The sequence below is a fragment of the Lithobates pipiens genome, unplaced genomic scaffold (assembly GCF_037356315.1).
Source record: "Lithobates pipiens isolate NorthernLeopardFrog02 unplaced genomic scaffold, aLitPip1_a1.2 Scaffold_1, whole genome shotgun sequence".
Classification (NCBI taxonomy): domain Eukaryota; kingdom Metazoa; phylum Chordata; class Amphibia; order Anura; family Ranidae; genus Lithobates; species Lithobates pipiens.
The window spans coordinates 68,656,649-68,728,737 of NW_027507685.1; the positions used below are offsets into that span (position 1 = coordinate 68,656,649).

Consider the following 72,089-nt stretch of genomic DNA (forward strand, 5'->3'; position numbering starts at 1 on the left):
CAGCACTTTAGTCTGAGGGTAACCAATCACCTTACAAAATGTAAATTTTCCAGTGCATTTTTTTAAAATAAAAACTGTTTGCGCGTGACAGGCCATGTACAAAGCAACCAGTAAAAATGTGTAGCGCTGGTATTTTCAATACAGGCGCTATAAATACAAGTTTAGTTTGTCTGAAGCTGTAGTTTAGCTCAGACTGCCTTATTGTAAATTCTGGTTCTGTTTCAGATTGGCTGGTTGTGTGGTTTTCCCCTTGGCCTAGGTATAGCGCCCTATTATTCGGTCAAGGTTGGAAATTGCAACAAGCTGGGTGTATTGAGTGCCTCTTTGCCCGGAAACAGTCAGTGGGTGTTGTCTGCCTGCTATGCAATCTGGGAGAGGGTACTTAAGGGACAGACCCCGTGACAGGGGAGTCCCGACCTGATGGCCCTCCTGGCCTCAGGTGTGTTGCTGCCGCTAAATTGTCTCAGGGCCGGCTGGCTCAAACGTTGTTACTGAAGGTAGGCCCAAAAGTCTTGGGGCCTACCGATCCAGGGGTGGTCTTGTGCTATCTTGCCTGCGGGGAGAAGCCAAACGACCGGAGGATCCAGGGAGGAATTTTTCAGGCGAGGACCGAGCAACAAGGCTAGTATCTCTGGAAGAGCCTGGAGACTCAGTTGGAGGACGCATCCTGGGTCACCTACCACACAGTACCGCTGGATTGGCTGAAAGAAACTGGTACTCTTTAATTTTACAACAAGATACTGGTTGTGCTTTCCTGTGGCAGATGATTGCATAACGATTGAATTGACAAGTCTGTGGCTGAGACTTTGTCCGAGCATCTCATCGGCTGCTAGGTCAGTGAGAGAGGCCTATCCAGTGGTTGCCAGATCCAGCCCGTGGAAGCTGTCTGTCCTCTGGATCAAGGAAATACCTCTAACCTGCAATTACAAGGTACCTGAATCCCCCTTAACCCTCTATTGCAAAATCCATGTTCTTTCAAATAAATCTTTGGAAAAAGGGCCAAGTGTTGGAGCTAACATTCTTTAATCCGCTCTACAACAGGACCCCTAGGACAGACACAGTGAACAGGTGAGGCAACGGTAAGCCCAACAAAAACCAGTAGCTCCTCCGGGGGTCAGTGCTACATATGAAACATTTGACCAGCCTACAGTATATATTTAAAACTTAACTCCAGCTTTTGTTACACTTTACAAGCTGGTCCAACCTATGTCCCTCACTAACCAGTGAGGCTGCTGGATGTGTGGTATAAACTGTATGTACAGTAGCTGGGGCTACATACAGCATACCACACTGTGTTTTGGGTGCGAGCCGAGACCTTCTTGTCTCATACTCGGAACACAATAGAGTCAGATGTTGTGACATCATCGGCCGACCTCTCTGACTCAACCAGAGGAAGATTTATATTTATTGCTAGAATGCATTGCTTTCTATGAATGGCCGAGTGCCACTCAGACAGACTCTATTATGTTCCAGGTATGAGACAGGAAGGTCTCGGCTTGCACCTGAAACACAGTGCAATATATCCTAAGCTACATACAGTTTATACAGCACATCCAGAGGGCTCACGGTAGTGAGGGACAAAGTTTGTTTGGGCCAAGCTAGCACAAACGAACTATGTAAATTATAACAAAAGCTGGAGTTCAGCTTTAAAGCGGTTGTAAACTGCCGCAGTAAAAGGAAAAAGTGTGCATCGGATACTAGCACGTTACAAATATTTATAACCTCCCTGATGGTCTTAAAAGAATATGCACAGTGGATATCCAGCTTTAGGGTGAGTGCTGAGGAGCAACCAATTCAAAAGTTCATAACAGTTAAAATGTTAAATCCAAATCTTTATTGAACAAGAGAAACCAACATTTTTTTGAGAAATTACCTCCCCTTTCCTCAGGGCTGGAATTGCAGATGCAGTGGAACTAGCACTGGAATTCAAATGGAGATTTTATAATGATGCTGGATCTGAGCTGTCAGATTGCATGCCTTGCAAAACCATGGAATCTGTCATTTATATTGTAATGCGCTGCGTAAACTGTTGGCGCTATATAAATCCTGTATAATAATAATAATAATGTACCTGGCTGGAGGCTGAAGAGAAAAGGTTTCCCAATGCGGATCTGGTACGAACGTGCATGAATACAGGGACAGGTGTGCAAGGCACAAAGTAGCAAGGATGCCTGAGCTCTGGATAGTTGGTCCACATGGACATTGAGGCAGCAGACTGGAGTCTCAGGAATGTCAGGGGAGTGAACTGTAGCAGGCAGATCATGCACTCTTGGTAAGATGGTGAAAGGTAGAATCCAGAGAGTAGATCTGGAAAGCAGGATTGCAAGGACCTACATTGCAATTTACATTGCTGTGTGGTAAATGGCCCAAGCGGACTTTAAAAGAGAAGTATGTTTTTTGTTGCAGATTACTACTTACCTAGGTGGGTGCAGCATCAGAGGGATTCTGTATCTTTACCCGGCACCTTTTCATTGAGAACCGAGCCTCCGAACATCACTGATGGCTCGGTTCTCTCCCCTTCCAGAGAAGAGAGCTGCTGTCAGTCAGCATCTCTCCTGCTTTGTTCCTGCATGCTCAGTGGAGTACTGAGCTGTGGAGAGGCCGTCTCAGCGGTTTGCTGAGAGTCTGAGACTGCCATCAGTCAAGGCAGCTGGTGTATCTAGACTTTCTAAGTCATGATGACACGCTACCTGGACTGATTCCAGTGACGTCAGTAGAGAGCCGACTTCAGACCGCTCTCCGCTCAAAACAGGTCACAGGAGTGCAAAACGAATTGCTTTCCTGTGACCCATAAGAGAAGCGCAGCCTAAAAAACTCAGGCTGGACTTCTCCTTTAAGTACTGTACTCAAGTGCTCTTCCCCTAAGCTCAGTGTTGCTGTTTCTGCCTACTACCAGTTGGTGTCACTGGTACCTCTGGGAATAGCTTGAGAGTCCACAAAAGAACTGGATTTTTAATGTTTATGTTTCCTTTAGCCAATCACCAGGAGGTTTATTGCCAGTGGTGCATGCCGTGGAATGACATAAATATTAGGGGGCTGACATTGTGACGCTCTCTCTTCCACCAAGCTTCATCCTGGACAGGTGAGCTGTCTGCAGTCTGACCTGTTAGGCCTGAATGAGACCTAATGTGTGCTTTCTGCTGAGGTCTGAAATGGAGCCAGAAGGGATTGTCAGAAGCTGTCCTGTCTGGAAAAGGGGGAACCTAAACAAAGATCAAAAACCAGGAGGAAGACTCCATTGGAGGAAGGATCTGTGAAGAAGCTGGATGATAAAACCCAGACACCTTCAGGTTGTCTTGATCAATTTTACAGATGTTTAAGAAAGCTTCTATCACTCACCCAACCTCCTCATATGATTTTAAGCAACTATTAAAGTATAGCCAAAGGAAAAACGTGTCAGTTTTTATTGTTCTCTGTGCCCCTGTTAGGAACATTCACCCATTCTATTTGTCCCGTTTACAATTACCATTGAAAGTGAAAGTAAAAGAAAATCCCAAAATTTGGATTGTCCCCAGAAAAGTAATATAGGGGAAATCTTCCAATGGGGACACTAGTTCTGGTGACCTGGGGGTTCCCAAGGAATTCCCTTATTTTGCAGGACTTTGCTCTCACTTCCTGTTTTAGCTATGGGACAGAAAGTGAAGGTAAGCCTCCCCAATGGGGCTCAGATGAAAAAAAATAAAAATACTTACGCTATCCAAAATCAAAAAAAAAATTAATAAAATGTAAAAAAAAATCTTTTTAAGGAGTAAAAGTGAGCATAACCTAGCCCTTGTCTCACAACAGATACAATTACTGCATAAGTAGCCCATCAAACTGCCCATCAACCACCTTTCCCTTTATTCTAGCCATTGCCATACAAACTTAACTTCTTGGTCAAGCATGTGGAATTAGATTAGTGCACGTGTTCTCTGGATTATGCAATAAAAATAGTGCAGTATTTATAGTCTAGATGTATTGGGCATCACGGGATTAGATTGAGCTTCGTGCCCTGCTCATATCAGCACTAAGTTAAAGAGGAGGGCCAGCTTTAAAAAAAAAATTTTTAAAGTCAGCAGCTGCAAACACTGTAGCTGCTTACTTTTAATAAGCACTTACCTGTCCAGGGCGCCCGCAATGTCGGGCGCCCGAGGCTGACCCGTCCCTCAGCTCTCAGGTCCCGGCGCCGCCATTCTATCTAAGGGAAACAGGCAGTGGAGCCTTGCGGCTTCACTGCCTGTTTCCTACTGTGCATGCGCGAGTCGTGCAGCGCTTTGTGAATGGGGCGCGCTGTGTTCTGGGACACACAGTTCCCAGAACACAGCGTGACCCATTACCCAGAAGACACCGCACGGAGGAGAGATGACAGAAGATCACCGTGGAGGAGGAAGAGGCAGATTAGGATGATGTGCCTTGCAACAGGCATTTCTGGTAAGTTTAAAAAAAAAAAATTACATTTTTTTTTTTCTGATTTTTTATGTACTTTTGTTTTTCAGGGTGGCCCTCCACTTTAATATTTGTTTACTTGAAAATATTAAACACAGTAGTAACCACAAGTAGATAATGTGCGAAAAATCAAAAGATATGGTTTGCAATTGACCTTATTTATCAAAGTGTCTTTAATAAGAGTTAGCACTATTGTCTGAGAATAAACACTTGCAAATGTCATTTTTTTAAATTAAGTAACTGGTAACTGTTGGTTTATGAGAAACCATGTACAAAGCAAATAATACAAGTTACAAGCAGAGCTAGAACCTAGCCTACATGCTTTAGGTTCACTTCCTTTTCATTTGCTGCGATGCTGCCCCTTAAACCACTAAAGCCAGGTGTAAAATCTAAGTTGGTCTGTTTGTAGATTACATAGCAATATTTGTCCCCCCCTTTCCCCCAAATAACAGCTGTCGGGCAGGGAGCTTGGCAACTTTGGCTGGCAGTGCATCATGAGAGGAACAGGACACGCTCCCTTAAACCCCAAGGTATTGGCTAGTTCACTATGTTCTGATGAGCAAGGAGCAACAGAAAGAGAATGCGAGAAGTTGAGTACAAGCAGGAGCAGTGAAGTGGGTTTCTAAGTGGACAGGTTACTTCGCTTTAAACAAGTTCATGTTTTCTTGGAACCATTACAATAAAGGAACATTCAGGTACAGTTTGGTTACAGTCAGATCCTGATATCAGGTAGTAGGTTACAGCTGGTTATGATGTCAATCTTATCAGACACCCCTTTCAAGTCTTCAAGGGCAAGCCGAATGTTGTGAGATGCGTTAATGATCCCATTTTGCGAGTTATTTAGCTGGCTGGTCAAAGTCCGGATCTCACTGGTAGTTGTATGATAGACCTGTCGTATTGTGTTATTGACATCATGGTACAGCCGTGCATTACTTTCAAGAAGTTTCTGCTGTAATAAAGTGCTGTAACGGCCTGGCTGTTGTATATTCACAAGTGGTTTTTCCTCCAAAGTAACAGGAAAGCTCTCTCCCTCATTTCTGATGACCACCAGTAGAGGTAGCTCCTTTTCCAGCCTCTTGGAATGTATGTCATTTCTATCGTTAATACGGTCTTCTTCGTCATCTGTCTCTGAAGCTTCTCCTTGGATTTTTACACCACAAGCAGCAGATAGGGTACTCACAGGGACAGATGTCACATACATCTCCTCTTCATCATCAGTTTCAGAAGCTTCACCTTTAACAACGGTTTGGAATTCTGGAAAAGACATCTTGATGTGCTGAAATGGGCAGAGTAAAAAATAAAGAAATGTCATGTTAAAAAAAAAAAAAAAATGATTATATATATATACACATACAATGGTGTGAAAAAGTGTTTGCCCCCTTCCTCATTTCCTGTTCCTTTGCATGTTTGTCACACTTAAGTGTTTCGGAACATCAAACCAATTTAAACAATAGTCAAGGACAACACAAGTAAACACAAAATGCAATTTTTAAATGAAGGTGTTTATTATTAAAGGTGAAAAAAAATCCAAACCATCATGGCCCTGTGTGAAAAAGTGATTGCCCCCCTTGTTAAAACATACTATAACTGTGGTTGTCCACACCTGAGTTCAATTTCTATAGCCACACCCAGGCCTGATTATTGCCACACCTGTTCACAATCAAGGCATCACTTAAATAGGAGCTGCTTGACACAGTAAGGTCCACCAGAAGATCCTTAAAAGCTACACATCATGCCGAGACCCAAAGAAATTCAGGAACAATTGAGAAAGAAAGTAATTGAGATCTATCAGTCTGGAAAGGGTTATAAAGCCATTTCCAAAGCTTTGGGAATCCAGCGAACCACAGTGAGAGCCATTATCCACAAATGGCGAAGACATGGAACAGTGGTGAACCTTCCCAGGAGTGGCCGGCCGCCCAAAATTACCCCAAGAGCGCAGCGACGACTCATCCAAGAGGTCACAAAAGACCCCACAACAACGTCCAAGGAACTGCAGGCCTCACTTGCCTCAGTTAAGGTCAGCGTTCATGCCTCCACCATCAGGAAAAGACTGGGCAAAAATGGCCTGCATGGCAGAGTTCCAAGGAGAAAACCACTGCTGAGCAAAAAGAACATCAAAGCTCGTCTCAATTTCTCCACAACACATCTTGATGATCCCCAAGACTTTTGGGACAACATTCTGTGGACCGATGAGACAAAAGTGGAACTCTTTGGAAGGTGTGTGTCCAAGTATATCTGGCGTAGAAGGAACACTGCATTTCATAAAAAGAACATTATACCAACAGTAAAATATGGTGGTGGTAGTGTGATGGTCTGGGGCTGTTTTGCTGCTTCAGGACCTGGAAGACTTGCCGTGATAAAAGGAACTATGAATTCTGCTGTCTACCAAGAGATCCTGAAGGAGAATGTCCGACCATCTGTTCGTGTAAGCTGAAACGAACTTGGGTTCTGCAGCAGGACAATGATCCTAAACCAGGGCTCGACAAAACCCGGTCGCCAGGTCGCATTGGCGACTAGAAATAGCGACCTCGCGCCTGGGGCAGCACAGCTGGGGGTATCCTGTCTCTGTGGACCCCCCCAGCGTGATCGCGTCGGGCCGTTCCGCCGGCGGCCGAAAATTTAGGTCGCGGCTTTGAGGCCTTCTGCGGTCCTATGATTCCTTATGGGATCTGGCACCCTCTTGTGGTCGTTGTTGGTATGACAAACCAGCAATGCTAATTTCCTCTGCAAAGTTTCCTCTGCCTGTTTTATATTACCTGCATCTTCTTCCCTTTATTTAGAACCCCCTAAACAGCGCTGCTATCTTCCCCTCACTCGTCTCCATGTCAGGCCAGGGACAGGTCCGGATCGCCGTCACGGACCTGGCTCCTAACTTTTTAAGCTGGCTCCTAGATTCCAAGCAAATTTGTCAACCCCTGTCCTAAACACACCAAGTCCACCACCGAATGGCTGAAGAAAAACAAAATGAAGACTTTGGGAGTGGCCTAGCCAAAGTCCTGATCTGAATCCTATTGAGATGTTGTGGTATGACCTTAAAAAGGCAGTTCATGCTCGAAAACCCTCTAATGTAACTGAATTAGGACAATTCTGCAAAGATGAGTGGGCCAAAATTCCTCCAGGACGCTGTAAAAGCCTCATTGCACGTTATCGCAAACGCTTGGTTGCAGTTGTTGCTGCTAAGGGTGGCCCAACCAGTTATTAGGTTTAGGGGGCAATCACTTTTTCACACAGGGCCATGATGGTTTGGATTTTTTTTCACCTTTAATAATAAACACCTTCATTTACAAATTGCATTTTGTGTTTACTTGTGTTGTCCTTGACTATTGTTTTAATTGGTTTGATGTTCCGAAACACTTAAGTGTGACAAACATGCAAAGGAACAGGAAATGAGGAAGGGGGCAAACACTTTTTCACACCACTGTATATCTCATTTGTATACATATATTTAGGCACATACAGTATCTCCTCTAAAGGGTGCACCAAGTATTAAAAAAATAAATAAATACACAGATAGCGAGTGGTATCTACTTATAAAAGTTAAAGTGGACCTAAAGTCAAAGTTCGATTAACCACTTCAATACAGGGCACTTATACACCTTCCTGACCAATATTCAGCTTTCAGTGCTGTTGCACTTTGAATGACAAAGGCTCGGTTCTTTCAGCTGTCAGTGTGATTCCCCCATTGACAGCTGAAATGTAAAAAAAAAAAATAATAATAAAAAAAACCCACCATATAGCAGAATGACTGCAGCAAAGTGGTTGTGATATCCTGACCGGACGTCATATGACGTGATCAGGATATCACAGCTGGCGCGTGCCCGTGGGGGCGTGTAGCATGGCAATTGGAGGGGCTGTATGTCAGTCTGACACATCGCAACTCCGATCGTGGTATGAAGCCTCTTACCACGTGAAGGCTTCTTACCACATGATCAGCTGTGCCCAATCACAGCTGATCAGAGTGAACCAGGAAGTGCCGGTAAACGGCTTTCCTCGGTTCGCGCTGACAGGGAGAGGTGATCGGTGGCTCTCCCTGTTGGGTGGGGGGGTGACTGTGGTGATAATCAGCACACTGACTATCAGCACAGCCCCCAACAAAAGGTGCCAATCAGTGCCCAACACCTGCAGGCTGTTCCCATAATAAAATGCCTATCAGTGCCCACAACAGTGCCAGTGCCCCATCATTAATGCCTGTCGGTGCTCCATCAGTAATGCCTGTCAGTAGCTCCTCATCAGTGCTGCCTATCCAGTGCCACCCATCAGTGGCGCCTATCAGTGCCCATCATTTTTTATTTTATTTTTTAATTGATGGTCTTTTTTGATTTATATCACAAAAAGTAAAAAACGCAGAAGTGATCCACCAAAAGAAAGCTATATTTGTGGGAAGAAAATTATATAAATTTTGTTTGGGTACAGTGTTGCATGACCGTGCAATTGTCATTCAAAGTGCAACAGCGCTGAAAGCTAAAAATTGTCCTGGGAAGGGGGGAATCCTGGTATGGAAGTGGTTAAGGAGCGGGGCCACCACGTCCTTAACAACTGATAACATTCAACTGTCAGTGGGGTTCCACTGTTGACAGCTGAAGTGTAAATTAAAGTCCTGGCAATTGGAGCTGTGGAAAAAAAAAAAAAGCAGGCCAGGCAATGTTTATCAACAACATTGCTCAGTTGCTGAAACAGAAAGATAAAAAGAAACATTGATTCTATTTGTATCTTTCTGCTTATTCATTTACAGATCAAAGGGATGAACTTAGATCTGCAGATGTCTGTTTAACTATTTGCCGACCAGCCGCCGCAGTTGTACTGCGGCAGGTCAGCACAGCTGCATGAATGACCGTTATTGTACGTCGGCTCTTTAAATCAATATGGCAGGCGCAACTGCTCCTGACAGAGCCAGAGCAGGGATCTGTGTATGTAAACACACAAATCCCAGTTCTGTCAGGGGAGTAAAGACAAATCGTGTGTTCCTACTAAGTAGGAACAGCAATGTCTCTTCCCCCAGTCAGTCCTATCCCCCCCCCCAGTTAGAACACACTTAACCCCTTGATCGCCCCCCTTCCCTGCCAGTGACTTTTTTTATTAGTAAAGAAAATAAAGTGTCATTACATCCTTATCATTCATTGACAAAGCACATATTTACACAGATCATCATAACACATCATCTTGCTGAGACATTTGTGGGTAGGAGTTGATTAGAGACATATAGATCAGGCTGGGAGAAGTCTATCGGAGCTTTGAATTAAGGGGAATCCTATAACATTTCATTCTGGACATGACTCACGAGCATGCAGAGTGAAGGAATTAGCAGTGAGGAGAGGCTTTGTCACAGGTATATGGAGGGTCACAGATCTATCTTCCTCTACCAACATTTTTATTCCTAGACAGTAAGTGCACGAGCATTTACCCATGCACCCCATACTTTATTAAATTTTTGCGGGCACTTCCATCCCATATTCGTAAGCTTGTATATGGGTAGCACCGAATCCACTAGTAAGTGCCATTGGGCGGTCGTTGGGGGAGATGCCAATTTCCAACTTTGTAAAAGCACCTTCCTAGCATAAAAAGTCAAGTAAAATGAGGAGTCCTATATGTTGCCTGGGAATTGCAATTGGGTCGCGTGTTTCAGCTGTAAATACCTAAACAGCATCCACTAGGGGAGTTGGTATGTCTCTTAGTTCTGGAAAGGGGAGGAGGGCCCCCCGCCGGCAAAATCTGTTGGATCTTAGTCACTCCAAATCTGGCCCACACATTGGGGTCAGGGATAGTGCGAAAGTGTGGAAGCTTAAGGTTTCCCCAGAGCGGAGTGTGAGGGGAGATGGTACCAACTACCCTGACTGCAGCAGTGACTTTATCCCATACCTGCACTGTAGTCCGCATTGGGGTTGTGGCCTGTGGGCTGGCTTTTATTCCTCTATATACTGTATTCGTTAGGGCGGAGTAAGATCCCATAATGGCCGCTTCTAGATTAACTGCAGGATTGGACCTAGTTTGAGTAAACCACCACTGGACAGTGACCAGAACCGCTGTAGTATTTTTGGAAACATGGCATTGACAGTCCCCCCAGAGATAGGGGAAGTTGTAGTTTGGTCTTAGAGATTCTAGGGGGGTTTTCCCTCCCCAAACAAATGAGATTACTCCATCTAGCTTATGGTAGAAGGCCACAGGAATTGGAACCGGGGTGTTTCTAAAAATATATAGAAATTTGGGGAGAAAAGTCATTTTAAAGTAAATTAACTCTACCTACCGGGGGTTAGGGGTAATGTCTTCCATGTCTGACATTTAGTTATTAGGGTCTGTAAAATTTGGTATAAGTTGTCAGGTAAGTATTAAGAAAGTTCTTTAGCAATCTCAATGCCCAGGTATCGAGACCGGGAGACTGTTTGCAGGGGAAAGGAAGACACTGGGAGGGAGAGTCAGAGAGCAAGAATAGATTGGGATTCTCCCAATTGATCCTGACCCCCGAGAATTTACCGAATCCCATCTATAAGTTTCAAGGCTGTTGAAAGGGAATCAGTGGCGTCCCCCAGGTAGAGGAGCGTGTCGTCTGCATATAGCGACACCCTCTCCACCAGGGGGCCCACTCGTAATCCCCCAACTCCACCCGACGAGCAGAAGAGGAGTGCCATAGGCTCAATGGCCAGGGCAAACAGCCCTGGGGAGAGGGGGAAGAATATAGCTGTTGAACCCAGGTAATAAACTTAGGACCAAATCTAATCAGGACCTGCCAGAGGAAGACCCATTCCACCGAATCAAAGGCCTTTTCTGCGTCCAATGAGACCACAGCACCCCCCCAGGTCGTTATCTTTAAACTGTGCTATATTTGTGTGAAGCCAGGGTATATTAATATCTGTGCCTTTACCTGGCATAAAGTCTGTCTGATCCCCATGGACTAGGGAGAGTATAACTGCATTCAATCTGTTGGTCAATATTTTGGTCAGAATTTTTGCGCCAACGTTTAATAGAGATATGGGCCTATATGAAGAGCACCGCTCAGGGTCCTTCCCGGGCTTGGGTATGACAACTATCACTGCCTCAGACATAGAAGTCGGGAGGTCATTGGAGTCTAGGGTTTTGGTGAGTATCGCATGATAGTATGGCCCTACTACCTCTAGGTTCTATAGAATTCGGAGGGGAGTCCGTCAGGTCCCGGCGGTTTCCCTGATTGTAAAGATTTTATGGCCCTCTGGACTTCTTGTAGAGTAATGGGACATTCTAGGGTTTGTGCCGCCTCAGTCGTCAGGACCGGAAATTCAATAGTGTCAAGGAAGGCTGTCAACTCCTCCGAGGTGTAGGTTACCCTGGAGGCATAAAAGGTGGGTATAGTATTGCTCAAACCTGGCATTGATCCCTGCCAGCTCTGAAATCAGTGAGCCATCCTCTGCCTTGATATTCGCTATACAGGGGCTTCCTGTCCTTTCCGTCGCCAGCCAGGCTAGGAGTCTGCCAGGACGCTCTCCTTGTTCGAATATACGGTGAGTTTGGCAGAGGAGGAAGCGATGGCAGGAGGCAACACGGATCAACGCCAGTTCCCTATAGGCTGTAAGCATTTCACTGTGGGCACTTTGACTCGGGGAATTTGCATAGCAGTCCTACAGTCTCATGGCTTTGAGTTCAGCCGCTGAGAGTTCGAGTCTCGCTTCTTTCCTAGCCTTAGCAATGTTAAATTGATACCTGCCCCTGGCATAGGCCTTGAATGCATCCCAGACTGAGGCCCGGGACGCAGAGTTTTCGTTGTGGGTCCAGTAATCTCTCAACTTAGACAGCATCAATGGCTCCAGCTTTTCATCAGTGACCCAGTATCCAGAGAGTCTCCAGAGCCCTGAGCCAGCTGTCGAATTGGTGCTCAGCGTCACCATAACTGGAGCGTGATCTGAGATGCCACGCGAGAGGATGGATACCATGGATACCCTACTTAGTAAGGAGTCACTGATATAAATTAACTCAATGCGTGACAGAGTAGCATGTGTTGCCGAGTGGCATGTAAACTGTCTCGCATCCGGATGTTTCCATCTCCATACGTCATGTAGACCAAATGTCTCCGCCCACCTAGCCAATCCGGAGTCTGTCATTTGGCCCGGGTTCAATTTGTCAATTGTAGGATTAGGGGGTCATGTTAAAGTCTCCTGCAATGATAATGTTAGTCGTGGGATACTTAGCTACTATGGTAAAAAAATAAAATAAAAAAATAAAAAGTTCTAAAACCTTCATATTTGCAGGTGGGGGAATATAGAGACCAACAATCACCACCAGTTCCACTCAGTCACACATTGCATGTAAAATCACGTATTGTCCCCCTGAGTCCAAGTGAAGGTCAAATAGTACAAAGGGGAGTGTCTTATGCACCAGAATACTGACCCCTTGGGAATGAGAGGAGAAAGTGGAATGGTAGTAAGAACCAACCCATGCCTTCCTTAGTGAAAGTACTCTGGATCCTATGAGGTGCGTCTCCTGTAATATACAAATGTGCGGGAGATACCTCCTTAAATATGAAAAAAAACAAAAAAAAACAAAACAAAAGGAACTTTTAATTTTAGAGCTCATCCCCCGCACATTCCATGAGAGTAACCTCAGGGGAGCCATATTAAAGGGCAGAAAAACACAGTCACCACCACCCCCCCCCCACCCCCACCCCGGTCCAGCAGCAACATAAAATTTAGGAGTAAACTGTGTATCGTTCTTAGTGCTTTTAGCGGATCACACTGTAATGCAGGGCTCGACAAACCCCGGGCGCCCGGTCGCATTTGCGCCTAGAATTCGTGTCCTGGCGACTGGGGCAACGCTGCTGGGGTATCCCGTCTCCATTTGGACCCCGAACTCCGCCGCGCAATTGCATCGGGCCGCGCCGGCCAGTAATTGAGGCCGCGGCTTTGCGGCCTTCTAAAATCTTTCGGTAGTCTGGCGCCATCTTGTGGTGGATGTAGAAATTACACCCTATTCCAATAATGCTAATTCCTAATGGAGTGAAGCTCCCCTGCCTGTTTTTCACTGCCCGCCCATTTCCTTCCCAAAGTGAAGAGAAGGAAGTGATTGCGAGCGTCATCTGGCGCCTTTTGCCCAACGGTGAGTGTGGTGGCTGGTAAATGGCTTCTCATTATATTATATATATATTGTTAATTTATTTATTAATTTAATTATATAAAAAAAATTTTTTTGTAAAAAGTAAAAAAAAAAATTTATTTTAATTAAGGAAAAAAAAAGGGGGGGGGGGCTGCGGCGCTATCTTCCCCTCACTCGTCTCCATGTCAGGCCAGGGACAGGTCCGGATCGCCGTTACCGACCTGGCTCCTAACTTTAAGCTGGCTCCTAGATTCCAAGCAAATTTGTCAAGCCCTGCTGTAATGACATATATAAAATGAATACGGTAGTATTGCAGAACCAAAAATCATAACTAATAAACCTGTCCCTCCCCATGCTACCCCCCAAACTCGGGTGCGTTTGACAACCCAAACAAAACGAGACCATCAATCTCTGGAAAGCAGTGTATCAAGAAGGCCCCTAGAAGGCACAGCAAAAAAAAAGCACCTGGTCTTTACTCTGCTGTGCTGCCTATGATTGCCAGTTATGTAAAAGAGGTAATGTTGTATCGTCCTCCCTGTGGGAAGGGTTTCACCCGGGCAGGTCCGGGGGCACGTTCCTTGGGTTGGTGTAAAGGCACAAATGGGCAGAAATTGCCCAAAAATGGTATAGATTTCAGCAGACCCTGCTCCTCAAATCCACACACATCAGAGGGGGCAATCGTAGTTTCTGATAGGGACTCCTGCAGAGTCCATGCAGTAAAGCAGGTAGTAGGCTCCCTGCGATTGCAGGCCGAGTATGAATGCACAGGGTCTCCCAGTATCACAGGTAAGCATCCGTGAGATGCAAAGGAATATGAACAGGAACCGAAGAACAAAAAACAAAAAAAATAAATCCAGAGCATCCTTCTCCACGGAAAAAAGCAAAGTGGGGGGGGGGGGGGTTAAACAGTTCAGAGGATCCACAGAATCTGTTATGATAGGGAGCCATTACTGTTCCTCCGGCCATTATGTCCGTGGGGTACCAACAGAGGGTAAACGAATAATAAAAGTACCTCACCCATCCAACAGGAGAAAAGCAAAGAGAAGGTTACCGCCGCAGATTCCAGGGTTCATCTTTGTGGCAGCGACTCCAGCCAGTTAGAAGCCTCTTCAGGCGAGGTGAAGAACCTTAGGGTTTCACCATCCTGTACTCTGAGGCGTGCAGGAAAAAGCATGCTGTATTTAAGGCCTTTCTGCCGCATGGCCAGTTTCACCTGGTCAAAAGATTTCCTCTGTTTTTGGGTTTCTACAGAGAAATCCAGGAAGATCATGAGGCGCGATCCTTCAAAGTTCAGGGCTTCAAGTTTCCTGGTCACTCTCAATACCATATCCCGGTCTCTGTAGTTCAGGAGCCGAAGGATAAGCATGCGTGGGGGGGGCTCCGGGGGGCCGCCGGCATTCTGTGCGCCTGTTCGACTGTAAAGAAGGGAGAGAACGCCGCCTGAGGGAGCAGCTGGCAGAGAAGGCGTTCAGCATAGGTGACAGGATTAGGGTCCTCTGCTCCCTTCGGGAGTCCAATGACAGAGATTGTTCCGCCTGTTGCGGTATCGGCGTCTTCTGCTCGGTATTCCAGAGCCCGGACCTTGGTGGTGAGAGTGCGGAGGGAGATGGTATGGTCCCCGAGTATGTCTTCAGCTTCCCCCACGCGTTTCTCCGCCTCCATCAAAACGGGACCGAAACTTGTCCATATCTTTACGGATCAGCCCCATCTCCATTTGCATGGCATCAATCTTTCCTGTCAGCATCATTTGGAAAGTGTTAATGGCCTGCATCAGGGCCGTGAAGTTATCTTGGTCCTGTATCGCAGGGTCTGCTCCTTCGGTTTGCGACGCCATACTGAAGAGTGTGCGGGCCCGGGAGCCCTCGCCATAAAGCTGTGTGCACGGTGTGGAGGCTTCTGAGGGCGCCGCCGACCTGCACTTACCAGTGCATACCAGTCTAGAGGGTCACAGGCCAGATTTCAATGGCTTCAAATAGGTTGTTGTCTGCAGCGAATCAGGATTTTAGCAGGCAGGGTAGAGGAGCTCTCTCACTATGCCTCTGCTCCGGTCGCCACCCTGGACACGCCCCCCGCCAGTGACATTCATACAGTAATCAGTGACTATTTTTCCAATCAATGTATAAATAGAATATATGTCATCGGTCCCAAAAAAAGTGTCCAATCTGTCCGCCGCAATGTCGCAGTCCCAATAAAAAAAATATTGCAGAACGCCGCCATTACTAGAGAAAAAAAAAAAAAATAATAATAAAAATGCCATAAATATATCCCCTACTTTGTAGACGCTATAATTTTTGCGCAAACCTATTTTGACTCCCAGACTGCAAAGCTGGGTGTCGTTGTGATTTGGTGAATGGGGTCACATGTGGGTGTGTCTGGGTACACCTGGATATTTTTATGCAACATTTTCTCTACACTTTCTGCACACCAGATGTGACGCATTCCCTGCATTCTTTATTTGTGAAGCACATTCACAGTTTTATATGGACTTTATGTTTTTGTCATCACTTATTATGGGTTTTTGTTTGTGAGCGCTGTATTTATATTTTGTTACTATTAATAAATTAAAAAACTTTGTTTGCTTTGTTTGTTAATATTTTTACACCTCTAACACATATTTACAAGTTTCACATACAAAAATAAAAAAGTATTTTGTTTGTAAATAACTTTTCAATGCTTTGTACCATTGCAGACTGCTGAAGCGTAAAACAAAACAGTTGCGGTAGGTATTGGTAATTAGAATTAAAGAGTAGTAAAAAAATAAAAATAAACCTATCGGTATGCTTACAAAAAAATGGTATGGGTGCATCCCTAATAAACGGTTACAGTTTTTTTCTATTGGGATAAAAGTTTGGCATGAATAAATAAAAGCTGATCATTTTAAACACAATGTTAAAGCGGAGGTCCACCCTAAAGTGGACCTCCGCTCATCGGAACCCTCCCTCCCCCTCCGGCGCCACAATTGGCACCTTTTAGGGGGGAGGGGGGTGCAGATACCTGTACAGTACAGGTATTCTGCACCCACTTCCGGGATAGCTCTCTGCGGAAAGGGGTGTAGATTACGCCCCTTTCCGCAAGTGCCCGCCCCTTTCCGCAAGTGCCCCGCTGCCTGCTGGGAAACACACAGATCCCAGAGGCAGCGGGGACCGTCCTTATTGCGCAGCGCGATTCGCGCATGCGCAGTAGGGAACCGGGAAATGAAGCCAAAAGGCTCCATTTCCTGATTCCCATACCCAAGATGGCGGCGGCAGCACCCGACATACGATCTAGAGATCGGCTTCGGGTGCCGACATCGCGGGCGCGCTGGACGGGTAAGTGTCACTATTTTAAAAGTCAGCAGCTGCAGTATTTGTAGCTGCTGGCTTTTAAAAATAAAAAAAAAACACGGAGTCCCGGTGGACTCCCGCTTTAAGTGGTTTGTCTCATCCATGTAAATTGATACATTCTGCTGGAGAGCTTGTGCTGTCAAACACAACAGCCTTACTGGCTGGATCAACAAATGCAAATAGAAGGAAGTCTAAAAAGAAAACTAAAGCAGCCATCAAATCTAAGAATTGGTAATCTGCAATATAATAAATGTTTGCTTTTGGGTTTAATACTGCTTCAAACAAACATTCATCAATGTGTACATAAAACTCTACACCATGGAATATCCCGAGCTTAGCATTCCCCTCCTGTATACACTGACTACAGGGCAGGGAGAAGAATAGACTGTACAATGACACACACAGAACACTCTCCTCACCTCCCAGTGTAGGTGACACCGACACACAACTTCTCAGTTAAATCTTCCCCTCCTCTGGCTAATCAGTGTCCAGTGACCGGAAGTGGGGCACATCTACACAGGAAACACAGCGATGACACCAAAAGCAAAGCAATGCTATCTGACACGTTTCTCTGATTGACATACACCAATCCCAGAGTTCTAAGGAAAGTCAGAAGCAATTTTTACCGGAAGCAGGGAATCACATGAGGGGGGGGCGCCGGAAGTGGGGCAAAGCTTCAGAAGGCTTTTTCCGGAAGTGGGGCAAAGCTTCAGAAAGGCTGCGCCGGAAGTGGGGAACCCAATTACCAGGAAGACGTGAGAAGTGTAGAGTTTACAGCGGATATTTATGATAATTTATTGTAGTTCTGTCGCCCAGTAGTTATATTTGTGAGCAGTGAGCTGTGTTTCGGTAGAATAGATGGCTAGTGTGAGGAGAGGGTGTTAGTGCCGCCCTATGATAGCTGTATGCCATATGTGACTGTGAAGGAGGATGATGTGACCAGTTACTGACTGATTCCCCCAGCACAGCAGGTGTAAAGACCTCCGAGGAACTCAGCTATGGCGGATGAGACCCTGTTTGCACTGTTACATATGGAGATGATCTCCCATGCACAGAAAAGTGCAGGACACGATGAAGAGGTACGATACATCAACAATCTGATTGCTCAGGTCATTATAGACCGATCAGCCATAATATTATGATCACCCACCTAGTATTGAGTAGGTCCCGGCCTTGTCACCATAACAGCCCTGACCCATCCTGGCATGGACACCACTAGACCCCTGGAAGTATGCTGTTGTGTCTGGCACCAAACCGGAACTAGCATGCAAACATTTATTTTATTATATTGCAGCTTACAGTTTTGGTGGTGGCTGCATTCGTTTTCTTTTTTAGACTTTCTTTCCTTTATTTTCACCTGGTGATCCAGACAGTAAGGGCCGGTTCACACTGCAGGCGAGGCGAGGCGACTCCGACTTGCCTTGCCGCGGCCTCAGCGGCGACTGTATAGAAGTCAATGCAAGTCGCCCCGAGGTCGCCCAAAAGTAGTACAGGAACCTTTTTTCTGAGTCGGAGCGACTCGAGTCGCTCCTCTCAGAACGGTTCCATTGTACAGAACGGGGGCGACTTGCGAGAGCGAGGCGAGGCGAGTCGTGTCGCCTCGCATCGCCCGCTGTGTGAACCGGCTCTAAGTCTGTTGTTTTTCAACAGAACAAGCTGTCCTGCAGATGTAGCAGTTGGAGGGGTGACACAATCCATTTACCACTGGCATAGGGTGCTTAGAATGATCAGCTTTTATTTATTTATGAAAAATGGAGGAGCACTGAATGGAAATTTTGGCGCTGAAACCAAAAATGCAAGATGCAATTGTCCGAAAACCGAAATCAAAATTAGTTTTTTTTAAATCAATATATATATTTTATGTATATATATTATATTCAACTTTTTAAATAATACCATCAGTTTAAATGAATATGAATATTATTGTTGGCCATTATCGGCAATTTTAGAGCAAGAAAAATGCATCCCTTTAAAGTGGAAGTCGATGCTAAAACTAAAATCTCTACATCTATAGACACTCACGATCTAACACTAACCTTTCTAGCCTTGTAAAGAAGAAATCAGTATACATACCCTTTTCTGCAGGCAATGCGACCCAATCTCCAGCAGCGGAAGATCTGATCCCACGCTGAGTTGTCAGCTTCGCTGTGTGGGTGAGTACAGAGGACACATCCAACAACGGAAGCCCCATAGTAAGTCTATGGGTGATGGCACTTCCCATTCATTTCACAGCGGTTGTCAGCCATGTCCTCTGCAGAGCTTCCGCCGCTGGAGATTGGGTTGGATCGCCTTCAAAAAAGGTATGCATACTGATTTCTTCTTTACAGGGCTAGATGGGTTAGTGTTAGATTGTGTGTGTCTATAAATGCAGGGATTTTAGTTTTAGCATGGACTTCCACTTTAAATTTTATGTCTTCACACTTGTCCATTGCACTTCCATGGTGGTTTTAAAAATCTTGCTTGCTGTATTTGTGGTCAGTTAAAAGAACCACACCAAAAACGCACCTCTCAGTTGAAATGCATTAAAAATGCAGCAAGAACGCATCAATAACGCACCTGTGTTATGGTTTTGATGCCTTTTTTGAGTCACATGACTTATGAAAAACAAACCATAAGCACAGTAACATTTGCTGCAAAATCACGTACACATTCAGCGCCGTTATCGCCATTTTTTTTATGGGTTTAACTTCAGTTTGCTAGTGTATCTAAATCTACTAGTACATCCTCCAGAATGACAATGCTGCTGTCCAAAGATGCTCCTGTGCTTCTTCATCCAGAATGGGGGGGGTGGGCATTATAATACAGGAGATGTGCTACTGGACGGATCACCAGGTGAAAACAGAGGGGGAAAAGCTTAAAAAAAAAAAAAAGAAAAGGATTGCAGCCACCACGTCAAAGGATTGGTAAGCTGCAATATTTTGCAGTTTTGGTTGAATACCGGAGATGAGGCCTCCAGGAATCAGACTGATTTTGTCCAGCATGTCCCACAGATCTGGAGAATTTTAGATTTCAACACTTCAAACTCATTGTTGTGTTCCTCAAACCATTCCTGAAACATTTTTGCAGTGTGGCAGGGAGCATTACCCTGATGAAAGAGGCCACTGCCATAAAGAAATATTGATTCCATGAAGGGTTGTACTTGGTCACCAGCAATGTTTAGGTGGGTGGTACATGTCAAAATAACATCCACATGAATGGCAGGACCCAAGGTCTCGCAGGAGAATATTGCCAAAGCATCACACTGCCTCCACCGGCTTGTATTCTTCCCAGACTGCATCTTGGTGTCATCTCTTCCCCCCAGTAAATGAGACATCCAACTATTCACATGATCTAAAAGAAAACATTCATCAGACCAGGCCTCCTCCTTCCATTGCTCCGTGGTCCAGTTGTGATGCGCAGAGGCCCATTGTAGGCACTTTTGCTCGTGGACACCGGTCGGTATGGGTATCCTGACCGGTCTGCGGCTACTCCGCCCCATACCCAGCAAACTGTGACATTTTTTTTCTGCTTTCAATACACAACTTCAAGGACAACATGTTTACTTGCTGCCTAATATATCCCAGTGAGTTTTAGATGTTATTGTAACAAGATAAGCAATGTTGTTCACAGTCAGTTACCACTGTCAGTGGTCATAAAGTTATGGCTGACCAGTGTATGTAATTCAAATCGTCTACTGCTGTCATATAATGTGTCTGTTTCTTCTTATGTTTACATTTTTATATAAAGAAAATACCTAGCTTCAAGAATTTGTATTTCATTTTTAGATAGGAGGAGGAGCTGAAAATTCTGGTTGGGTCCCAATCACACCCTTGCTGTCTGATTTATTGTGTCAAGTTGGCCGTACATAGAGGGGTGGACCGGGCAGAATTTGCTTAATGGATGGTCCTGTCAGCATCCTCCTGCCTAAAATCTTTCAATTAAAAAATTTGCAAGACATGCATGGAAAATTGTCAGCCAAACAGCAGATGTATGCAATCAGACGCAGGCTACATTTGAGTATTCATAACAGTCAGAATACAATAGCTACAGCGGGAGATTCGTCCATCTACGATGTTTAGCATGGGTGGAGAAATCTGTTGGATTTTATTTTATTCAGGCTGTAGGCTGAATGAAAAAAGCTGGGCATGGTATATTTTTACGAGTTTTTCAGCATATTTTTTTTCCTGAACCCCCCCCCAACCCCCCCCCCCCCCCTCCCCTCCCCTCGGCTTATACTCGAGTTATTGTCCCACTTAAGAAAAAAATGTCCCGAAAAATGGAGCCAAAAAAGAGTGGGGCCGTCCCGCTGGGTGGCGCTCATGTATCCGCCCGGCGCCCTGTCAGTTTCCCCTCCCTCCCATGCTGTGTGTTGGAGATCTGAATCACCATGCAGCCGCTGTAACAATGTCCTGCCTCCTAGACTGCCTCTTGTGATAGACGGTACTCTGATCCAATGCTAGGAATCATTGTGTCATATGAGGCAGGACATCGTTACTGCGGCTGCACGACAATTCAGATCAAGCTCTGATACACAGCATGACATTGTGACATCTCATTACCAGGCCCTGGTAGGCTGTACCGGATGGGCACCGGCAGGCTGCATGTCATCGGCACTGATAGGCTGTACACGATGGGCACTGGCAGGCTGCATTTCCCACCCTAGGTTTATACTCGTGTCAATACGTTTTTTTTTGTGGTAAAATTAGGTGCCTCGGCTTATATTTCGGGTCGGCCAATACTCGAGTATATACGGGTACATTCGTCTAGCTTGGATCAGTGTAACTATATATGAAGCATACCTGGCCAATCCCCCCTAGAAACTGGAAATTACTGAACTAGACACCACTGCTCCAATGACTTCCATTTGCTTCCAGATCCTGTGCTGAGTGACCAGCCTGATGCATTCTGAATGCAGGGGCTCACCCGCTTGGCACTAATGCCTTTCAGAGAATGCCTTACATTTTCTGAGAGAAAGCACAAATTTTCCATCTCAACCATTTAGTGGATGCTTTGAATTAATTTAGAAGATAGAAAGCATTCTCTGAATGGTGTCTGTGCCAAGGTGCCAACCTCCTGTGTTTAGAATGCATCAGGCTGGCTGCTCAGCGCAGGACCTAGAACAAGTGGAGGTTGGTGGAGTAGTGGGCATTTCCAGCTATCTTGGGGGATCAGCCAGGTATGCGATATACAGAGTTACATTAGCCCCAGCTTAACCAATGGTAGCTGTGTAAAAACAACCCCTGCCTAGAATTCTTCTTTAAAGCCGTTGTCCACTCAGGATATAAAATAAGTCAGCAGCTACAAATCCTATATCTACCGACTTTTAATAAAAGGACATTTACCTGTCCATGGGTTCCAGCACTGTCCTCACCTGAGCTGATTCTTCAATCGACTTTGGGTTCACGCACCAGCATCCTATCTGTGGGCAGCCAGCTATGCTGCTTTTCGTCTTTACAGCCGGCTGCCCACTGCAAATTCGTTTCCAATATTTTTATTCAAATTCTGTATTTGTCATTGTTAATACAAAGAGAAGAAAAAAACGAAAACGTATTGTACATGTGCGAAACTTTGAAGGTCATTTACAGAGTAATTGAACCACACCATACGAGTGACTGTTTAGTCTTATTCAGTATGGGGGTCAAAATTGCAACCAACTTGCACCCCAATAGCTGACCTTCGACTTAGGCTCCAGGGCCATAATTAGTACAAAAATGAAAAAAAAATAAACACATGTAATGTCAGGAGCAATCAGAAGGAGAAGGGGGAAAAAAGAGAAGTAGTGATAGTAGAATGAGAAGGAGGAACAGAAAATAGAAGGTAAAGGGGGAGAAAGGGATGCACTCCAGCTCCGGGGGAAAGTCCTCTAGTGCCAGGTTAACCTATTATATAGTTGTGAGATTCTTAATCCATGGGTCCCATACTCTTTTAAACCAAGCCACGCTATCATTTAAAATTGCCGATAGGCGTTCATTCACCATTATCCAGGAAAGTTTAGTTTTAAGTAGGTAAAAAGGGATCGTAGGTGATCTCCACGATTTGGCTATGGATGTCCTTGCTGCCACGAATATGAAAGCTATACATTTTTTGCATTGGCTTTGATGCCTTCTCCATGGGGTGTCCCAGCAGCGCTTGCAGAGGCGATTTCCGAAGGTTCACTTGGGTCAGAGAGTATATAAAGTTATAAGTGCGTATCCAGAACCGTCTCGCTTTTGGACACGTCCACCATGTATGATACATGGTGCCATCTGCATTACAGCCTGTAAAGCACCGCGGGGACGCCTCCGGAACAAAGGTTGCTACCCGTACTAGGACCATATACCACCTCATCAGCACCTTATAATTTGCTTTAATCAGAGAGGTGTTGATAAAAGATTTAGATGCACATTGTGCTATTTTGCTTCACTCCTCTATTTCTAAGTTGTTGTCCGTATCTTGTTCCCAATTATGCATATAAGGTAGCTTCTGGGAGGCTGAGGATAAAATGCTATAGATCTGAGATATATGGCCAGTATGTTTGTCACACGTCTTGCAAATATTTTCCATTGAGGTGAATGTGGTGAGGTCAGATGTGCCACTCGGTGTTGCCATAAAATGCGCTATCTGGGTGTAGTGAAAGAATTCTGACCTTGGGAGCTGGTATTTTTCCCGTAGGATTGCTCGCGACAAAGCCCCTCTGTGATCAGAGGTCAGCTATTCCTAGCGAACTCTTGTTGGTCCACCATGAGAAATCCTGGGGGTGGAGACCCGGGGTGAACAATGAGGCCAGTGGGGTGTGCTGGGATCTAAATTTATAGGTAGTTGCCAGCCGGTCCCATGAATTTAGAGAAAAGGACAAGGTCGGGCACATTACTATTGGTCTATCCTTTGCTTTCATCCACATTAAGTGGCTAATTTCCCTTTCTGGGAATTGGGAGGACTCCAACGACATCCAGAGTGGTCTGGGTTGACGCGTGTGGAACCGGGTCAGTTGTGATATTTGTGCCGCATGGTAATATTTAAGCAAATCCGGCATTCCCAGGCCTCCTCTTAATTTTAGTGTATACATTGTTTGTCTGTTCACCCTGGGTCTTTTATGTTCCCATATGTAGTCCAGCGGTTTTGTCTGGAACTTCTGGAGCTCCTTTCTTACTATTGCTATCGGAAGGGTCCTAAATAAGTAGCACTTTTGGTAGAACTGTCATCTTGATTGAGCACAACCTGCCAAACCACGATGGGGGATTACTCAACCATCTTTAAGATCTTCTGATAATTTTTTGAATAGTGGAGGATAGTTGTATTTATATAGCCTGGTAAGGGTGGGGGTCAGTGTGATGCACAAATATGGTAAGGTCTCGTCCTGCCATTTAAAGGGGAAAGAGCTCTGTAATGCTTGAACTATGTGTGGTTGTAGGGAGACGCTGAGTGCTTGAGATTTTGAGTGATTTACTCTCAATCCTGTAAATGTTGTGAAGTGTCGTAGTACCTCATGTAGGTTGGGGAGGAAAGAAGTAGTAAAATATCATCTGCGAACAATGCACATTTATGCTCCCGTCCTCCACATTTGTTGCCTAGTATATATGGGTGTTCGTGGATTTTGATGGCCAGTGGCTGTAATAAATATAAACAATAAGGGGGACAGGGGACAGCTTTATGTAGGTCAAGAGAGACCAGCAATGCACCCCTTTGTCCTCCCTCCCCACCCCCCCCCCCATCCCAGTCCGAATTTAGTGCAGATATAATATCAATGTAACGTCTGGTCTGGGGCTTGTCTATTGGACGAACCCTGTCTGGTCTGGATGTATATAGTTTGCTAAGAACACGTTCATGCGTGTGGCCAGTATCTTTGTCATTAATTTGAGGTCCGCATTTATTAGCGAGATGGGGCGCTTATTCGTGCAGTCTCCGTGGTCTTTTTTTTGGTTTAGATATCGCGTGTATGAAGGCCCTATTCTCGTGTGGAGGTATGGAAGAACCTTTTCGCAGTTCATTGTAAAAAGAGCAGAGATGCGGAGCCAGAATCTCGCTATATTTGCGGTAATAGTGGCCTGAGAAGCCATCAGGGCCCGGAGATTTTGACGGATTTAAAGATTTGATAGCCGCCGCTATTTCGCTCGCTGTAAACTCTGCCTCCATCATCTCTGCATGGTCTCTGGATAGTGTGGAGAGTGGTATATCTCGCAGAAATGTCTCTAGAGAGCTTGGAATAGAATTCTTGTAATATAAGCTGGGGGTTTTGGGAAGTATGGCCGTTCTGTAATCTCAATTTAGGGGGTGCTGGGTTAAAGGGTCTAGGATTGAGTTTCCTGGCTAGTAGTGTGTTAGGTTTATCACTAGGAGTGCAACGGATCGTCACCGATCTGTGATCCGAACGGGTCACCCCGCTCGGATCGGCACATGGCGCGCTCCGCGGTCTCGGCCTTAGGAAAGGCCACGGCCTTCGGCCTAGCTCCGAAGCGGCGGCCATCTTTCTACACCCAGGCTGTTTACACTGATCGCTCCGAAGGGGCGATCACTTGTAAACAAACCGGCGTCATGTCATGACGCCGGCTCCTCTCTCCCCTCTCTGTACTAACCTGTGCAGTGGAGGGGAGAGAACCTGAGATGGAAGCAGCCATCCCTCCATACCCTGCAGTAACCAGCAATACCCTAGCAATACTCTGCAGTACCCCAATACCCTAGCAATACTCTGCAGTACCCCAATACCCTAGCATTACTCTGCAGTACCCCAATACCCTAGCAATACTCTGCAATACCCCAATACCCTAGCAATACTCTGCAATACCCTATACTCTGCAATACCCTAGCAATACTCTGCAATACCCTAGCAATACTCTGCAATACCCTAGCAATACTCTGCAATACCCTAGCAATACTCTGCAATACCCTAGCAATACTCTGCAATACCCTAGCAATACTCTGCAATACCCCAATACTCTGCAATACCCCAATACTCTGCAATACCCCAATACTCTAGCGATACCCTGCCTGCCAATATACTCTAGCGATACCCTGCCTGCCAATATACTCTAGCGATACTCTGCCATACTCAGCCAATATTACAGTGGGGGAGATTGTGGATATTACAGTGGGGACTATATGGTGGTGGAATTTTCACAGGTTTTTGCAAATTAAATTATTATTTGCTGATCCGAAAAATGATCTGATCCGTGAGTTTTTTGATCCGTTGCACCCCTATTTATCACCCAATGTATAGTAATGGTGTCTATTCCATCTAACGTATTTTTCCGCTTTTGTTGTGAGGCTCAGATTCAGGGCCATTCTTGCTGCGTCGATCTGGTTCCTAAGATCTATCTGTGGGTTGTTTTTTTTTTTTTTGTTCCTTTGTAAGATTTAGTAGCTCCTTCTCCTGCTGTTGGATCACCTGTTCACGTTCCCGTTTCACTCTAGAGGCTAGTTGTGTTAATTTGCCATGAATGGTGGCCTTATGGGCCGCCAAAACTATAGAAGGAGGGGTAGCTGAAGAGGGGTTGTCCTGGAAGTATTGTCATAAAGTTGTTTATATTTCTTTAGCAATGAGTGGGTCGCTTAATAAGGACTCGTTTTAGTCTCCACGCCGACAAGCGTGGTGTAGTCCATAAGCCTGTTATAACTACTTGGACCGAAGAATGGTCTGACCATGCCATAGGGATTATTTTAGTCACCGAGACGTTCGGGAGCAAAAGGGACAATGTGAACAAATGATCAATGTGCGAGTAAGTTTTTTGTGCACCTGAGAATAAAACGTGTAGTCTCTAGTAGTAGGGTGAGCATCTCGCCAAAGATCTATAAGGTCATAACTATGTAGTAGATGTGCTATTTCGCAGCTTTGTTTTGGGGTATGTTTCAGGATTGACTTCCCCGGGATAGATCTATCCAAGATTCGATCCAGGGAGGTGTTGCTATCTCCTCCAAACACCACATGGCCAGCTATTTGGGGCATTATTACTCTTAGCATTTCGCGGAAGAAGGATAGTTGGCCCACATTGGGGGCATAGTAGGAGAGAAAAGTGACTACACTGTCATCGATCTTCCCGGCTACCGGCCTTCCTGATCTTTTATAACATTTAGTGGGTGTGAAAGGGACCCGTTTGGCAATGCATATAGCTACTCCCCATTTCTTATCTGGTCCTTTGGACAAGTATACTGTCGGGTATCTGGCATTTAAGTATTTAGGGGCTGAGGTCCGTGAAAAGTGTGTCTTCAGTAAAAGTAAGATGTCTGCCCCCATTTTGTAGTATTGTTGAAAGCCTTTGCTCTTTTGGCCGGAGAGTTTAGGCCCTGTACGTTATGCGTTACTATAGAGTAGGTCGGCTGAGGGTTACTTGTCATAATTATTCGGCAGGTTGTACTCACCGTGTGGCAGCTTGAAGAGGTCCTTTCAGGATTCGAGAGGGAGGAAAAGAAGTTGAGTTAGAGATATAGAAATATAGAAACAGAAATAAGACTGTACATTCAATAATGTCAGACAAAAGAAACCTGTACACTGCATTGCAGTGTGACTACTGGGGTGGCAAGTCCCCATTTTTTTGTTGTGAAGTTGTCCCAACTCTCTCATCGTAGTGACAAGTTCACCGCAAGTGGCATGCGCTCCCCCCCCCCCCCCGGCCCCACATATTCATCAACTGAAAGGGTCAGACAGGGCCACCCCCGGACTTAAGGCTTCCTTGGATAGTGGGGGGTATATAGGAAAGATTTTACTTAAAAGTTTAAAAAGAAAAAACTAAGCAAGCCCAAACGGTATCACAAAAAAAAAAAATAAATTTGCTTTCTTCCTTCCCTCTTTTCTTTTCCCCCAATCAGGTGTGAGGCTCGATCTGAGGTCAGGGGCTGCATCTTCTACTCTGGAAACTGCTGCCTCTGAAAATTTAACCATTTAACATTACCCTTTCCAAAAGCAAGGTAGAACAGGAACAGTCAAGGAACAGTGTCTGAGTCTTCAAGGCAGACCTAGTTCGTTTGTGGGAGGGACATCCCCTGGGACTGAATTTGAATATTTGACTGGTGGAGACTTCCTGGCTCTGGTTCTTTCCTGTCAGGACCACAAGGGGATCACCGGTCGACCCTCGTCAATGGGGGTGTTGGGAGCCCGTGGTTCCATAGAGAGTAGGCCCAGGTCCTGGAGCAGCGCCTTGCCGGACTGGAAGTCGGTGATAGTGGGGTTTACCCTTGTAGGAAAATGTTAGTCTGATTGGGAATGACCATCGATACTTGATGTGATGATTGATAAGTTGATTCAGAAGCGGTTTCAGCGCTCTTCTCTTCTGAATTGTCATCTGGGCTATGTCTGCAAAAATCTGGACCGGGTGTCCTGCCATAGATATTTCTCCCTTATGTCTTGCTTCCATCATTATTCTTTCCTTAATCCTATAAAAGTGCAGTTTGACTATCACATCGCGCGGTAGTCCGTCTGGTCTGGGAGCTGTCAGGGCCCGGTGTACCCTATCCAGTTCCATCTGATGGGGGGAGATGTCCGGTATTAATTGCGTCATTAGGGCATGTATTGATTCCTCTAGGTTCACTTCTATCTCTGGGAGGCCTTGTACCCGAAAATTATACCTCCTAGACCTGTTTTTCTTTGCGTTCGCTTGGTCTAGTTGGTCCTGGAGAGATGTGATCATTCTGGAGTTTTGGTTCACTCGTTTCACTGTACCATCCATTTTGGACTCAGTAGTATCCAGTCTCTCTCCTATGTTTTGAAAGTCATTCCTCATGCCAGAAGTAATGATATTGCAGGCTTTGGACAGTTCTTGTTGTAGAAGGGCAGATAATCTAGCTAAGAGAACTGTGTCTCCTGAGTATGTGATGGCAGGGGCAGGTGGCTGAGATGATACAATGCTGTTTTGACCCAGAGCAATTTCTGCAAGTTCAGCCTTCTGTCTATTTGTAGAGGAGGCTGGATAGTCTGTGAATAATAGGGCCCGGTCAGGGGAAACCAACAAGGGAGACAACTGTGGGTGTTCGCTTTGTGGGGAGAAGAGCCCTTCCTGGGACTGGGATGAGAAGGGGTCCCTGTGTACTTCAGCATGGGTTATGATACCTGAACAGTGAGAGCGGGTACCTATTATTATAACTGGGTACCCACTCGCACAGACTGGGGCAGGGAGTTCCAGAGGATGGAAGAGGCTCTGGAGGAGTCTTGAAGGTGAGCATGAGAGGAGGTAATAAGGGAGCTAGAAAACAGGATGCCCTGGGAGGAGCGGAGGGCACGATTTGGGTGATATCTGCAGATGAGGTTGGTGATATAGCTGGGGGCAATGTTGTGGATGGCTTATGGTTAGCATTTTGAATTTTACACGGTGGGGTAGGGGAAGCCAGTGAAGGGATTGGCAAAGAGGGCAGCAGTCACGGATCGATCAGTTAGGTGTATTATTCTAGCAGCAGAATTCATTATAGACTGAAGGGGGGATATCCTGCTTAAGGGTAGGTCATTAAGGAGAGAGTTGCAGTAGTCAAGGCGAGAAATAATCAAGGAGTGAACGAGTTGCTTGGTGGTGTCGTTAGTCATGAAGGGTGGAATTCTGGAGATGTTGCGGAGGTGAAGGCGGCAGGATTTAGCCAGTGATTGGATATGGGGGCTGAAGGAGAGGTCAGAGTCAAGGATTACATCCATGACCCTGGCATGTGTGGAGGGACCAATGGTTGTGTTGTTGATATTAAAGGTGAAGTCACAGGGGGGATCGTGAAGGAGGAAATATAACAAGCTCAGTTTATCCCCGTTTCTTATCTATTTGGTGGTTATCAGAACAGTTGGTGGAGGTAAATCACCCCAATAGAGTTGTAGAGAATCTCTGTGTTGGTTTTACTGATATTCCCGTCTATTTCTGTCCAGGTAATGGATATCAGGCAGGGCCGGAAATAAATCTTCCGGACAGGGGCACCAACCTTATTCAGAAGCTCCCAACATCAACCAAAACTAAAGAAACGTTTTGGCTTTAATTTTATTTGTGTCATAAAAGTGATGACATCAGCTTTGTAGTGTTTATAGTGAGATAGTATAACCATAAATTCTTCCTGGAGAGTGGATACTGGACAAATTATGCACAGATTGACTAATGCTTTCATTGTCCTTTTGGATTTGGTGCATTATTATTTCCTATTGTTAAAGAATATTGCTATTTTTAAACTATGTTGTGCTTACAGGATCAAGGCAAACACATAAAGATCTTAGAAAGTATGGGTTTCCGTGTTGGCCAAGGACTTATTGAAAGGCAAGTGTAAAATCTTATCTTTCCCTCTTTGAGTTTTTTTTTTTTTTTTTTTTTCTAGGGGGAGGCAGGTGGAAGATATGAAAGGGAAACGAATTGTTTTGTATCAATTTTATCTATGGTTTTTTTTTTTTTTTGTATTTTCAAATAGTCTTCAGCACAGAAACCCTTGTATGCAAAACATACCTGAAGATAATTACCTTTCTGGCACCCTGTTTTCTTGAAAAGCAGTTTTCCTGCTCCCCATCCTCTGCACCTGACGGGTTCAATACCTGTTTTCCCCTCTGTTGGCTGTGGTTCCTCCCGCAGGCTCATATATCCTGTGATGGCATACAAGTCAGTGGGAGAAACCACAGTGAGCAGTGGGGAAGCGGTTATTTACACACTCCAGGATGTTTATTTGGAGTTCTGATTTAACAAGCGTGATGCACTAAAATCGAATAGGGGAATCAAAGATTCCAGCCGATGGATAACTACAATTCCCAGCATTATTCACTGAGAGCTGATAACTCTTTGGAAGTGTGTGTGTGTGTGTGTGTGTTTTTTTTTGTTTTTTTTTTATAATTTTTGCATCTGTATGTCTTCTATAACACTATGGGAAAGCCCATGGAGACTTTAATTTCTAAAAAAAAAAAAAAAAAACTTAACATGTATTTTCATTTTATTTTTTTCTCATGTATTTTTCTTATCCTTCTAGATTAACAAAGGAAAGCCCTTCATTCAAGGATGACCTGGATGTTGTGAAGTTCATTTGTAAGGATTTTTGGACAATCATTTTCAAGAAGCAGATTGATAATCTGAGAACAAATCACCAGGTATGAGATATTTGGGAACATCAAGGTTCCTCTTGATGAAGTCCACCATAGCAACAAAATGTATTGGGGCGGAGCTACGGTTCGGGCAGAAGTACCCAGAGTCTAGGCGTTCCCAGTACACAGAGAGTGAGCCGACTTTTAATTTCTGTGTTCACAGTGCTTTTAGTTTACTGGGGACTGGATTTTTATCTTGATGCCTGCTTTTATTCACTTTGTGAGTATAATGTTTTAAAAAATGACTTTACAAAAATGTATTACACTATTTGAGTATTTCCTTTCTGTGGACAAATACTCTGGAACAGCCATCTATATAGGCAGGGAAGGACTCCTTGAGAGAGGGCTTGAGTCTGATTTAACCCTATTGAGAAGGGGAGACACTGCATTGTGGAGTCCAAAAGCAGTCATCCATGCGAATAAGAGGATTCCTTGTGAGCCTGGTTAAAAGAAAAGTGTGGGATTAAAAAAAAAAAAAATGAAAAAAACATTCATAAGCCGCGTACACACGGGCGGACTGTCTGGCCAACTTAGTCCGTCAGACAATCCGACGGACAGTCCGTCATACTTTGCGAATGAACGGACTTGCCACACACGCCCTTTTTTTAGCGGACTAATACGGCGGACTAAGTCCGCCGTACTATCCGCCCTACTTTTGAAATGAACGGACCTCGCCCACACACGCGGAGGAAAGTCCGCTCATTTCGAGCGCGTCTCCAGGTAGGCGGGGCCCGCGAAGGAGACGTCGCTGGCCCCGCTGCCTGGTATGGACTTTAAAGGGGAACCCCAACGCCGAAAAAAAATCGGCGTGGGGGTCCCCCCCAAGTCCACAACAGACCCTTGTCCGAGCACGCTACCCGGCCGGCCAGGAAAGGGGGGGCGAGCGAGCGCCCCCCCCCCCCCCAGAGCCGTACCAGGCCACGTGCCCTCAACATGGGGGGGTGCCTTGGGGAAAGGGGGGCCGCGCGGCTCCCCACCCCAAAGCACCTTGTCCCCATGTTGATGAGGACAAGGGCCTCTTCCCGACAACCCTGGCCGTTGGTTGTCGGGGTCTGCGGGCGGGGGGCTTATCGGAATCCGGGAGCCCCTTTTAATAAGGGGGCCCCGGATACCGGCCCCCACCCTATGTAAATGAGTATGGGGTACAATGTACCCCTACCCATTCACCTGTAAAGTACAAAAAAAAAACACAACACACGAGATAAAATACTTTATTGCACAGCTCCGGGGGTCTTCTCGCCGACTCCTCCGCTATCTTCTTGTAGCTCTTTTGCTAGCGGAGGAGTCCGGCTTTCTTCCTCGCCGCCGGCCTCTTCTCCCGACTTCGTGGGTCTTGTCCCCCTCTTCGGTTTCTTCTGCCGGCCACCGCGCCTTCTTCTAGCTCTTTTACAGGCGGTGGCCCGGTCTTCTGTCGCCGCCGCCGCCCGTTCTTCTTCTTCTTCTTCTTTCTTCTTCTTCTTCTTCTTCTTCTTCTTCTTCTTCTTCTTCTTCTTCTTCTTCTTCTTCTTCTTCTTCTTCTTTCTTCTTCTTCTTCTTCTTCTTCTTCTTCTTCTTCTTCTTCTTCTTCTTCTTCTTCTTCTTCTTCTTCTTCTTCTTCTTCTTCTTCTTCTTCTTCTTCTTCTTTCTTCTTCTTCTTCTTCTTCTTCTTCTTCTTCTTTCTTCTTCTTTTCTTCTTCTTCTTCTTCTTCTTCTTCTTCTTCTTCTTCTTCTTCTTCTTCTTCTTCTTCTTCTTCTTCTTCTTCTCTTCTTCTTCTTCTTCTTCTTCTTCTTCTTCTTCTTCTTCTTCTTCTTCTTCCTTCTTCTTTCTTCTTCTTCTTCTTTTCTTCTTCTTCTTCTTCTTCTTCTTTCTTCTTTCTTCTTCTTCTTCTTCTTCTTCTTCTTCTTCTTCTTCTTCTTCTTCTTCTTCTTCTTCTTCTTCTTCTTCTTCTTCTTCTTCTTCTTCTTCTTCTTCTTCTTCTTCTTCTTCTTCTTCTTCTTCTTCTTCTTCTTCTTCTTCTTCTTCTTCTTCTTCTTCTTCTTCTTCTTCTTCTTCTTCTTCTTCTTCTTCTTCTTCTTCTTCTTCTTCTTCTTCTTCTTCTTCTTCTTCTTCTTTCTTCTTCTTCTTCTTCTTCTTCTTCTTCTTCTTCTTCTTCTTCTTCTTCTTCTTCTTCTTCTTCTTCTTCTTCTTCTTCTTCTTCTTCTTCTTCTTCTTCTTCTTCTTCTTCTTCTTCTTCTTTTCTTCTTCTTCTTCTTCTTCTTCTTCTTCTTCTTCTTCTTCTTCTTCTTCTCTTCTTCTTCTTCTTCTTCTTCTTCTTCTTCTTCTTCTTCTTCTTCTTCTTCTTCTTCTTCTTCTTCCTTCTTCTTCTTCTTCTTTCTTCTTCTTCTTCTTCTTCTTCTTCTTCTTCTTCTTCTTCTTCTTCTTTCTTCTTCTTCTTCTTCTTCTTCTTCTTCTTCTTCTTCTTTCTTCTTCTTCTTCTTCTTCTTCTTCTTCTTCTTCTCTTCTTCTTCTTCTTCTTCTTCTTCTTCTTCTTCTTCTTCTTCTTCTTCTTCTTCTTTCTTCTTCTTCTTCTTTTGTCTCTCTCTCTCTCTCTCTCTCTCTCCGGCCGGAATGCCAGGGACGCGCTCCGCTGCCACTTATATAGGGACAAGGGGCGGTGTCACATGGGGACTATGACATCATATGGGGGCGGGGTCACCATGTGACATAAAGCCATGTGACACCGCCCCTTGTCCCTATATAAGTGGCAGTGGAGCGTGTCCCTGGCATTCCGGCCGGAGAGAGCGTCGAGGTAACATCTCCAGGAGAAGAAGAAGAAGAACGGGCGGCGGCGACAGAACACCGCCTGTAAAAGAGCTAGAAGAAGGCGCGGTGGCCCGGCAGAAGAACCGAAGAGGGGGACAAGACCCCCGAAGTCGGGAGAAGAGGCCAGCGGCGAGGAAGAAAGCCGGACTCCTCCGCTAGCAAAAGAGCTACAAGAAGATAGCGGAGGAGTCCGGCGAGAAGACCCCCGAAGACGGAAGACCCCCGGAGCTGTGCAATAAAGTATTTTATCTCGTGTGTTGTGTTTTTTTTTTTTTGTACTTTTATTTTACAGGTGAATGGGTAGGGGTACATTGTACCCCATACTCATTCACATAGGGTGGGGGGCCGGTATCCGGGGGCCCCCTTATTAAAGGGGGCTCCCGGATTCCGATAAGCCCCCCCGCCCACAGACCCCGACAACCAACGGCCAGGGTTGTCGGGAAGAGGCCCTTGCCCTCATCAACATGGGGACAAGGTGCTTTGGGGTGGGGGGGCCGCGCGGCCCCCCTTTCCCCAAGGCACCCCCCCATGTTGAGGGCACGCGGCCTGGTACGGCTCGGGGGGGGGGCGCACGCTCGCCCCCCTTTCCTGGCCGGCCGGGTAGCGTGCTCGGACAAGGGTCTGTTGTGGACTTGGGGGGGACCCCCACGCCGATTTTTTCGGCGTTGGGGTTCCCCTTTAAGTCCATACCAGGCGGCGGGGCCAGCGACGTCTCCTTCGCGGGCCCCACCTACCTGGAGACCCGCTCAAAATGAGCGGACTTTTCTCCGGGCGGGAAAAGTCCGCTCATTTCAAAAGTACGGCGAACTGGCATACACACGGGCGGATTGTCCGCCGAAATGCGAGTCCAGCGGACAGTATTTTGAACATTCCGAAATACTTAGTCCACCAGACTGCACGCTGAAAAAGTCAGCTGAAGCCCACACACGAGCGGACTGTCCGCTGAAATGTGTTTCGGCGGACTAAGTAGGCCAGACAGTCCGCCCGTGTGTACGCGGCTATACTCGCCTATGTGGCTGCAGCAGCGATCCAATGCTGCAGAAGGCCCCCGCCGGCTTTAACACTGAGAGCAATCACATGACCACTGATTGTTCAGTTCCCCGTCTTTGAGCATGGGGCAGGTCAGTCACCGGTTCTCTGCTCTGCCCCTCCAACGCTCACCAGAGCACTGGGCTGTGTAGGGCACAGGAGCAGCTGGCTCTCGCTCTCAGCGTCTTGCTGACAGTCTGAGCCAGCTGTCAGTCTGAACCCAACATGTGACGTCAGCTGACTGCTTTAGCCAGCAGTTTTTGTGTTTTTTTTTTTTTGTCTTAAGAAAGGGTTAAAGCCCTTATCAGTTTTTGTTTTGCTGTCTTTGTCCTGTTGGGAAAAATTTTCTTCACTACCTGTCTCAGAGCCACAACAGGAAGTGAAAATAGGTGTTCTTATTGGAAGAGTTCCCTTCACCTTCTATTCAGAGGACATCTTATACAATTATAATTTTCCATCACTTTTTGTTTCAGGGAATGTAGTCACCAGGAAAAGGAGAGGGTGAATCTACCTAGAAAGGGACACAGATAGCAAAAATCATTTGGCGTGGGTTCTTACTTACCTGCTGTATCCAAAAAAAGCTATACCTACACTTTAAGGCAGTTTTTTGTATTTGAATGTTGTTCCTTGTAAATCTTCACATCTGTTTACTTTATGAAGGCTTCTTTTATAAAATATTGAGAACATAATGTCCTTTTTTTTTTTTTTCTTTTCTTTTTTTTTTCTGTAGGGTACTTATGTTTTACAAGACAATCGGTTTCTGCTGCTGACACAGCTTTCCTGCACTAAACAATACCTAGAGGAAGCACCGAAGGTAAATTACGTTGCCCCCTTCTCTGACAGCGGTCCAACAACCTAGCTAATAGGGAGACAGCTGCTTGATAGCACTTGCACCAGACAAGCAGTGTCAGGAGCGATGTTGTGAAGGGGGGGAATACCCTGTCCAACCTTGTATCAAGGCTTACAACGATATTGGGAACACGAGACTACATGTACTTTTTCCCCTAGAGCAATGGTCATCAACCCTGTCCTCAGGGCCCACTAACAGGCAGCTTTTATGTATTACCTTGTGGAGATGCAGACTAGAATACTGCAATCACTGAGCAGCAAATGATATCACCTGTGATGTATTTCAGTTATCTTGCAAACCTGGCCTGTTAGCGGGCCCTGAGGACAGGTTTGATGACCACTGCCCTAGAGGAGAAAATACTGAAAACACATTAATAACGAGTTAAAGAAGATCTGTCACTTAAAGGGGTTGTAAAGGTTTGTTTTAAAAATAAAGTAACAAACATGTTATGCTTGCCTGCTCTGTGCAAGGGATTTGAACAGAGCAGCCCTGGTCTTCCTCTTCTGGGGTCCCCCGCCGCTGCCCCTAGCTCCACCAGTGCCCCCACAGAAAGCCACTCTTTCTGAAAGCTGGCTGAAACTACTGGGCATATAGCTGGATCGGATCAGGCTCATATAAGAAAAAGGAGGGTCTGGGGGGCAGCTGGAGCAAAAAAAAGTTTTTTCCACCTTAATGCATAGAATGCATTAAGGTGAAAAACCTTGAGACCTTACAATCACTTTAATGATATTAAACTTTTGTTCCTCTTATTGTCTTTCAGTTTCTGGCTTATACTTGTGGACTCATAAAAGGAGGTCTCTCCAATGTGGGGATCAACTGTACAGTATCTGCAGAAGTTCCTATAATGCCTACCTGTGAGTTGTGTTTGTTTTAGCCTTTAGAAGAAAAAATCTGCTGGCATATTTACAGGATTATTTGCCTACAGTGTGCCTAGTGCAGTGACCCATAGAAACAAATCTGTTTTAAGTTTCTGTAGTCAGACTATTAAAAAGGTAAATATAGTTTGGGTGTTGTCGGTTGCAGCTACTTTGTGCCTCATTACACTGTAAAAGCTAGATATCTGTGATTGAATGAAGAGATTGTGTAGGATTTTAGTCAGGGAATATGTAATATTGTATATCAGTGCTTTTTGTTAACCAATTGCAGCTGCCGTTAAACCTACAACTGCAAGCTTTCTGACCAGTATTTTACTGCTGTGTTGTGAATAGGCTATGAAAAGTGGTTACCGTATATACTCGAGTATAAGCCGAGATTTTCAGCCTCTTTTTTGAGGCTGAAAGTGCCCCCCTCGGCTTATACTCGAGTCATCGCTGTCTGCCCGCTCGATCAGCGTGTCAAGCAGACAGACAGCGGCCATTCTATAGTTCAAAAGCCGCGCCTCCGGCTCCGCCTTCGCCTGTGATAGGCGGAACACTGAATTTCCCAGCAGCCTGTGTTCCGCCTATCACGGACATCGTATCATCCTCGTACTACGGACGAGGATGATACGATGTCCGTGATAGGCGGAACACAGGCTGCTGGGAAATTCAGTGTTCCGCCTATCACAGGCGAAGGCGGAGGCGCGGCTTTTGAATTTTACAATGGCCGCCGAGGCGCCGACGAAGAGGGCACGGGACGGAGGCAAGGCAAGGCACGGCACGGCACGGGACGGGACGGAGGCAAGGCACGACACGGGACGGAGGCAAGGCACGACACGGGACGGAGGCAAGGCACGGCACGGGACGGAGGCAAGGCACGGCACGGGACGGAGGCAAGGAGGCAAGGCACGGGACGGAGGCTCGGGACACAGGTAGGCTGGACACACACACACACACACACACACACACACACGGATGGATACACACACACACAGGGATGGATGGATGGAGACACACACAGGGATGGATGGATGGAGACACACACACACAGGGATGGATGGATGGATGGAGACACACACACACAGGGATGGATGGACACACACACACACAGGGATGGATGGACGGACACACAGGGATGGACGGACACACAGGGATGGACGGACACACAGGGATGGACGGACACACACACAGGGATGGACAGGCATGTCTCGCCCTCGGCTTATACACGAGTCAATAAGTTTGCCAGTTTTTTTGGGGGTAAATTGGGGGCCTCGGCTTATATTCGGGTCGGCCTATACTCGAGTATATACGGTAGTCTTCTATTCAGGTTTTTTCACAATTTACACATAGCTGAATAAATCGGAGGCTGTACACACTCCCTTCTTTCTTGCTAGGTGATGTGGACCCTAGCCCTAAATGTACAACTAGCCTAAGCCCAGCCCACTACTTAATAGTGAATGTAGGGCTGCAACTAACGATTATTTCCATAATCGATTAATCAGCCGATTATTTTTTCGATTAATCGGATAAAATCATATTAAAAAAAAAAAAACGCACAATATGAAAAATAAACGCACAATGTAAAAATGAATCAATTATCAAATGTTGATCTATAAATTATACCACGTGATGAATATATATCTGAGTGCACAATGACTAAATAAAAAAGCCAATACTATTAAAAATATATATGAAAGAACACTTGTCGCAATTGAATTTAAATTGTGCAGATACAATAATGCAAATATTAGTCCTCTAATTAACAAGATTTGCACATTGCATTTGCACATTGAAGCAGGGGGATAAGGATGAGGACACTGAACATTGAAGCACAGGGATAAGGATACTGAACATTGAAGCCTGGGGATAGGGATGAGGACACTGAACATTGAAGCACAGGGATAAGGATGAGGACACTGAACATTGAAGCACAGGGATAAGGATGAGGACACTGAACATTGAAGCATGTAGCTCAGGATAGGCACTACAAGTCCCAGCAATGCAGAACCTAACACGGCACGTAGCTCAGCATGGTTGGTAAATAATGATACTAGGTAACAAGGGAAGTATTAGTGTTGTAACGCATGGCCCAGTGTTTGTGTTGTCTGTAACGTCACTTCCGTAACATTATGTGATGGTTTCGCTGAACAGTATTGCCGAAACTATGTTGGAACGCACGGCGCGAGTGTTTGGAACGCTATGCGCATGCGCAGTACGCAATTTCTGGCGGCAACGTCACTTCCGTAGCATTCTGCGATAGGCAGCAAAATATGACGCACCGGAAGTGACGGGGTTACAATACAACACCGCCGCGGGTGTGCCAAGATGGCCGCTAGCTCCGGAGCTAGGCCGAAGCCGCGGCCTTTCCTAAGGCCGCTCCGCGGATCGCATGGTGCGGACCGACTAATCGATAATGAAAATCGTTGACAACGATTTTCATTATCGATTATTATCGATGATGTTGATTAATCGTTTCAGCCCTAAGTGAATGTATCCTCGCTGCAAGTATATTAAACTCCCACAATAACCCTATAGCAGGCACAAAAATGTGCTTGTACATACCTTAATTGCTCTGAAAATCATGCTTGCAAATTCTACAATTTCCTATGGCCTAGGCAGGTGCATAATTCTGAATCCCACATGTAGCAATGCACTTCATCATTTAAGAAAATCATTTAAAAAAGGAACTGATTATCACTGTTTAAAATGGGCATAGGAAGTAAGGTTTTTAGTGTTAAATAAGCCAGTCTAAGTAACTTGGCAACACAGCCAAAAAAGGCAAAGTGTCTCTAATGCCCTGTACACACGACCGGTTTTCCCATCGGAATAAACTCTGAAGGTTTTTCCGACGGAATTCTGCTCAAGCTGTCTTGCATACACACTGTCACACCAAAGTCTGACCGTCAACGCGCTGATGTACAACACGTACGACGGGACTAGAAAACGTAAGTTCAATAGCCAGTAGCCAATATCTTCCGTCTCGTACTTGCTTCAGAGCATGCGTTGTTTTTGGTACGTCGGAACAGCATACAGATGAGCGGTTTTCCCACTAGGAATTTGGTTCTGTCGGAAAAATATAGAACATGTTCTCTTTCTAGGTCCGTCCAGAATTTTTGACGTAAAAAGTCAGATGGGGCAGACACGCGGTTGGAATATATGGTGAAAAGCTCCCATCTGACTTTTTCTGTCGGAAATTCCGCTCGTGTAAGTGTAAATGTATTAACACATGTATTAGAAGATACAAAGGGGCCACTCACATGTCATCAACCATAACAGGCTCATCAATTTAGTGGGCAGCTGCTGAATGATGCTGAAAAGTCAAAAACAAGCTTGGCATCACTCACAATGGAGGGTAAGAACGCTGGCTACTGATTTTAGGCGCATGCACAGTGCCACCTCCTGCCGTGCTCCGAAACGCATTGCACAGCCTGCTTTTGGTGACGTGATTATGCATACGTCGATTATGCATCTAGACTTTTAAAGGACTATTTTTTCATAATTCTCGGTGATTGATGCATATGCTACAACTCTAAATCCTTATTTTTTTTTTTCTTTATGAACCTACAGTACTCCCTCTTAAGTAATTTAGCAATGCTAATTGTTTATTTTCTTTCTTAGGTAAATTCCAGATTATGATTAACCGGACCTAGTGAGCTACCTGTGGATGAAGTCTGTTTTCTTTTACACAAAGATTGAAACATAGAAACACATGCAAGAATCTAAAAACCAGCAATTTTACATATGCAATGGATTTTAAATATACCAAAAATCCAGCTATAAGATGTAGCCCTTTTCACACTGATTACCAAATATATTTTGTGGGATAAGTCCAGGCTATGCACTTTTTATGAAGAATTGGGTAATTTAGGATTCTATAACTTCCCAGTTTTTTACAGTGTAAACTTTAGTTTACATTATCCTTGCTTCTAGTTCAAGCCCCTCTCCAAATCTTTCGTGTATTATGTCATACCTACTCTAAAATAAAACCCATGGTCTCAGCTTACCTACTAAGGTGCCCCCAGGTGTCTGCTAGCATGCTCTTGATTTCAAGTTGCTTTGGTTTTCCCAAAATCAAAAAAGACCTTTTTACATAAATTTCTGTGATCCATATATCACCATCTCTCATCCCTTTGTTTTCCTAATGCCTGCAAATGTGATGCGCACATTTGCAGGGCAGTGGAGAGGAACTAGTAAGGCGAGACAAATCTCAAACACCTCGAAAGTTGTGGGTATAATTTAAAGGGTAACTCCACTTTCATGGGGGAACAAAATAGCAAGTATATAAAAAAATATAGCGTATACAATTTGAGTCATATTGTAATTCAATGTTATTAAAAAAATTATCTTTCCTTTTCAATCTGCAGCTCTGTAATTTTCTGTAAAATGCAATATGGCTACCTGGATGTGTTCTGTACACAGAATGTGTACAGAACGCCCCCCATAAATATCATTTAAATCCTGTGATTGTCTCACCAAATTTCCCAGAAGTCTGCACTAAGATACAAGTCAGATATCTGGCATCCCCTGCAACAAAAATGTCATTTTTGGTGATAATACTCCCAATAGGAAATCACGTCTAAAGGGATGCAGCCCTGCGAGTACAGAAACTGGTTGATAATTAACAAAACCCTCCCATTAGATTACCTTACCACATGGACACATACAAACACACAGGGATCTCTTCAGAATAACAAAGTTTGTTAAAATCCTTGTATTGTACATAGATCATCCAGAGGGGAATGTTGTAAAAAGTAGAGTTAAAGGACAAGTTCAGCTTTGGGAACATGTTACATGTTCCACCCGTTTTTAGCACTGTGGCAGTTCATAGATTTTTCCTGTCCCTGTGAAACAGTGTATGGGGCAGACAGCTCATACTGGCAGTCTGCAGGAGACTTGCATTGCACGCTCGGCCTGCTGATCGCTGGTGCAATGCTTTCCAAGTCTCTAAAAAAATAAATAGTAAATGCACATTTTTTTTTTTTTTTAACCTGCATTTAATATCTTTTAAATAATAGTGTGCCCTGGGTTTATGCAATATTTAGAAGATAAAATAAACATGTGAGTCAACACCTTTGCAATGACTGCACTATGGATAGTGAGTTACTTTGCAAAGTAAGGTTTAATTTCACAGAGACTCTGTCAGTTTCTAAAAAGATTTTACCCATAGTACCCTGTAAGAAAAGAGCCATTATAGGCACCTCTTTGGTGGCCTGTGTTTCCTACCTTCCCTCCATTCTAGTGCCACAGCCTCTGTCCGTGATTCCAGCAGTTTATTTTTCTGGGAGTTTAGGATGCCTGTGTCTCCTATTGTGATCTCCTTCCTCTAACCCCTATGTGGCTAGTAAGTTCTGTGGTGACATAGGGTTTAGCTGATGCCACAGTGCTGGCAAAAAAAAACCACAGGCATCCCACACTCCCAGAAATGACAAATAACTAAGGCAGTGATGGAGGGAACACAGGAGAAATAGGCCACCAAAGAAGTGAATATAGTTGGTCTTGTCTTTTTGAGTACAATCTTTTTTATTTATTTTTTGAGAAAGGTTGACAGAATATTTGAGGTACAAAATACAATTTTGTGGAATGAGCAGTTATCAGAAAATTGAGGTTCTTGTGAACTTTTCTGTTTTATCCTTATTGAAGCTGTATGATGCATGTAAAACCCTGTGACAAGGGGATTTGGGGTTATATTTACTGGAGTGTAAACTGGCTTTTAGTAATGGTACGCTGTCTGATCTAAACTATGAATCGATCTGTAGCAGGGGGTGAGCTGTGTTAGGACACGGGTCTGAATCTGCTTGAACTATCCTGCCAAGAAGCTGTCAAAGCAGCGGACAGCCAAAAAAAAAAAATATTTCACTCAATTGTCAAGCCTAGGACACTTGGGAGGTATGCTGTAGTTAGATCACCTTAAAATAGAGTATTTAGTAAACCCTCCTGTTTGGCCTTTTAGTCACTGCCCTGTTGTACTATGCACCTTAAAGCAACATTCAGTTTAATCAAAAGGCATTGTAGGTTCTATATATAGCAGTGTTTTGTTTCAATAAGGTATCTCTTCTGAGCCAAGGTAAAAATCAGTGTGTGGCCTGTACATTTTAAGGTTTGTAATCCAATACCTTCCTACAAAAATCAGGATCCTTGGGATCTATGTGATTTATTTTGGTACCCAGCCACAGCTGTGCAAAACCCCATGTGGCCTTTTAGTCACTGCCAAGTTGTACAATACATGTAAAAGCAACATATAGTTATTGCAATGTATACGGTTTTGTTTCATATGGTACATACTAAGGAAACTTGCCCTGCTTACCTGTAATTATACTGTTGGGTTCTAACTTAAAGCTGAACTCCAAGCAGAAATAAAAAAGCATCCTGTTCTATAAAAAAAAGTACATGCATCTAACTATTGTAAGTAATTGAACTTGACTTGATATCACCCCTATTTAATCTTCTGTACAGCAGTTCCCAGACTTGGGAGAGGAGGGCAGTGCCAAGAGCCAGTCAGGCTGTGCTAATAAGGAACCTGCTGACAGGAGGAGAGAACAGAGGCAGCAAAGCAGCAGCAGTTAGGCTGGATTCACACCTAGGCATTTTTAGCGCTTTTTGCAGATTTGCACTACAGTCCATTTACCATGGTTTCCCATGCAACACGTTCTGTAGTGCAAATCTGCAAAATGCAAAAAGCACTAAAAATGCCTAGGTGTGAATCCAGCCTTAAAAGGACTTGAACTCAGAAAGTGAGGATTTCTCATGTTACAGGGAATATTTAGAGATGTAGTTAATTTAATTTAGCAGTAGTGTGAAAGAAATTACCTTTTTGTATTAAAGCGGAACCTTACCCATAACAATGTGATAAAAAAAAAAATGTTCTTTAGCAAGGAACATATATTCCACATTTAATAAGTATGCTACCAAAATGAGTGTGTGCTGTAAATTACCTCCAGCATTGCTCCTGTTTCTTCTTGCTGGAGCAAATCATAAAGCAGAACTAAACTCATCGAATTAATGGTTTCAAAAAAACAGTTGCATTCCTGGAATGCTTGAACTGCTAAGGGCTAGTTTACACTTGCTTCAAAACATGGCTTCGTACACTCTTTGTTAAAGCTCTATGAATGCCAGTCAAAGCCCCTGTCGCTAAATAAAATTCTTAGCTTACAGTCCTGTTTACACCTTGTTTTTGCTTGGTGCTTCGATGAGGCTTCGGTGGGACTTTGATGAGCCTTTGGTGGGGCTTCAAGTGAGCTTTGCCATAGACTTTTATGGAGGCTTTGAAGCATCACTAAAGCCACACGGGGTATAATTTTTGAAGCAAAGCAAGGTGTAAGAAGGACTGCAAGCTAACCATTTTATTTAGCGACAGGAGCTTTGACTAGCGTTCAGAAAGCTTTAACAAAGCCTGTCCGATGTATGTTGAAGCCGAAGCAAGTGTAAATGAGCCCTAACTGTCACAGTTGCTTGTGTCCTCAACTAAACTGTCAAACCATCAAATGTCTGGTGTCAAAACTGATCACATGTGCAGCATCATGGCAGTTACAGATCAAACAGAAGCAGCTTCATTGCCTTTAAAGGATGGGAGGGTTTAATTCAGCAGATCGGCCTCTACAAATTTGTCAGTGCCTAAAAATAGAGAGCAACTGAGCATGTGCAGAGCAGGGTGAGGCATTGTATTGCTGGATTTTAAACAGTATAGACACCTATTTTTTATGTTTTACATAGCTATACCTGCAAAAGGGCCTGAAGCAGTCTAGCAGAACTTAATTGTCTGTTCCACTTTAAATTTCTCATGAAAATGAACAATCTGCTTCCTGGTAGGGGAGGGAGGGGTGTTAAGTACCCCTGTGCTTGGAGCTTTTATACTTGTATATCTGCTGTGTGGGGAAATAAGGTACTGCTGCTTCTGACAACTTGTCTCTGGAGATTTGGAGTGAGTTTTAGTGATGTCACTGCTGTGTTGCTCCTTGCTGAACACTCTTAACAGGAAGCAAAACCCTGCCTATACCAAGATGGACACGTCTACACTGAAATTCAGTGCAGAAAAAGGCATGGTAAATCAGCGATCAGGAATAAATTGGCTACCGATAGACCAGAGGCAGTGCTGGTTATTATTTTTTTGCCCTCTTCCCTCCTTTTTTCAGGCACAGCTTTTGGAGTTAAGTTCCACTTTGAGTCACGTTGCTGCTCCTTTACTTTCTGTTCTTAAACTTTGGGGGCAGGAAAGTGACCTACCCCTATTCCTGTAACTATAGTTAAAGCGGGAGTCCGCCGTTTTTTTTTTTAAAGCCAGCAGCTACAAATACTGCAGCTGCTGACTTTTAAAATAATGACACTTACCCGCCCAGCACGCCCACGATGTCGGCACCCGAAGCTGATCTCTCGATCGTCTCTCGGGTGCTGCCGCCGCCATCTTGGGTATGGGAATCAGGAAGTGGAGCCTTGCGGCTTCATTTCCCGGTTCCCTACTGCGCATGCGCAAGTCGCTCTACGCAATAAGGATGGTCCCCGCTGTCTCTGGGATCCGTGTGTTTCCCAGCAGACAGCGGGGGACCTTCGGAAAGGGCCGTAGATTCTGCGGAAAGGGGCGTAACTTCTGCAGATATCTATGCCGGAAGTGGGTGCAGATACCTGTACTGTACAGGTACCTGCACCCCCCTCCCCCCCTGAAAGGTGCCAATTGTGGTGCCGGAGGGGGGGAGGATTCCAATGAGCAGAAGCTCCACTTTAGGGTGGAGCTCCGCTTTAAGAAAATAGAGTGACCATCAGGGCTGTGCTCGGCAGGCCTGTGTAAATCTCAGGACTGGATGGATGGAAATACAAATACTTTGACAGGTAAAACCGATTCTATATATTTATTTCAATGGTATATTTAACTGTTTTCCTGGAGTTCAGCTTTAAAAAAAATGACTTTAGAGAATGTTTTTGAATCATTTTGAGCACTGCATATCTTTGGTCTATTACACTTAATTAAGCTGTGATTTATGTTTGGTTAGTTTTGCACTGGTTTTTGTCTTTCTAAATTCTTGTTTTTGTTAATAAATTTGAATTTAATATACAGATGATGTTTTATTTTTCATAAATTAAATAACATCCCTCCCTCTCCCTTCATATTATTTTAATAAGGGGCGGGGCATTCATTTGCAGAAGTGGTCTGAGATGGGGCGGAAAAATGCGGCACACTTAGTGCCCCACGGCAAACCATGGCCGTGGTTTCAATTATGCTCAATGATGGGCTTGGTTTAAAGGAGTGTGGTTAGAGTGTGAGATAACTTGCATAGTGGAGAATGTGGTAATATATAGGGAAAGGGGAATTGAAGGGAGAAAGAAAGGGGAAAAAAAAAAAAGAAACTCTGCACTCATCACTGATACCAGCCTCTAAATAAAGTTATCTGTGCAATATTATGCAGAGTTTGCTAATGCCAGACCCCTAAGAAGAGTCCTGTGTAATACCTTAGAGGATGTAAACCCTGATGGGTTTTACTTCCTCTTTATTTCCCTGCAAAAGTAAAGCATAATGGGCTAGTATGCATCGCATACTAGACGATTATGTGTCGCCTATCTGAAAACGAAGGCTGCAATGTCTCCGCTGGCTGAAAGCGTCCATCTTCAGCCCGTTTCCTTCTGGGGCCATGGACTCCAGCTCTGTGACTGGCCCCGGTCGCGTGACGTCACTCCTGCACATGGGAGCAGCCAGTCATGGCACAATCCCTTTTAGAAACGGCTCAATCATGCCCTTTCTAAAGTGCAAATGCGCTAATGACGTTGGCGCAAGCGTATATTGTAAATACTTCCTAAACCTAAAAGGGCTGTGCTATATGTGGCTTATGGGACATATTGGTTGTGTGTTTTCTACTGTGCACTTTGCAGCATTTGCCATTCATTTTGCTAAAATGTGTTTGCTTCTATGTTTGGTGTGTTGTTAACAATTAATGGCACTGAGAGCACAACTAGTAATTTTAGGTGTATAAATGTGGCCATACGCTGTACAATCTGCTTTAGATCTGCGATCAAGTATGTAGTGCAAGGGCCTGCCTGATTGGATATAGAGTGATTGGCTAGATAGGTGTTTCCTCCTATTATATACATTTTGGTAAATCTTAAGGAGATTGTACAATCAGATTGTATAGTTTATGGTCATGTTTATACACCTAAAATTACTTTCAGTGCCATTAATTGTTAATGGCACACCAAACACAGAAGCAAACATACATTTTACCATATGAAAAAACGAGTGGCAAATGCTGCAAAACTCATAATAAAAAACAAGCAACCCACAAAACACCAACATGTCACATAAGCCACATATAGTACAGCCCATTTAAATCAATGGGCTGCCCTATATGTGTCACAGGAAATGAGCCACAAAACCTTCGCTCCCACTATGCTAGATGTGAATGGGGCCTGAGTGAAATTGGTGCAGTAACACAAGAACAACGAGGTTCCATTCAAATCTGTGCGTTTCCTTGCATTTCAGAAATGCGCTGCACCAAAAATCGCAGTAAAAACCGCACCAAGCTCGCTCTTAAAGTTTTGAGGCTTCTTTGAGATGATTGCTGTGTGTAGGGCAGCGGATTGAGGTGGATGAGCAGCCCTATATATGATGAGTGAAAATGCTCCAAAACACCCCCCATCACAAAAAAAAACGCTTGTGGGAATGATAGTTCCCTCTATGCAGTGATGTGAACGGGGCTTGACAGCTGAGTGTTTCTGTCCACTCCCTCCTATGTACTTGGCCATACACTATGCAATCTGTGTGTTTAGTGAGAAGGGTGATCACTGCTTGATCCATTTAATTTAAAAAACATGCAGCTGGGAGTGGGAGGGTGGATAATGCAGGGTGTATGCTAATAAGGTCAGCTGGTCAACTCCTTCCTGTGTCATGACCTGTAGTCTGTAAGGACGTAAGACAGAAGCAATAGATATGTTTGGAATCATGGATATAGGACAGACAAAAAAAAGTTCATGAATGTTATATTGGTGCATAAGGGAGCTGGAATTTAAGAAGAAAAAAAAAGGTGTACTTGGCCTTTAAGGAATAAACCACATGAACATGAAAATGTCTTTCGTGCTGTTCAAGGTTTTGATTGAAAATGTAATCTTTAACCACTTAAGGACCAAACCTCTTTTTGAGCTTTGATCTTTACAAGTTAAAGACTGCAATACTTTCTGTCACACCGTATTTGCGCAGCGGTCTTACAAGCGCACTTTTTTTTGGAAAAAATACACTTTATTTTATTAAAAAATAAAACAACAGTAAAGTGATACCCAACATGTCACACTTCAAAATTGTGCTGGCTCATGGGATGGCAACAAACTTTTACACTTTAAAATCTCCATAGGCAACATTTATAAAAATTCTACAGGTTCCATATTTTGACTTAGAGGAGGTCTAGAGCTAGAATTATTGCTCTTGCTCTAACGATTGTGGCGATACCTCACATGTGTGGTTTGAACACCGTTTTCATATGCGAGTGCTACTCGTGTATGTGTTTGCTTCTGCACGCAAGCTTGGCGGGGCCTGGTGCGTTTAAAGAAAAAAACGTTTTTCTTATTTTATTTTTTATTTTTACACTGTTCTTTTAAAATAAAAATTGTGTCACTTTTATTCCTATTAGAAGGGATGTAAACATCCCTTCTAATAGAAAAAAAAGCATGACAGGACCTCTTAAATATGAGATCCGGGGTCAAAAAGACCTCAGATCTCATATTTACACTAAAATGCAATAAAATAAATAAATACAATTTTTGTTATTTTTAAAAAGAAAAAAAAATGCCCCTTAACCACTTCCCGACCGCCGCACGACGATGTACGTCGACAGAATGGCACGGGCAGGCATATGGGCGTACATGTACGTCCCTGCCTTCCCGCGGGTCGGGGGCCCGATCGGGCCGGTGCCTGCGGCGGTCGGTATTCGTTCGGGAACGATCCGGGATGAGGGGACGGCCATTCATTCATGGCCACCCCCTCGCGATCGCTCCCGACTAATAGAAATCCTTCGTGACATCACTTCCTCTCCTGTAATGTAAACACAGGAGAGGAAGTGATGTGATCTCTCCTCGTGTCGGTCTTTTTCGTTCCGGCACGGAGGAGAGAGGATCGGTGAGTTGCACCCAACACTACACTTACAGTAGAACACGCCAGGCACACTTTTCACCCCCCCAGTCACAGTGACACCAATTGCATTTTTTTTTTTTTTTGCATTGGTGTCATTTGTGACTGTAATAACTGTTAGGGCAGTTAGGGTTAGCCCCCTTTAGCTCTAGGGTGCCCCCCTAACCCCCCCAATAAAGGTTTAACCCCGTGATCACCCCCCGTCGCCAGTGTCACTAATAAGCGATCGTTTTTCTGATCGCTGTATTAGTGTCACAGGTGACGCTAGTTAGGCAGGTAGGTATTTAGGTTCGCCGCAGCTTTTTATAGCGTCAGGGACCCCCATATACTACCGCATAGCCCCCTGATTGCCCCCCAGTTAACCCTTTCACCAGTGATCACCATATAACTGTTACAGGTGACGCTGGTTGGTTAGTTATTTTTTTTTTTGTTTCAGGGCACCCGCCATTTATTACCTAATAAAGGTGATATAAGTTTGAGGGTCAGATAAGGTCTGCGTCGCCCCAGCGTCAGGTTAGTGCCAGTACCGCTAACACCCACGCGCAAAGCATACACCTCCCTTAGTAATATAGTATCTGATCAGATCTATATTAGCGTTGCCAGCATTTTAGGTTTCCCAAAACGCATTGTTAGCGGGATCAGCCCAGATACCTGCTAGCACCTGCGTTTAGCCCCTCCGCCAAGCCCAGCCCACCCAAGTGCAGTATCGATCGACCACTGTCACTTACAAAACACAACACACATAACTGCAGCGTTCGCAGAGTCAGGCTTGATCCCTGCGATCGCTAACAGTTTTTTTGGTAGCGTTTTGAAACAGTCGCTGACAGGCTAGGTGCTTTTTTACCTGAGAGTCTCACTAGTGTACCCCTAAATTTAGAGCCCAAAATGGCAAAGCGAAGGTACACTAGTGAAGAGGCCTACACGTTTCTGAGCATGACAGATAGTGAAGAGGACGTCACTCATCTGTCAGATTCAGGCTCAGAATACGATCCTGTAGAGGACAGCGGCTCCATGACAGATAGCTCTGACGACGGAGATGAGGCCGCTGTTAAGAACAGGTGTGCCCGATCCCGAATGTATTCTGTTGTTCAGGTGCAGGAACCGCAGGTCACTCGTATGGAGCAGAGACGTACTAGAGCCGCTCATCCTTCTGGTGAACTGGCAAGCACCAGCGGCCTAGTACACCCTGGACCTACATCCAGCACTGCAGTAACACGTGGTGACGTGGCGAGTCCCATAAGTGCAGTTCAAGCTGGCGAGGTGGCAAGCACAAGTAGTGTCCCGCTGCCACCAAGAAGAAGACAAAGACAGGCCCGTCGTACCCATAGTGCCCTTCCTGCAGAATTCGCCAATCCTATTTGGGTGCCCACCACTTCTGCAGAACCCGTACTTCCCCCATTCACTGGCCAACCTGGCATTAACGTGGAAACAGTTGATTTTACGACACTTGACTTTTACTCACTGTTTTTCACCGAAGATCTCTATAGATCTATTGTGGACCAAACCAATTTGTACGCTGCTCAACACATCGCCACTATTCCCCAGTCCGCCCTTGCCAGACAATGGAAACCAGTTACGGTTTCCGAATTTAAAATCTTTCTGGGCCTCTCCCTCAACATGGGCATAACCAAAAAGAGTGAGTTGCGGTCATATTGGTCCACTGACCCAGTTCACCATATGCCCGTGTTCTCTGCTTCCATGTCCAGGGCACGATACGAGCAGATCTTGCGGTTCATGCACTTCAGCGATAATGAACTCTGTCGTCCTCATGGAGACCCTGAATACGATCGGCTCTACAAAATTCGGCCCCTCATAAACCACTTCAACCAACGTTTTGCAGACTTGTTTACTCCCGATCAAGTTGTCTGCATTGATGAGTCCCTGATTAAGTTTTCTGGTCGCTTGTCATTCAAACAATACGTCCCCAACAAGCGTTCCAGATACGGGGTCAAGATGTATAAGCTCTGTGACAGGACCACAGGCTATACACGTAGTTTCATGGTTTATGAGGGTAAAGATAGTCACGTAGAGCCGGAGAACTGCCCTGACTACATAGGAAGCGCTGGCAAGATAGTGTGGGACATGGTGTCACCCTTATTCGGAAAGGGGTACCACTTGTACGTGGACAATTATTACACAAGCGTGCCACTGTTTAGTCACTTGTTTGATCAGCAGATTGGAGCATGTGGCACCGTGCGACCTAATCGCCGGGGCTTTCCCCAGCGGCTTGTAGAGTCCCATCTTAGGCTGGGGGAGAGAGCCTGCTTGCGCAGTAATAATTTGCTCGCTATGAAGTGGAGGGATAATAAGAATGTTTTCGTTCTTACCTCCCTTCATGCAGACACGACGGTCCAAATTCCTACGGCGACTGGTATTGTGGAGAAACCCCTCTGTGTCCACAAATATAACCTTAACATGGGAGGGGTGGACCTCAATGACCAGTTGTTGGCGCCGTATCTAGTTGCCCGTAAGGCCAGACGCTGGTACAAAAAAATGTCTGTTTATTTATTCCAATTGGCTATACTGAATGCTTATGTACTACACAAAGCTTCAGGACGGACTGGATCCTTCCTCAAATTCCAGGAGGATATCGTCAGAGCCCTTCTGTATCCAGGCGGTGCTCCACCTCACCTTCCCCTACCAGATGCAGTAAGCCGGCTGCATGAGAGGCATTATTCTTATGTCATCCCGAGTACCCCTACCCAACGAGCCCCCCAAAGAAAATGTCGTGTCTGCAGAAAGCGCAGATATAGGCGTGACACCCGTTCTTATTGTCCATGCTGTCCTGACCAGCCTGGTCTTTGTCAGGGTGAGTGTTTTGAACGCTACCATTCACTAGTTGAGTATTAGCGTAGGGTACAGCATTGCACAGGCTAGGCACACGTTCACAGGGTCTCCCAAGATGCCATCGCATTTTGAGAGACCCAAACCGCTGGAACCGTTACAACAGAAGTGTTAAAGTTACATAAAAAAGTGTTTAAAAAAAAAAAAAAAGTAAAAAAACCAAAAAACCCCAAAAAATATAAAATAAAAAAAACAAAAATAGTTGTCGTTTTATTGTTCTCTCTCTCTCTATTCTCTCTCTATTGTTCTGCTCCTTTGTACTGTATTCTATTCTGCAATGTTTTATTGTTAACCATTTTTTGTTTTCAGGTACGCCATTCAGTTGTAGCGTGGATTTATTTATCTTGACAGCAACAGCGTTTGCTCCCACGATACGTAAAGCTGCGACTCCAGCGCTGTCGGAGGTGATTTCACCACCACAGTTAAAAAAGAGCATATATGCCGAAGCATGGGGGCATAAGGGGTGGAGGAGCGATCTGCTCCTACCTTTTGCGGGAGGATGCCCCCATGCTTCGGCATATATATATATTTTAGGCACAGATTGTGTTAAATGTGTTATTTTTTGCTATTTTTTTTTTTGTATTTGCTTTGCAGGTATGGTACGTCTTACTGTTATACTGTAATGTTACTTTGTTTTATTGTTAACCATCATTTGCTTAGCAGGTACGCCATTTATTTTGCGGGAGGATGCCCACATGCTTCGGCATATATAAATGGTGCATGTATGCCCACCATTAAAAGTGGGTGGATGAAGGGTGGTATCTAATGGTGGGCATACCCACCGATCAATATTTTTTTTTCGTTCAGCCCACAGGCTGCATGAAAAAAAAATTACAATATATGCCCAACCAGTTCCAGCAACATACTGGTATGTTGCGGGACTTTGAGTTCTTATACCAGAATGATGCCTGCAGGTTTAGGTATCATCTTGGTATCATTCTTTTCAGCCAGCGGTCGGCTTTTATGTAAAAGCAATCCTAGCGGCTAATTAGCCTCTAGACTACTTTTACAAGCAGTGGGAGGGAATGTCCCCCCCCCCCCCCCCCGCACCATCTTCCATGGTTTTCTCAGGCTCTCCTGTCCCAACAGGGAACCTGAGAATGCAGCCGGTGGTTCCGCCAGCTGACCATAGAGCTGATCAGAGACCAGAATGGCTCCAATCATCTCTATGGCCTAAGACACCGGAAGCTACGAGCATTTCATGACTTAGATTTTGCGGGATGTAAACAGCGCCATTGGGAAAGCATTTTATCACACCGATCTTGGTGTGGTCAGATGCTTTGAGGACAGAGGAGAGATCTAGGGTCTGATAGACCCTAATTTTTTTTAAAAAAGAGTACCTGTCACTACCTATTGCAATCATAGGGGATATTTACATTCCCTGAGATAACAATAAAAATCATAAAAAAATATATATAAATGAAAGGAACAGTTTAAAAATAAAATAAAAAAGCAAAATAAATAATAAAAAAAATAAAAATAAAAAAAAACACCCCTGTCCCCCCCTGCTAAGGCGCAACGTGGAACGCAAGCGTTGGTCTGGTGTCATATGTAAACAGCAATTGCACCATGCATGTGAGGTATCATCACGAAGGTCAGATCGAGGATACTAATTTTAGCAGTAGACCTCCTCCGTAAATCTAAAGTGGTCACCTGTAAAGGCTTTTAAAAATGTACGTAGTTTGTCGCCGCTGCACGTTTCTGCGCAATTTTAAAGCATGTCATGTTTGGTATCCATGTACTCGGCCTAAGATCATATTTTTTATTTCATCAAACATTTGGGCAATATAGTGATTTTTAGTGCATTAAAATAAAAAAAAGTGTGTTTTTTTTCCCCCAAAAATGCGTTTGAAAAATCGCTGCGCAAATACCGTGTGAAAAAAAAAATGAAACACCCACCATTTTAATCGGTAGGGCTTTTGCTTTAAAAAAACACCATGTTTGGGGGTTCAAAGTAATTTTCTTGCAAAAAAAAATTTTTTCATGTAAACAAAGTGTCAGAAAGGGCTTTTTCTTCAAGTGGTTAGAAGAGTGGGTGATGTGTGACATAAGCTTCTAAATGTTCTGCATAAAATGCCAGGACAGTTCAAAACCTCCCCAAATGACCCCATTTTAGAAAGTAGACACCCCAAGCTATTTGCTGAGAGGCATGTCGAGTCCATGGAATATTTTATATTTTGACAAAAGTTGTGGAAAAAATACATTATTATTTTTTTTTTTTTGCACAAAGTTGTCATTAAATGATATATTGCTCGAACATGCCATGGTTATATGTAAAATTACACCCCAAAATACATTCTGTTGCTTCTCCTGAGTACGGGGATACCACAAGTGTGAGACCTTTTGGGAGCCTAACCGCGTACGGTACCCCAAAATCCAAGCACCACCTTCAGGATTTCTAAGGGTGTAAATTTTTGATTTCATTCCTCACTGCCTATCACAGTTTCGGAGGCCATAGAATGCCCAGATAGCACAAAATCCCCCCAAGTGACCCCATTTTGGAAAGGAGACACCCCAAGCTATTTGCCGAGGTGGTTAGTATTTTGCAGACCTTCATTTTTGTCACAAAGTTTTGAAAATTGAAAAAAAGAAAAAAAATATACATTATTTATTTTTTTCTTCATTTTCAAAAACAAATGAGAGCTGCAAAATACTCACCATGCCTCTCGGCAAATAGCTTGGGGTGTCTACTTTCCAAAATGGGGTCATTTTGGGGGGTTTTGTGCTATTTTGGCATTTTATGGCCTTCAAAACTGTGATAGGTAGTGAGGTGTGAAATCAAAAATTTACACCCTTAGAAATCCTGAAGGCGGTTCTTGGTTTTCGGGGCCCCGTACGCGACTAGGCTTCCAAAAAATCCCACACATGTGGTATCCCCGTACTCAGGAGAAGCAGCAGAATTTATTTTGGGGTGTCATTTTACATATGCCCATGGCATGCGTGAGCAATATATCATTTAGTGACAACTTTGTGAAAAAAAAAAAAAAAAAAGTTTGTAATTTTCCAGCAACTTGTGGCAAAATATAAAATATTCCATGGACTCAACATGCCTCTCAGCAAATAGCTTGGGGTGTCTACTTTCTAAAATGGGGTAATTTGTGGGGGTTTTGTGCCATCTTGGCATTTTATGGCCTTCAAAACTGTGATAGGTAGTGAGGAGTAAAATGACATATGTATGCCCTTAGAAATCCTGAAGGCGGTGCTTGGCTTTCGGGGCCCCGTACGCGGCTAGGCTTCCAAAAAGTCGACCACATGTGTTATCCCCGTACTCAGGAGAAGCAGCAGAATGTATTTTGGGGTACAATTCCACATATAACCATGGCATGTGTGAGCAATATATCATTTAGTGACAACTTTGTGTAAAAAAATAAATAAAAATTTTTTGTCATTATTCAATCGCTTGCGGCAAAAAAATAAAATATTCAATGGGCTCAACATGCCTCTTATCAATTTCCTTAGGGTGTCTACTTTCCAAAATGGGGTCATTTGGGGGGGGGGGGGGGGGGGGGGTTTGTACTGCCCTGCCATTTTAGCACCTCAAGAAATGAGATAGGCAGTCATAAACTAAAAGCTGCGTAAATTCCAGAAAATGTACCTTAGTTTGTAGATGTGACAACTTTTGCGCAAACCAATAAATATACAGTTATTGACTTTTTTTTTACCAAAGACATGTGGCTGAATACATTTTGGCCTAAATGTATGACTAAAATTGAGTTTATTGGATTTTTCTAATAACAAAAAGTAGAAAATATCTTTTTTTTTCAAAATTTGCGGTCTTTTTACGTTTATATCGCAAAAAATAAAAATCGCAGAGTCAGTCAAATACCTTTAAAAGAAAGCTCTATTTGTGGGAAGAAAAGGACGCAAATTTCGTTTGGGTACAACATTGCATGACCGCGCAATTACCAGTTAAAGCAGCGCAGTGCCAAATTGTAAAAAGACCTCTGGTCATTTACCAGCAAAATGGTCCGGTCTGAAAGTGGTTAAGAGCTATGGGTGGACATGACGTTTTGACATTGCTTCCGCCCTGCAATGGTATAGAGGCGGGTGGGGGCCATCTTCCCACTCACTCGTCTCCATACCCAGCAAGAAAGGGAAATCGATCGCCTCCGCCGACAGCTCTGATATGCGGCAGAGGGCACCAGAGCACTGCAGGAGAGGAGAGGAGGCCCTCTCCTGCCGCTGATAAGTGTTCTCACTTAAAATCCGCCGCAGAGACCACTATTATCGGAAACCGGACCGCGAGCCGAAGAAGAGGATACTGGGTTTATGGCAGCTAGCTGCTGCCATAACAACAATGTTCCTCTTAAAAGTTAGGATGTATATCGGCGTGCGGCGGTCTGGAAGTGGTTAAAGTGCAATCAACAAATAAGGTTGGCACGCTTACCAGAAATGGTGGAATCGTATACTATACAGCATGTGAGTCAAACAGGCAGTCATGAGGGAATATCTCAACAGTATCCAACACAGAAAGTTCAATGTTTTAGAGAATAAGCACCATTCGGTATTGCGGGAGAGATTCCAACATCGAAAGACAGGCTCCAGGGCGTGCGGTGGCACACATCAGATGTTAAAGTGATCCATGATGGTGTGCTTCGAAAACAAACAACTGCACATAATGTGACACTGTATGGTAGGTTTAATATTCAGAAACTGTGAATCCGACTGAGACAGAAGTACAGTTAAAACACACTTTTATATAATAATAATAATAAAAAAAAGGTAAACTGAGTAAACCTAGTCAAAACATAGCCAGCGTTCAGGACCTGGAACAGATAGTCAGACAAGCCAAAACTTCAGGGAGCCAGACATGAGCGTAGTAGAATAGCAAGCAGGATCTGGAGCCAAAAGGAATGTCAGCCAAGCAATTCTTTGACAGGAACGCAGGAGAGCGTCTCTAGAGATGTGACCAAGGCGAAGGCAGAGATCATCTGGACTGAACGGCTTAAGTAGGCAGGACTGACTATCAGGATGTCATCAACAGGTGAGTCACTGTGGAGAGATAGGAGCTGGCAATTAGCTGACAGCTGAGCAGCTAGCTTTGAGAAGATAGGGCAGAGCCAAGCCCTGACAGTACCCCCTCCTCAATAGTAAAAAGAGATATTCCTGCGCCAGATGAGAGATTACTAATTAGCGTACTGCTGCACGCACTGAGGGAAATATCTGAACTCACAGGAAAACAAAGGTAAAAGGATAGCGGTGCGCTGTACAGGAGCTGTTTTAGCTATCAGACAGGAAGAGAAAAGTAATCCTAAGCAATAGTTACACTAATATCAAACAATAGCATCAAGTGACATAACTCAAATATATTAGTGAAACCTAAAAAAAAAAAAAAAAAAATCATATAGCATAACATAACGTGCAATAAAGTGCTTAATTGAAGAAAAGCTGCATTGGCTAGAAGCTGTAAACATGAGAAAATCACAATAGCAAAAGAAGTGAGGCTAGGTGAAAGTGCACCTGTGTGACAACAGTATTGCTGTGATATTAGTCTCCTACTGTGAAGGCAATAAAAAACACAAAAAAAAACAAAACAAATAAATACACTCAGTCTATCAGAGCAATGATGGTGAATAAAAATTTCCAAGTGTCCATAAATATAACGTGCAAAGTGTAGCAATTTTCTCCAAATGAAACAAAGTGCCGGTGCTTGTAAACAAAATTCAGTATAAGGTGCTGATGGTGGTGGGTATCCCGTGTGGTCCTGTGTGATATTTTTATGGGTGTCCCCTTACCTTACTGCTGTAAGGTAACAGCATAAGAGTAGTATATCTTTAGGGTCCTTGGTGACCTTTCCCTTTAAGGACCCTGCTGTAGTAACCCGAATTCCGGCTGGCGTTCCTATCCTGCCTATTTGCAGCGGTGTATGGCACCTTTAAGGGTGGCTTTAGGGTATTCAGCAAGGAGGGTCTCAACCAAGTATCATGTATAAGGGATTAGAGCACAGAGGAAGAATGCACCATAGTGTAGTATTTTTAAGCATTTATTTCAATATAAGGTTAAGGTAAAAACAGGTACTCACAAACATATAATTCACAGAGCATTGTATAAACGAGCGGCGAGCTCGATGTGCGTCACTTCCGGTAGCAGCAATCCCGATGCGTGTTCGTCACGAATCATGTGACTTCATCAGAGGATGACTGATGCTCAAGGAAGTGTCTTTTTATAGGCCATAAACTGAATGGTACGGCAGCCATTTTCATGAAGACCGATCGCCGTAAGTGTTACGACGGCCATTTTAGTATCAGACTGGTCGCCCTTAAGTAGGGCGAGGGCCATTTTACTGGTTGGTACTCATGTAAATATCCAGATCACCTGATTGGTGGAAGTGTTATGGCGACCATATTGATGCAAGTTTAGTCGCCAGAAATAGGGCGACAGACATTTTATAGGTTAGTGACCTTTGTAGATGTCTAAATACACTTCCTTAGTTGTGAGGGTGGCGAAAAAACATCAAACAATAGAGAGAAACCGTTCAGGTTTATCAGCAACATGCCCAATATGCTGTGTCTATTTATCTAAAAGGGAGCACTATAAAATGCATGCCTTCTGTGTATAGATAAAAAATATATATATAGGGGGGCACGCGACTGTGAACGCCGATAAAAACCATAAAAATATACATAGAATAGAGGCAAAGAAATGTAAACAAATATTTAGAACGTTCGAAAAAATAAATAAATAAAATTGGTATAAAAGGCGGCCGGAAATGACGTTTAGTTCAAACAATGTATAGCACACATGGATAAAAGTAATGGTCATATGTTGCATATCTATAAAATTATAGAAAATAAAGAAAAAATAATAAAAAATAAAAAACGCATCTATAGTAACCAATATAGGTAGATAAAATATAAATGAGTAAAGTAGATAAATAGATAGGAAGGAGCCAACAGAAAAAACCCAAGTAGGTGCCCCATACAAGAGAAGTGTGTATCGGGGAGATATAAGTAAAAGAGATGTTTTACTCTTCAGAGGGCTGATTAGAAGTAGAGATTGCAGATAAAAAGATGTTCCTAAAACTATCGAAGGGATAGGGATAAGGTGATGTCCAGTCATAAGCAGAGATTTCAAATAAAGAGGTGTGTTCAGAGACTATCAACAGAGTCTGGATGGTATATGTACCTAGGGGGGGCCGAAAGGTGTAATCAAATAACTCGGATAACTCCGAGCATAGGCGGTCTTTTGAATAAAGTTAAAAGTCACTAATAATTGAGGTCAAACTCAATATTCAGGGCTCATGGCGTGAGAGTGTCTAGAGTGAAAATCCACTTTGACTCAAGTTGGCTCAAAGTCCTTACTTTGTGTCCTCCTCGCCAATGTTTCACATAAGGCTTTATCCCCCAAAATTTCAATTGAGAGGGGTCTTTGTTGTGGCGAAATGTCTCGATAAGTTTATGTTGGTCAAAGCCCTTTAGTATATTTTGTACGTGTTCTTTTACCCGGACCCTAAGTGGTCTCTTAGTGCGGCCTATATATTGAAGCCCACAGCTGCACTCTAGGGCATATACTGCTTTGACAGTGTTGCAGCAAATAAACTCATTGATTTCATAGGTATTCCCAGTACTCCTTAAAGTGAACTCCTTTTTCCTCTCGTTTGGGCATTTAGTTTTAGTGCAGGCATAGCACCTTTTGCAGGGGTAGAAGCCTTTTCCTGTAAAAAAATGTGAGCCCTCTACCATGGGGATCTGGAATGCTTTTTACAATTTTATCCCTAATGGTGGGTGCTCTTCTATACACAAATTTCGGGTAAGTGGGGAGAATATCATTCAATCATGTATCAGCTCGTAATATATCCCAATTTCATTCTGTTTATATTGTATATTGTAATCCAGGATAATCAGTACTGTGTCCTGTAAGGTCTTAGTGTACACTTTGTCTTTAATTAGACCTTTCCGGTTAATTTCTGCTACTTCAGCTATGTTTTTGTCGATGTGATCCTTGTCGTAGCCTTTTTCTATAAATCTCTGTTTCATGTTGGCTTGATCGTGAAACTGTTCCTCTTGTGTACAATTGTGTCTTAAACGCATTAGCTGGCCCTTTGGTATATTGTATAGCCAGTTTTTGTGGTGGCAGCTTTCTAATGGCAAGTAGCTGTTACGTTCTACACTCTTGAAGTGTGTTTGAGGATGAATTAAAGGAACTCAAGATTAAGAAACGTGAAGAACCTAAACACATCAAAAGTGGAATCCGGAAACTTATTAAGAGAAAAGATTTTGTTATACGACCAGCTGACAAAGGGGGGGGCATAGTGGTGCTCTCCAAAGAACAGTATAATGCAAGCATGAATACCCTTTTACAAGACGAAGAAACATACGCTCGCCTCTTAGGTAATCCCATGTTCAAGTGCAGAAAAGGCACTTAAACAAATCATCCATCTAGGCCTAAAAAAGGACATCTTGAACAAAAAATAAGCTAAATATTTGATACCGGAATCATGTAGAACTCCAATCATATATTCACTCCTCAAAATTCACAAGGATAAAGAAAATCCTCCGCCAAGACCAATAGTTAATGGAATTGCTTCATTAACAGCAAGAATGGGGCAGTATATTGACCATTACCTTCAACCGGCCGTACAGAAAACACGAACCTATCTACGTGACACAAAACATATTTTACAAATATTAGAAGATAGGGGATGGCTCATGGTGGTTAGCTACGGCTGATGTCTCTTCACTATACACAATAATATTACACCATTAAGTCTGCGAAGCAGTAAAATGGGGACTCAGGAAACATACCGACTTACCATGTATCCAGGGGAAATATCTTGTCAAATGCCTAGATTTCTGCCTCAAAAACAGCTATTTTTGGTTTAACCAGAACTACTACCATCAAAGAACAGGAGTAGCCATGGGAGCAAAATTTGCTCCCAGTGTGGCAAGCCTTTTTATGGCACAATGGGAGGAAGAAAAAGTGTTTGCTAACTCGCCAAGTGAGCTATTCATCTACAAAAAATACATTGATGATGTCATCATTTTATGGAAATGTGAACAAACAGCTTATTGATTTTTTGGAAGATCTGAATAAAAATGACAGGAATATCAAACTATCATGGGAAATCAGCGATAAAGTAATTAGTTTAGAAAGCTGCCACCACAAAAACTGGCTATACAATATACCAAAGGGCCAGCTAATGCGTTTGAGATGCAATTGTACACAAGAGGAACAGTTTCACGATCAAGCCAACAACATGAAACAGAGATTTATAGAAAAAGGCTACGACAAGGATCACATCGACAAAAACATAGCTGAAGTAGCAGAAATGAACCGGAAAGATCTAATTAAAAAAAAAAGTGTACACTAAGACCTTACAGGACACAGTGCCAATTATCCTGGATTACAATGTACAATATTAACAGATCGAAAGGATTATTAAGCGAAATTGGAATATATTACGAGCTGATACACGATTGAATTATATTCTCCCCACTTGCCTGAAATTTGTGTATAGAAGAGCACCCACCATTAGGGATAAAATTGTAAAAAGCATTCCAGATCCCCCGGGTAGAGGGCTCACATTTTTTACAGGCAAAGGCTTCTACCCCTGCAAAAGGTGCTATGCCTGCACTAAAACCAAATGCCCAAACGAGAGGAAAAAGGAGTTCACTTCAATGAGTACTGGGAATACCTATGAAATCAATGAGTTTATTTGCTGCAACACTGTCGCAGCAGTATATGCCCTAGAGTGCAGCTGTGGGCTTCAATATATAGGCCGCACTAAGAGACCACTTAGGTTCCGAGTAAAAGAACACGTACAAAATATACTAAAGGGCTTTGACAAACATAAACGTATCGAGACATTTCGCCACTCGCCATAACAAAAACCCCTCTCAATTGAAATTTTGGGGGATAGAGCCTTATGTGAAACATTGGCGAGGAGGACACAAAGTAAGGACTTTGAGCCAACTTGAGTCAAAGTGGATTTTCACTCTAGACACTCTCACGCCACGAGCCCTGAATATTGAGTTCGACCTCAATTGCTTTATTAACGACTTTTAACTTTATTCAAAAGACCGCCTATGCTCTGCGTTATCCGATGGGTTATTTGATTACACCTTTCGGCCCCCCTAGGTGACACATATACCATCCAGACTCCTATCTGTTGATAGTCTCTGAACACACCTCTTTATTTGAAATCTCTGCTTATGATGACTGGACATCACCTTATCCCTATCCTTCAATAGTTTTGGGAACATCTTTTTATCTGCAATCTCTACTTCTAATCAGCCCTCTGAAGAGTAAAACGTCTCTCTTTTACTTATATCTCCCTGATACACACTTCTCTAGTATGGGGCACCTACTTGGGTTTTTTCTGTTGGCTCCTTCCTATCCATTTATCTACTTTACTCACTTATATTTTATCTACCTATATTGGTTACTATAGATGCGTTTTTAATTTTTTATAATTTTTTCTATATTTTTTTCTTATCTATAATTTTATAGATATGCAACTTATGACCATTACCTTTATCCATGTGCGCTATACATTGTTTGAACTAAACGTCATTTCCGGCCGCCTTTTATACCAAATGTATTTATTTTTTCGAACGTTCTAAATGTTTTTTTACATTTATTTCTTTGCCTCTATTCTATGTATATTTTTATGGTTTTTATCGGCGTTCATAGTCGCGTGCCCCCTATATATATTTTTTATCTATACACAGAAGGCATGTGTTTTATAGTGCTCCCTTATAGATAAATAGACACAGCATATTGGGCATGTTGCTGATATACCTGAACAGTTTCTCTCTATTGTTTGATGTTTTATTGCCACCCGCACAACTAAGGAAGTGTATTTAGACATCTACAAATGTCACTAACCAACAAAATGTCTGTCGCCCTATTTCTGGCGATTACACTTGCATCAATATGGCCGCCGTAACACTTCCGCCGATCAGGTGTCTGGATATATACACGATTACCAACCAGTAAAATGGCCGCCGCCCTACTTCCGGCGACCAGTCTGATACTAAAATGGCCGCCGTAACACTTCCAGCGATCAGGTCTTCATGAAAATGGCCGCTGTACCATTCAGTTTATGGCCTATAAAAAGACACTTCCTTGAGCATCAGTCATCCCCTGATGAAGTCACGTGATTCGTGACGAACACGCGTCGGGATTGCTGCTACCGGAAGTGACGCACATCGAGCTCGCTGCTCGTTTATACAACACTCTGTGAATTATATGTTTGTGAGTACCTGTTTTTACCTTAACCTTATATTGAAATAAATGCTTGAAAATACTACACTATAGGGCATTCTTCCTCTGTGCTCTAATCCCTTATACATGATACTTGGTTGAGACCCTCCTTGCTGAATACCCTAAAGCCACCCTTAAAGGTGCCATACACCGCTGCAAATAGACAGGATAGGAACGCCAGACAGGATTGGGGTTACTACAGCAGGATCCTTAAAGGGAAAGGTCGCCAAGGAGCCTAAAGATATACTACTCTTATGCTTTTACCTTACAGCAGTAAGGTAAGGGGACACCCATAAAAATATCACACAGGACCACACGGGATACCCACCACCATCAGCACCTTATACTTAATTTTGTTTACAAGCACCGGCACTTTGTTTTGTTTGGAGAAAATTGCTACACTTTGCACGTTATATTTATGGACACTTGGAAATTTTTATTCACCATCATTGCTCTGATAGACTGAGTGTATTTATTTGTTTTTTGTTTTTTTAGTGTTTTTTTATTGCCTTCACAGTAGGAGGCTAATATCACAGCAATACTGTTGTCACACAGGTGCACTCTCCCCTGGCATCACTTCTTTTGCTACTGTGATTTTCTCATGTTTACAGCTTCTAGCCAATGTGGCTTTTCTTCAATTAAGCATTTTATTGCATGTTATGTTATGCCATATGATTTTTTTTTTTTTAAGTTTTACTAATATATTTATTGAGTTATGTCACTTGATGCTATTGTTTGATATTAGTGTAACTATTGCTTAGGATTACTATTCGCTTCCTGTCTGATAGCTAAAACAGCTCCTGTACAGCACACCACTATCCTTTTACCTTTGGACCCCCTCCTCAATGACCCCTCCCCTTGGAGGACCACCAGGCTTGAGGGGAAACTGTCTATGGAAATCACAGCGGAGGACAGGGGCATTTACATCTGAGGATGAGACCCAAATTGTTCCTCCGGACCATACTCTTTCCAATGCACCAGGTACTGTATGTGTCCACGAAACCTGCAGGAGTCAACAATGTACTGTACTTCATACTCCTCTTTGTTCTCGACCTGTACAGGGTGAAGACGAAGCACCGAGGTGGTAAAGCGGTCGCAGACCAAAGGTTTAAATAAAGAGACATGAAATACACATATGAGAAGGAAGGTCTAATGTGTAAGCTACTGGATTAATCCTGTAAAGAATACAGAAAGGCCCAATAAACCTAGGTGCGAACTTCAGAGAGGGAACACAAAGTCGGAGGTTACGAGATGACAGCCAGACCCTGTCCCCAACCTGGTATGAAGGCGTAGGCAGGAGTCTGCGGTCAGCATGGAGTCTGTACCATTATCATGTTGCAAAGCCTCCTGGACTTGTGCCCAAGTGGAACGAAGACCACGAAGATGCTCCTCTAATGCAGGAATACTCTGCAGACAAATGAGTCGGGCAACGTGGAAGCTTGGAAACCATAGTTCACCATAAACGGGGACAGTCGGGAAGCAAAATTCAAGGCACTATTGTGAGCAAACTCTGCCCAAGGCAAGAGATCTGACCAATTATGATGGTCAGAAATATAGCAACGTAGGAATTGCTCCATGCTCTGATTGACTTGTTCTGCGGCGCCATTAGACTGCAGGTAATGTGCAGAGGAGAAAGCAAGCTGAATTCCCAACTGTGCACAAAAGGCTCACCAGAACTGGGATACAAACCGACTACCTCTGTCCGAGACAATCACCTTGGGTAGGCCATGTAAGCGAAAGATCTCCCGAGCAAAAATGGAAGCTGGTTCCTTAGAAGTGGGCAACTTCTTAATTGGAATACAATGGGACATTTTCAAGAACCAGACAACTACCATAAGGATAACTGTGTTGCCCTGAGAGTTGGGTAACCCCACGAAGAAGTCCATAGACAGGTGGGTCCAGGGCCTCTCTCCATTAGGTATGGGTTGTAGGAGGCCCACTGGAAGGTGTTGTGGAGTCTTACTCTGAGCACACTTGGAACAGGCAGCTACGAAAGCAGTTACATCAGCATGTAGACTAGGCCACCAGAACTGTTGAGAAATGGCCCAAAAGAGTTGAATCTTCCCAGGGTGGCCAGCAGCCTTGGGAGAATGGTAAGTCTGGAGCACAGCAGTACAGAGACTCACTGGGACAAAGCAGCGGTCACAAGGTTTCTTAGGAGGAGCATGGACCTGAGCAGCAAGAATTGTGTCAACCAAAGGAGAAGTGACACTGGTGCAAACCGTAGCCAGAATGTGATCGGGAGGAATCACTGGAACCGACTCCATCTTGGAAGTGGAGGAAAATTGTTGTGACAGAGTCAGCCCTTACATTCTTAGTACCGGGTAACAATGAGACAATATAATTGAAACTAGACAAGAAAAGAGCCCATCGTGCCCTTCTGGGAAAGAGGCATTTAGCCTCAGGCAAGAATGTGAGATTCTTATGGTTAGTAAGAATGAGAACCGGCACAGTGGTACCGTACCTTCGAGGAGATGTCTCCTTTCTTCCAGGGCTAAAATGATCGCTAACAGCTCTCTGTCACCAATCTAGTAATTGCTCTCCCCAAGTGACAATTTCTTGGAAAAGTAGCCACAAGGATGCACTCTCAGAGGTAGGACAGAAGGGCACCAACTCCAGTCTCAAAAGCATCAACCTCAAGGATAAAAGGTAACGTAGGATCAGGATGTGCCAACACAGAAGCAGAAACAAAGAAACAAAGGCAGCCTTGAGATTCTCAAAGGCCTTAATGGACTCTGGAGACCAACTCTGTGGGTTACCGTCCTTTCTGGTCATATCAGTCAGGGGCTTGACCAGAGACGAGAAGTTAAGGATAAATTTCCCATAATAGTTGGCAAAGCCAAGAAATTGCTGCAGAGGACGTAAACCCACGGGTCAGGGCCACTGTAGGACTGCTGAAAGTTTCTCTGGGTCCATCGAAACACCAGCAGTGGAAATGGCATAACCCAGAAATTTAACCTGTTCACAAAGGAATTTGCATTTCTCCAATTTACAATAGAGATTGTTCTCTCTTGGTTTCTGAAGCACACGACAGGCATCTGTGTGGTGGCTCTCAAGGGACTTCCAAAATATGAGGATATCGTCGAGATAAACCACCACACATTACTGCAACAAATCTCAGAGGACATTGTTATTAAATTCCTGGAAAACTGCCAGGGCGTTACAAAGGCTAAAAGGCATTATGGGGTACTCACAATGGCCTGTTCTGGTCTTAAACGCAGTTTTCCACTCATCGCCCTCCTTAATCCTCATGAGATTGTATGCCCCTCGCAAATCAAGCTTCAGGAAAACCGTTGCTCCCTTGAGGTGGTCAAATAACTCCGTAATCAATGGAATTGGATATGCATTCTTAATCGTGAAATGATTGAGACCCCTATAATCAATACAAGGTCTCAGTTCACCACTCTTCTTCTTCACAAAGAAGAAACCAGCACCAGCAGGAGACGAGAATTTACGGATGAAACCTTGAGAATGTGCGTCTGCAACATACTTCTCCATGGCCCTATCCTCCAAGACCGACAAAGGGTAAACCTGGCCACGAGGAGGTATGGCACCAGGTTGAAGGTCACTTGCGCAATCATGCAAAATCCTCTTCACAAAACATAATTGCTTTAGAAACTAATTATAAAGTGCTTACGCACTGGTACTTAGTCCCTGCTAGAATTGCGAAATTTGCCCCAATTACTCCTCATCCTGCTTTGGAGGCTGTAGTGATCCTGGCTCTCACCTTCATACCTGGTGGAATTGTCCAGTAGTCAAAAGGTATTGGAGAGATATATTTCTTATGCTTTCAACCTTATCTGCAGTGTCTATACCGCCAGATCCTTTGATAGCGCTCTTAAATCTAAAGCCGACAAAACTTTCACACAGCCAATTCAAACTTTTACAACAGATTACTACAGCCGCGAAACAAACAATAGCTAAAGCCTGGAAATCGAACAATTTGGTATTAAATTAAACCAACCATAGAATCAATCAAGCTATGGTTCATGCCAAAATAGAGGCTATAGCTCAAGACAAAATAAGTTACTTTAAGAGCATATGGCTCCCTTGGATGACTCACTATCTACCGTCAGATTTTGATGAAGCCCTGTTGATGCCTTGATAATTATACTAACATACACACTCTCTTCTATAGCCATATGGATTAACACACTCTTCCTATCGCTTCTCCTTTTTCTCTCTTTTATCTTCCTTCTACCTTTTATCCTTTTTTTTTTTCTCCCCTTTAGGTTCAAATAGCAACACTTTTGTAGACTCTACCTGGCTTCATAAAATCATAGATATAAGCTCCTAGAAGCTTTATAACAGTGATAATCCCTTATCAATCTTTTCTGTTGCATATTTTAGACCTTGACATGTTAGGGTCAAAAGCAGTCCTAGAAAGTATCTTTGTGATTTTAAACTTTAATAAACAAAATTTGACAAGAGTATAAAAAAAAAAGAAAAAAAAAAGGGGCTCTGGCAATGGCCTCTCCAGAGGTTTTCTTAACCGGAAGGTTATCCAATATACCCAACAAACAACCCAGTTAAGTGTATCTAGGATCTTCTTCCAATAAAAGTGCAAATTTGGGCACCTCCATAGGAGATGCATCAAATCCCAATGATCCATACATCTAGTGTTCATCAACATGCTTAATGAACATTAAAATAAATACTTTTCGTACTCTCCACGCTTTTAATCGCTGGACGCAGATTGAGAAGCTGTGGTTAGCCCCCATTCACCCGAACTCCATGCTTTGGAGCTCGGATATTACACATGGGGGGGCACACCTCCTGGGCCCCATGGCGCTGCTGCGCACGCTTTGGCGGCGTGCGAAATTGTCGTATCCGCTTACTACTGACTCCTCACCGGTGACCTCATTCCTGTTCACGCCAAATATCCCGGACAGCCTGACCTCGCAGATGTCCCACTTTTGGATGAACAGAGACTTATTTCATTATGGCCACCTGATAGACCCCAGAACTAGATTTTTGAAATCCTTCCAGGACTTACAGAACACCTTTAATCTACCCAAACAGGCCTTCTTTAGTTATCTGCAACTACGGCACTATGCCCATTCATTTGTGGCCAACCTTTGTTTTTCTCCTTTAACTGAATTTGAAAAAATATGTTTGGAGGGCTCTTCCCCACAGGGTATGATATCCCGCACCTACCAGCCTCTGATCGCGTCCCCCTCACCGGACGGGCCAAGACATGCCTATATGGGCAAGTGGGAGCAGGCCCTGGGTGAAACTATACCCCTAAACACGTGGCAGCGTATCTGGTCGCAGGCTTCCAGAAGCTCCATTTGCACACTCTACAAGGAGAACCAATACAAGATCCTATTCCATTGGTATCAGACCCCGGACCTGCTCCACTCCATATACCCACTGACTGACTCCCGTTGCTGGCGCTGCCATAAAGATAGGGGAACGTTACTCCATATCTATTGGACGTGCCCCCTACTTCACCCATACTGGCTGATGGTGCAGTCCTTGCTCCGATCTATCTTTGGCGCTGAGGTGCCCTTGGATCCCAAAATGTATCTGTTGGGTCTACCACCCGTCTCCTTCACTAAAAGGTCACAGAAACTATTGTCGCATGTATTAACCGCAGCCCGCTGCCTGGTGGCCCTAAAATGGAAGCAGACGGACCCCCCCTCCTTATCTGAGCTCCACGCCAGGATCAGAGACGTTAAGAGGATGGAATACCTGACGGCCTCCCTGAATGACACCCTTGATAAGCACGACGGAATCTGGGGGCCTTGGGTCCTATTCGAGACTCCCCCAGCCTACTGATGCATGGTTTTTTTTTTCTCATGGGGCTACTGCTGCCTGAGGTGGCTGTTTTTTTTGGGACAGCCCTGGGCTCTGGGGGCGGGAGGCTGCCTTAACCCTTTTGCACCCTATTTCTATTCTTTCTCTTCTCTTCCTGACTTAGCTTTTCCCTTCTCGGATGCTCCTATTGCTATATGTTGAAGTGACCTGTCACAGGAGACCCGCTATTGCGGCCCTTTTACTCTATAGTAGTTTATTAGGATCTCAGGGGTCATAAACTTTACGAACCGCCACCTACTCTTACCCCTACTCGGGATGCTGGCTTAACTGACAATCTGATGTTGTGATTATTACTGTACTATGCATCATCCTGTGCTCTTTATTGGGAATGCTCTGTTCTCCTTTTTATGCTTTTTTCCTTTTTCCTGTTCGCACGATTCTTCGTGTTCTTGTTCACCTTTCCTATTTTCCTTCTTTCTCTTTAAGTTCCCTTCCTTTTTCTATTTTTGGTCACAGAAAGGTTTGTTAAATTGACCGGTAGCAGGCTGCAGGAATCTAACTCTCCCGGTAACTGAGTGTCATTGTACTGTAATGCATGAGTTGATGCAATGTTGTATTCTTTGCCTTTGCTTACTGTGGTCTGTGACCGCTTACTTTTATTGCCTGTGCCTTATTGTTCCTTCTTTGATTTCTTTGTTTCACTTGAAATTTCAATAAAATGTCAGTTTTCAAAAAAAATAAATAAATAAATACTTTTCATTCTCAATGCATACCATACATCAGACCCATTGATGTCATCACTGGGTCTCTGCTTCTCCATGCAAAGTAGATAGATCATTGTAGGAGTGGGTTGGCAGAGCGCTGTACATAGCTTTCTAAAAACCTCCCAGCACCCTGCCTCAGTCTTCTTCTTAAGGAGATACAGGCAGAAGGCTGGCTCTTGGGTGGAGTTATGCAACTATCAAAAAGGCCTTGATGGGTAAATGTCAGTCTGGAGAAGATGGTGTACCTAGGTAGATGGCATTTGCATGCAAACCACCCTAGGCGATGCCCACATGTGGTGCTGGACCTCTATGATTGAAAGAACTGAAAAACAATGAAACAGGGGTGGGCCAGGGACAGTCAAGCTAAGAAAGAGAGAGCTAAACAATGCCTGAGGCCTCCCAGCCAGGAATATGGTGGGGTCTGACTTGATGCATCTTCTAATGTACACTGTGAGACAGTGGCGTCACTAGGGTTGGTGCTAACTGGTGCGGTAAATCATGGTGACATATGATGACATATACCTTGTCAGTATGTAGGGGGGGGGGGGGTGGGGGTCATGAATGGATTGCACCATGTTAGTATTTGGGGGTGATGGATAGAGTATTATGTCAGTATTTGGGGGGGTGGGGGTGGAGTAGGTGGATTCATGGAATGTACCATATATTAGTATGTAGGGGGCTACGAATGGATTGTACCATGTCACTATGTAGGGAGGTGATAGATGGAATGTACCATGTCACTAAGTAGGGGTGCAGTAGAGGATGTTTGGAATGCCCCATGTCTCAGTGACATTAGACGGGGGTGGAGCAGGGGATGGATGTCTCCCCCTGGTGGTAGAGGAGGAAGTAGGGCGGCACAGTGGTGTAGTGGTTAGCACTCTCACCTAGCAGTAAGAAGGTCGCTGGTTCAAATCCCAACCATGACACTACCTGCCTGGAGTTTGCATGTTCTCCCTGTGCCTGCGTGGGTTTCCTCCGGGTATTCCGGTTTCCTCTCACAATCCAAAGACATGCAGGTAGGTTAATTGGCTTCTGTCCAAAATTGGCCCTAGTATATGAATGGGGACCTTGGATTGTGGGCTCCTTGAGGATAGGCACCGATGTGAGTGTAGCAATGTACAGGGAAAGGGACAATTGTAGACACTCACTCAGGTTGAACTGGATGGACTGGTGTCTTTATTCAACCTAACTTAGGGATGCACCGAATGGGTTTTTTGGTGCCGAAACCGATACCGAAAATGAAAAATACACTAGGCCGAAAACCGAAAACGAAACAGCACCGATACTGAAAATTACTGTTTTTAAAAAATATTTTTATACAGGAGATGGTCAGAGACTGGGGACATGGTACAGGAGGTGGTCAGAGACTGGGGACATGGTACAGGAGGTGGTCAGAGACTGGCGGCATGGTACAGGAGAGGGTCAGAGACTGGCGGCATGGTACAGGAGAGGGTCAGAGACTGGCGGCATGGTACAGGAGGTGGTCAGAGACTGGCGGCATGGTACAGGAGAGGGTCAGAGACTGGCGACATGGTACAGGAGGTGGTCAGAGACTGGCGGCATGGTACAGGAGAGGGTCAGAGTCTGGCGACATGGTACAGGAGGTGGTCAGAGACTGGCGACATGATAAAAAAGATCAGTGTGTTGTCCCTTGTGCAGCCAGTGTGTTTGTACCCTGTGCAGCCAGTGTGTTTGTCCCCCGTGCAGCCAGGCGGCGGAGGCGGCTCTCCTGCATTATAGATCTCCCATGATGGGCGGCACCAGGGGCGGTGCTCCACCCCGCCCAGGCCCCGCCCCATTTTCGGCTCAATTATCGAACGTTTTTTCCTTTCGGCAAATTCATAGTTTCATAGTTAGTAGGGATGCACCGAAATTTCGGCCGCCGAAACATATCGGCCGATATGTTTAGGCGGCCGAAATTTCGGTGCATCCCTACTAACTATGAAACTATGAAGTACACAGGACACACACTGACCTGCTCGTCTCTCTCTCTAGTCTTCTCTCACATCTTCAGCACACAAGAAGCAGAAATCTTAATCCCATCCTCTCCACAAACACTTTCACCTCGAGTCTCTGCCTCCTGTCCTCGCTTAATGGGTGCTACTGTTCTATTGAGAAATGCCTCCCGTCGAAAAATGCCCACGATGGATCTGCACATGCGCAGTACCAAGCGTCATTCCAGCTGACATGTTGATCCGCTGGCATAACGGCAACACAGTGCATGCGTAGATCGTCTGAGGCATTTTTAGACTTCAGACAGTATTCAAAGCTATGCAAACAGTGGAGGGAGAACGTACAGGGCAGGTTTGGTGTGTTTAATGTCGGGCTTTGCCTGTGTCTAAGGGCAGGTTGCAACACACACAAAACCCGCCCCGCAACAGCGAGGCTCAATCTGACAACTACATTCCCCCGCTGTTTGCATAGCGTCGGATAATGCCTCAGACAATGTACGCATGGACTGTGTTGACATCACGCCAGCTGATCAACATATCATTTGACGTGACCTTTGATACCGTGCATATCTATTGGGGGCATTTTTCGATAGAACACCGCCATCTTTTTGGCTCCCCCTATAGGGATGAATGAGGGTTGGACTCAGGAAACATTGCAGCTCATCTCAGCTAGGGATCCAGGCCTTCCCAGGACCACAGCAGACAACGGAGGTGTCACCTTGGTGCGGTCCGCACCCCCATAGTGACGCCACTACTATGAGAATCCTTTATTGAGGAGGTGTGTGTGTACTTTTACCAAGTAGTTCTCATCATCTGCCAGGGACATCTCCTAATACATGTGCTGGTGAAGGATTTGTAGTTTTATCACAGGTGCATAGCCAAGGTTGCTAGCCCCTGCCTCATGCTGATCAGTGCATGATATGGCAGTTTGACAGACAGATATGTTTAATCCATTCAGAAAGAAGAATGGCATTGGATCCTAGAGAAAGACTGTCTAAGTTGTCACCACCCCTTAGGACAGGGATATGCAATTAGTGGACCTCCAGCTGTTGCAGAACTACAAGTCCCATGAGGCATAGCAAGACTGAGGCCGCGTACACACGGGCGGACTGTTCGCCCAACCTTGTCCGCTGAACAGTGTTTGGGCGGACAGTCCGCTCGTGTGTGGGCTT

General features: G+C 44.3%; 2 protein-coding genes across 3 annotated transcripts; one reads left to right on the plus strand and one right to left on the minus strand.

Annotated features, from left to right (window-relative positions):
• Positions 1-4,580: 4,580 nt before the first annotated feature.
• Positions 4,581-17,446, minus strand: BLOC1S3 (biogenesis of lysosomal organelles complex 1 subunit 3). Of its 2 annotated transcripts, none has more exons than XM_077453831.1 (2): positions 17,222-17,446; positions 4,581-5,701 (listed from the first exon to the last, which is right to left on the minus strand). In XM_077453831.1, exon 2 carries the CDS (start codon positions 5,690-5,692, stop codon positions 5,138-5,140), a length of 555 nt encoding a protein of 184 aa, XP_077309957.1. In that variant the 5' UTR covers positions 5,693-5,701; positions 17,222-17,446; the 3' UTR covers positions 4,581-5,137. The 2 variants fall into 2 exon arrangements, with proteins under 2 accessions (XP_077309957.1, XP_077309996.1); XM_077453870.1 differs by lacking the exon at positions 17,222-17,446 and adding an exon at positions 13,945-14,087.
• Positions 17,447-17,501: 55 nt separating this feature from the next.
• TRAPPC6A (trafficking protein particle complex subunit 6A) lies at positions 17,502-45,337 on the plus strand. The gene is made up of 6 exons (XM_077453942.1): positions 17,502-17,881; positions 29,901-29,968; positions 30,663-30,780; positions 35,316-35,399; positions 36,196-36,289; positions 39,911-45,337. Exons 1-6 carry the CDS (start codon positions 17,801-17,803, stop codon positions 39,940-39,942), a joined length of 477 nt encoding a protein of 158 aa, XP_077310068.1. The 5' UTR covers positions 17,502-17,800; the 3' UTR covers positions 39,943-45,337.
• Positions 45,338-72,089: the final 26,752 nt, after the last annotated feature.

What these genes read in the sequence shown, in the direction of transcription:
- BLOC1S3 (XM_077453831.1), bottom strand. Translation starts at nt 5,692, where the DNA reads ATGTCTTTTCCAGAATTCCAAACCGTTGTTAAAGGTGAAGCTTCTGAA.
- TRAPPC6A (XM_077453942.1), top strand. Translation starts at nt 17,801, where the DNA reads ATGGCGGATGAGACCCTGTTTGCACTGTTACATATGGAGATGATCTCC. An exon ending in GTGCAGGACACGATGAAGAG is followed by an intron (nt 17,882 to 29,900) that starts GTACGATACATC and finishes TTGTGCTTACAG; the next exon opens with GATCAAGGCAAACACATAAA. An exon ending in GGCCAAGGACTTATTGAAAG is followed by an intron (nt 29,969 to 30,662) that starts GCAAGTGTAAAA and finishes TTATCCTTCTAG; the next exon opens with ATTAACAAAGGAAAGCCCTT.